This window comes from Camellia sinensis, chromosome 9 (genome assembly GCF_055761805.1).
Source record: "Camellia sinensis isolate YWXY chromosome 9, ASM5576180v1, whole genome shotgun sequence".
NCBI lineage: Eukaryota > Viridiplantae > Streptophyta > Magnoliopsida > Ericales > Theaceae > Camellia > Camellia sinensis.
The window spans coordinates 186,853,424-186,925,512 of record NC_138969.1 but is presented as its reverse complement, the minus strand read 5'-3'; the positions used below and the strand labels follow the sequence as shown (position 1 = coordinate 186,925,512).

The following is a 72,089-nucleotide window of genomic DNA, read 5'->3' as shown; positions in this document are numbered from 1 at the left end:
CAGGCTCCTAAGACAAAGAAAAGGTTAAGCTTCTCTATCACCAATCTATCCTTACATTCAACCATCCTCTTCCTTCTCTAACTTGATCGTCGGAGGGTTCGTTGGGGGACTACCCGTTCCCCATTGGACTATTTTTCAGGTTTTACGGTGGGTCCTACAACCAGGCAACGACTTGAGAAGTGTGGACAGTCCTGACCCGCTCCATCCGTGGTTGGCATCTTGCACCATCAGTTGGCGCCGTCTGTGGGAATCCTTTTGCTCCGTGCGCCAGTTGTGTTCATTGTCGCCGGAGACCCCGATAACCCCTACCTGCCTCGCACCAAGGTGGATGGTCACAACTAGATCCATGGCTTCTCATCACAATGTTGCGGACCACTAAGCCGATCCCCCTAACCCAAACAACCCACCGCAGCACTTCACCGAGCTCACCAACAGCATTAACCGCCTAGCCGAACAAAACCAAGCCCTGATCAATGCTCTACTTCAAAGGAACCTCCCTATACCTCCTCTATCACCTCAAGATATCCCACCAAACCAAGAACGAGGCCCGAGCCATCCTATCCAACAGTCTCACCCATCCAACTTGGAAGGCTTGCACCCCCTTCCCCAGATATGAATCTGCCACCTCGGGCCCCATATCCAACGGTCCAAGCACCCACCCCCGAGGGAGAGGCCAGTAGTGTCTAGCCTCCACTGCATTCTGGTGGTGACAATGTTCCTCTTGGGGACGAGAAACTCCGCGCCATGAAACTCCAGCTTTAAGGAGTCATGCAGAACATACAGAATAAGCTATCTACCACAGCCAACTCACTGTTTATTGCCTCTATCAAGGACAAACCCTTACCTCCTAAGTTCAAAATGCCCTCGCTCGACTCTTTCGACGGCACAATGGACCTGGTCGACCATGTGGAAACTTACAGATCCCTCATGGTCCTCCATGCATTCCCTGACGAGATCATGTGTCGGGCATTCCCCGTAACACTTAAGAGGTCAGCTCGACTCTGGTTTAGTCAACTGCTAACAGACTCTGTCTCTACTTTCCAGCACTTAAGCGCCTCCTTTCTCAGCCATTTCATTGGTGCCCAGCGTCAGCGGTGTCCGGCAACCTAACTCCTCAACATCCGTCAGACCAAGGGGGAGTCGTTGCGCAGCTTCGTCACCTGCTTCAACATCGAAGCCTTGCAGGTAGCAGAAAACGACAACAAGGTCATTCTCACGGCTTTCATGGCCGGTCTACGATCATCTGATTTCCTTTTCTCCCTCTCCAAAAACCCCCCGACCTCCATGGCAACCCTACTTTCCAAAGCCTAAAAATACATGAATGCTGAAGACTCCCTAGTCGCCCGACATGACCCTACAGCCAAAAACTCGACCCCCAGAGAGAAGAGAAAGGACTCTGAAACCAAAAACACCTCGTACACTTACCAAACACCTCAGTATACCGACCGACCTGCCCGAGTCGACCGGACGGCACCTACCCGACCGCCCGGCCGATTCGAGCGATACACACCCCTCAATTCCCCCATGGAACAAGTCTTGAACCAAATCCAACGAGATTATCCCCTAAAATGGCCCTAACTGTCACGGTCTCCTTCCAACTGGCGAGACGAGTCCAAATACTGCTGCTTTCATCAAGACCATGACCATAATACCGAGGAGTGTGTTAACCTCAAAGACCAGGTCGAGGGCTTGATATGCCAGGGGCGTCTCAGTCAGTTCATGGCAGCCCGCCCTCAGCAAAGGCAAAGGACTGAACCTACCAGAAACAACCATCGGCACACCCCTCATCGATAGCTCGCACAACCTAACCAAGGTCATGATAGGCCCCTACAACAACCCCGGGCACAAGGCAACCCTGCACCTCTGGTTGGAGAGATCAGGGTTATTGCTGGCGAGCTTGCTTGGGGAGGACCATCCTGTTCGGCTCAACGGGTAGAACTTAGAAAGATTAGGCAGGGCTCAAATAAAGAAGTTGCCACATTGGACCGCCCTTTCAAACACCCCAACCAATGGATGAAGCCTATCACCTTTACGGAGGCCGACTGCACAGGCATCTGTTACCCTCATGATGACCCCCTCGTCATCTTTACTCACCTCTCCAATTACAAAGTTAGACAGGTTCTCGTTGACAACGGCAGCTCTTCAGACATTATATTCCTAAACGCCTACCGCCAGCTCAAGGTTGGGGAAGAAAGTTTGTCCCCTCTCCAAACCCCACTGGTTGGCTTCACTAGGGACCGGGTGACCTCCATAGGCTCCATCGATTTTCCCATCACCATTGGAGAATACCCGCGGCAGACCACAAAGTTGCTCACTTTCCTTGTCGTCGACTGTCCCTCTGCTTACAACATTATCCTCGGCCGCACCGCCCTAAATGCTTTTCAAGCTGCCACATCCACTTTCCACCTAGCCGTAAAATTCCCTACCGACCTTGGGGTTGGCACTGTGAGGGGAGAACAGACTGTAGCCAGAGAATGTTACGTCGCTTCACTTAAAGAGGTTAAGCTGAAGGAGACAATGATCATTGAAGGACTCGACATTAGAGACGAAGACGAGCTGGTCAGAGGGAAACCAGTGGAAGAGCTTGTTGAGGTCCTCATCGACCCTACAAACTCGACGAAAACTGCCAAGATCGGCAGCCAACTATCCTCCTAGGCCAAGGCCGACCTTACGGCCTTCTGATTAAGCACAATGACGTATTTTCCTGGACCCACTCCGACATGCCGGGTATTGACCCCTCTTTCATCACTCATTGTCTTAGTATTGAGCCCCATTTTCGATCCTTCCGCCAGAAACAGCGCATCTTTCACCCAAAACGCAATACTCTCATTGTTTCTGAAGTAAATAAGCACCTTGAGGCACAGTTTATCAAAAACGTGGACTACCCCAGATGGTTGTCAAATGTGGTCCTGGTCCGAAAAAACAATGGTAAATGGCAACTCTGTGTCGGTTACTCCGACCTCAACCGAGCTTGCCCCAAAGATAGTTATCTCCTTCTTCGCATAGATCTACTTGTCGATGCCACGGTCGGACATCAAATGCTTAGCTTCATGGATGCTTTCTCTAGCTATAATCAAATTCTGATGCACCCATTGGACCAGGAACACACCTCCTTCATAACTAACCGGGGGACCTACCACTATCGTGTCATGCCATTCGGGTTGAAAAACGCTGGAGTAACTTACCAATGGTTAGTCAATGCCGTTTTTCATCCCCAGATAGGTCGGAACATGGAAGTATACGTTGACGACATACTTGTCAAGAGAAAACTCTTTTCTGATCATCTGACAGACCTGTGGGAGACCTTCGATACTTTGCATAAGTATTAAATGAAGCTGAATCCGGAGAAATACGCCTTCGGCGTTGAATCTGGGAAATTCTTGGGTTTCATGGTCAATCAACGGGGTATCGAGGCTAACCCCAAAAAGATCAAGGCTCTGGTAGAGATACAGTCACCCAGAATAGTTAGAGAAGTTCAAAGGCTTACGGGCAAAGTCACCGCCCTCAACCGCTTTATTTCCCGCGCAACAGACAAGTGTCTCTCCTTTTTCAAAGTCCTTCGGTAGGCTTTTGAGTGGACAGCAGAATCCGAAGAAGCCTTTCAGCAATTGAAGCAGTGCATGGCCAACCCTCCCTACTTTCTTAGGTGATCATGGGTGAGCCCCTTTTTCTCTACTTAGCCGTATTGAACACTGTAGTCAGTGCAGCCCTCATCAGGGAGGACGACTCTGTCCAGCGTCCGGTCTACTACATTAGTCGGGCTCTAAGGGGAGCAGAACAGAACTACCCACTGCTTGAAAAGATGGCCCTGGCCTTGATCATAGCCTCAAGACGACTCCGACCTTACCTCCAGGCCCACCCCATTGTCGTCCTCACTGACCAACCTTTGAAAAAGATAATGCAACAACCAGAGCTGTCTGGACGACTCATGCAATGGTCAGTCGAGCTCAGCCAATTTGACGTCTTCTACCGGCCTCGAACAGCGATCAAAGGACAGGCTGTCGCTGATTTTATCTTGGAATTCACTAATCCCACTCCAACCACGACCCACCCGCCCAAGCAATCCAACACTGACGCAGAAGACCCCCACTCTTGGACCCTCAATGTCGACGGATCATCCCGCAAAGAAGGCAGTGGGCCTGGTCTTATCCTCACTGCCCTCGAGGGTGATAACTTCAAGTGCGCTCTCCGTTTCTTGTTTGACGCAAGCAATAATGAGGCTGAGTATGAGGCCCTGATAGCAGGACTTCGCCTTGCCAGAGACATTGGTGTGAGCTATATCCGAGTGTTCAGTGATTCCCAATTGATCGTCGGACAAATCACGGAGGAATTCGACGCCAAGGACGACACCATGTGAGCCTATAGGGATATTACACTCCCCTTTGTTCGCCTTTTCAACACTTTCCACATTAAGCACATCCCTCAGACGGAAAACTCCAAAGCAGATGAAATGGCTCAATTAGCTTCTGCCGACCAGTCAGACCTCAGCCACGGCGTCGGCCTTGAATACCTGGCCCACCCTGCCATTTCCCCAAACCAGCAGCAAGTCCATTTCCTCCAAAATGAACCTATTCCATGGGCGACAAACATCCTTCTATTTTTGACAAATAGGGAATTGCCAGACAACAAACAGCAGGCCACCAAAGTCAGGGCTTGATCGCCCAACTACATTCTTATCAGCGGCCTCTTGTACAAACATGGTTTTTCGCACCCATACCTCAGATGCCTCAATCCTGCTCAAGCGACCTACATGATGAGAGAAGTCCACGAGGGCGTATGTGGCAATCATTCGGATGCCTAGTCACTGGCCCATGAAATACTTCGCACCGGTTTCTTCTGGCCTACTCTCAACCAAGATGCCACTGAATGCGTGCACAAGTGTGATAAGTGTCAACGCTTTGCCAACATCTCTCATACTCCTCCTACAGAACTGATCACACTTTGCAGTCCCTACCCATTTGCCAAATGGGGGATCGACTTAGTTGGCCCATTGCCAATTGGTCAAGGCCAAACCAAGTTTGCAATTGTCGCCATTGACTACTTCACTAAATGGGTGGAGGCGGAACCCCTCGCTACAATTACTGAGCGGAGCACAACCAGATTCATCTGGCAGTCGATTGTATGCCGATTTGGCATCCCTCAAGCAATCGTCTCCGACAATGGCAAGCAATTCGACAATGCCAAGTTCAGGAAATTCTGTACAGAACTTCAAATCCAACCATGTTTCTCTTCTCTAGGCCATCCCCAAGCCAATGGCCAAGTTGAGGTCAGCAACCGTTCTCTTCTAAAGATCATCAAAACTAAGTTGGAAGCCACTAAGGGACTCTGGGCTGAGGAATTACCAAACGTACTCTGGGCCTACCGTACTACAGCCCGAACCCCGACGGGGGAGACCCCCTTTCGCTTAACATACGGCGCTGAGGCGGTCATCCTAGTGGAAATATGCCTGCCCACCCCAAGGGTTTTGCACCCGAATCCAGAACTAACTGAAGAACTGCGTCGGACTGACTTAGACTTGGTCGAAGAGCTCCGAGAGTCCTCTGCTGTTAGACGAGCCTCATATCAACAGAAAATGCGAATGCACTACAACCGCAAAGTCCGACCGAGGGAGTTCGCCGTGGGGGACCTAGTTTTGCGCGAAGCCACTCTTGCCACCAAAAATCTAGTCGAGGGCAAGCTTGCAGCCAAATGGAAAGGATCTTACGTTGTTAAGGCCAGACCTTGACCGGGCACTTACCAACTTCAGGACATGGAAGGTCGAGACCTCCCACACCCGTGGAACGCCGAGCACTTAAAGCATTATTTTCAGTAATGTGCGATGTCCTATTTCTGTATTAATCAATTACTGTATGTTCTTTTTGACAATCTACACACTTGGTTACTTTGGCCTTTTCCATACATGATGTAATTATCTGATCAATCGGCTACGCTTTGAATAACAATGACTTTGCATCTCCATTATCTGTGTTGTGTTTCAATAACGACTTGTTAAGAGCCTCAGCCAGATTGAGCACGAAGAGCTCGGCCATACTGAGTTACTTAAAGCCTCAGCCAGACTGAGCACGAAGAGCTCAACCAGATGAAGGGCTTTCCCAGCAAGAGACTTAATGTTACAGCAGCTGATTTTAATGATTTCATGTTACAGCATGGTGGCCATACTTAGTCAAAATCCAACCCATTTTAGTAGTGTCTATTTTTTTAATCTCACATTTTCCACATAGTTAACATTCAGGTCCATAGTTGTCCAGGTTAGTCGTTCATCTTTTATTCTTTAACATTTTCATGTACGCTCCTTTTTAATGATTTTTGCATCATGGCTTTCTCACAAGTTAGGCTAATCTGCGCACAATTCTTAATTTCATATCCATTCTTCATTGAACTATCTCCAAATTTATAACCCAGAAGAAATAAGGGCAACAATGATACAAAAGACAAGTCATCTTATTCCCCAAAACTTACGGTTACATACAACTTTCTACAAAAATTACAAAAAAAAAAAAAAAAAAACACATACACAAAAATAAAAACAAAATTTTTACATGAATCAGTCTTCTTCACTAGAGACCTAGTCTTCCTCCTCAACCCTCTCATCCAGGGGGGTCTAGGCAACGTCGTCTTCATCTATTTACACTGCTGAAGTCTAAGTCTGTGAACAACCCTTCCGCTTTACATTTGAAGGTCTTCCAGCCGCTGTCCCAGAACTCAGCCATCTCGTGCTTATAAAAATCTGACCGCTGGAAGCTTTGGATCACTTCTTCTTCACTCCTACTTCTAGCGGCCGCTCCTGATGGCCCAGCCCCTCCATCTCCCTCTCTCGGCAAGGCCCTAGCGACTGCGGCATCAATGGCAATCTAGAAATCGACGGACTCCTTGAATTGCTTTACTGCCGCCTTACACAGGTCGAGGTACGCCGCTCTCTCAGACGCAAATTAGGCCCTTTCCTCCCCTAGGGCCCTCTCTAACTCAGCGACCCGCCGATCTGCTTCTTCCTTGTCCTTGATAGGCTGGGCGCGCAGATCTTTATTACAGGTCATAGCCTCATCCCACCTTTCATTGGTGATGGTGCAGGCTTTCTGGACCTCCTCCAGCCTCTTCTGCTCGCCGGCCAACTGGAACTCCAGCGATATAACATTATGGTGCTCTGCTTTAAGCTTTGACTTGGTCGCGACGAGCTCGGCACTAGCTCGCTCCGCCGCGTTCCTCTATACCACCGCTAATACCTCCATGACCTTCGCTCTCCACTTATACTCCACCCCCTTTGCACATGCCTTCCGAGTGCTTTCCTTCCAACCCGCTGTCTCCTCTATCAGCTTTTGCAGTCGCCCCTTTACCCCTCCCAGCTCAATCCCTAGCGGCTTTATCTCCATTTTCACACGTGCTGATTTATTCAACAAAGCAGCCGCTAAGGTCGCTGCCTCTATTTGGGCTGAGCATAACCCTCTCAGGAGGTCGGCCTCCTCCAACCGTGTCATTGATAGCACGGCGGCGTCCTCCAACACTCCAACTAGGCGGTCGGCTGCCGCCCTGGCTTTGCCCCCTTCCTCCACAGAGCGCCCCCCTCAACGCGCGCGCGCGGTACAACGCGGCTCTTGTCCCTGGCGTGCTGGCCCCGATCTTCCCTCCCTTGGGGCTGGCGGTCACTTCTAGTATAGGCACTGCCACCGTCGTTTGGGCACTCGAGCTCACTTGTTCTTTTAACACTTGGGCGCTTGGCCCCTGGTCTTCTTTCGTCACCTGGGCGTCTCCAAGTTTTCTTTCAACCCTTGCGCGCTGGGACCCTTATCCTCCTTCATTGCGGGGACGGTCTCCCTTTCTGGAGCTGCCCCTATCCTTCCCCCATTCGCCTTTTCTACCATGGGGACGTCCTCACTCCTAACCTTCATCTTCTTCACGGTAGGGGCGCCCTTACCCCCCTCGCCAGCCGCCCTCTTCTTCTTTGGCTTCTTCAGCACTGCCTCCACTTCCTGTCTACTCCTCTCTTTTAACGGATCTACTGGTGGTGGCCGTGGGGCAAAACTAGCTAAGTCTTTGTCACCCAATGGTTTGGGACCCGGTCGGACCTGCTCCCTCATCACCAATTTAGGGGCAGGCCCCAACTGTGCCTCCTTATACTTTTCGGCTCTAGCGAAAGTCTTTCGGTCCTTCGCCTCGTCCGCCCTTCGTTTCGCCTCCACCTCCTCCGCTGCAGGGTCTTTTTCAGTCGGTTGCGGTCCTAACCCCAAGGCATATAAGGATGAAAGGCGGACCAGGTAGTCCCATCTGACACCCTCCTTCTCCCTCCACTCCTTCACCTATTTGACCCTCTCTTCTGCCTCCACCCTTAACTTCGACTCCACCAACTTTGTGGGGACCTTCCATATCGTCCGCACCCCCTCCTCCCCATTCGCTGATACGAAGAACTACCTCGGCCTCCACCCCTTTACAGACGGTGGCAGCCCAGCTACTAACCTTTTTCCTGCCACCGCCTGCAAAGTCACCCAAGTCTCTTGCTGATCAGATGCTTTGTAGCATGAAAAGAACTCTTCGACTGTCATCGTCGATCCGTTGGTCGCCCGTGGCCACGCGATAACGCAGGCCATTATAATTTTCCATGCATTGGGCATCAAATTGCCCCGGCGCCGCCTCCAGTCGATTAAGTATCTCTGCCACTACCTTGGGGATAGGCAACCTCAACCCCGCCCGCAACGCTTCTTTGTACAGGGCGAACTCTGCCGATCGCACATCTGACGCCCTCTCCTTAGAAGTGGGCACCCTCAAACCTATCTCAACCGAAATTTGGTACTTCCTTCGTACCTCTTCCAACTCCTCCACTGTGAATGTGGATCTGTCTGGTCTGGTGTGCTAGTGGTCCGGCTCTACTTGGCTTATAGGCCTAGCAGCCGCGATCATTGTCATCGTCGGAGGTGGAGCCCGCACGACCTGACCACCCCCCTCTCTTCCCTCCGCTCCACCCGGTATCATTCCACTAAGTCCACTGCGTCGTCTTCACCCAACGAATCAAGCCTTGCGGCAGACACTTCCTTTTCGGCCATTTCTCCTACGTGTTTACGTATTGCTTCGGACACTGGCACAAGAAAGTTCGTAAAATGTTGCAAAGGTGTATCACTGGAAACAAATGAGTTTACTTCTGGGACGTGTTGGTTTTTTGCAAAAAGATAAGCAAAATGGATAACCCCAAAGGCCCACGGCTTACCCGTTTTCCAAGGGTCACGATTCAACTCCGCCAGTTTGAAATATTTCGAAAAATTCCTGCCCTTCTCTTTTCACTACCCTATGTCACCCCGTCCCTTCACTTCGCACCAACGCATCACCTTCCCCGCTAAGGGATTGCGCCACGTGTACGACCACGATCTCTACTCCTTTTCTCTCCTCTATCTTTTCCACTTCACCTCATTGAGCCTCGTGCACCGCCATTTCCCCTTCCCAATCGGTCACCCTTCGCGGTCAGTCCTCACAGTCGACCTTCCCACTCGGTCACCCCTCACGGTTGACCCTCCACTCCGTCGACTTTCCCCCTCGGTCACCCCTCACGGTCGGCCTTCCTCCCAGTTGACCTTACCACTCGGTCACCCTTCGCGGTTGCCTCTCCTTTTAGTCGGACCCCCCTGTCGACCTCTCATAACCTCGTTTTCTTTCTTAATCCCTTTGCTGGGCTGAAGCTGCACTCGAGAATGGGGGACTACTGATGTAGGTGGGCCTACAAGGATTGTTGACCCATCACTTAGGGCCCACTACATAATTCAAACACTAAAGCCTAACATTGCGGGGGCCCAACGTTACACCCAGGACCAATGGCATCAGAACACCTGTCAAGAGAAGAACCAGCCACATAAGCAGACAAAAATCCTGCAAAGTTATTGCACCACACATCAACCATTAATTAGTTTTCATGCAGCATTTATTACGATAACCCCTCACATCAGAACAAAACGGCCTCACCATAAACAAGGCAAGCTAGAGCATAGACTTTCGGCCAACATGATGGCTCGGAGTGGACAAGGAAATGATGAGCAATGGATATAAGTAGGCTCCTAAGACAAAGAAAAGGTTAAGCTTCTCTATCACCAATCTATCCTTACATTCAACCATCATCTCCTTTCTCTAACTTGATCGTCGGAGGGTTAGCTGGGGGACTACTCGTTCCCCATTGGACTATTTTGCAAGTTTCACAGTGGGTCCTACAACCGGGCAACGACTTGAGAAGTGTGGACAGTCCTGACCCGCTCCATCGGTGGTTGGCATCTTTCACCATCAGAAATAGAGAGGGATAAGCAAGAGTTTCCTAAGATTTTCATTGCTATCTTGATGAAGATGACGCATACAGGTATCGAGGACATCAACAGGTTTACATACCATGTAAAAAACTAAAAAATTATTATTAGAATTTGAAATACAAAGCCAAGAATTATTCATAAGTGGCTCCACAAGAATATCAAATCTACACTTCAGATATGAAATTTTGGACAAATAAAAAATTCATATAAAAACTTTCACAAGAATAATGTAGCGGTGTGATTTTGAAAATTGTAAATCACTTAATAGGTCTTTTGGTTTGAAATGAATGCACACATATCTGCCACCTCATTCTGTATAGATTTTCTGATAAGTTTTATGTTTGTATATTATTGCTCTTATTTTTATTTTGTTTGGTTTTGAGTTTTTAAATACAATTTGTGAGGGGTTTTTTTTTTATATTTATTTTTTAAAGTGTCTTTATCGAATTTTTTAAAAATTAAAAAATTTTACTTTTTAAATGTACCTATCTAAAAAGTAAAATATTTGTGATTTTTTTTTTTATAAAAAAATTCATTAATTACATTTGTAAAGAATTCTTTCAAAATTCACTAAATACATTTGTAGGTTAAATGTATCCAAAAAATAAAAAATAAAAAATTAATTAAAATATCTAAAAAATTCACTAAAGACCATAACAAAAATAAAAAATTATATTTAAAAATTCAAAATTAAATAGTGTTAATTATTTTATTTTGATTCTATTTAATTGTGGGGAAGCGGATTTTGGGATACTCCTTTGCCCAAAGCAGATCCTAAAGAGATCCTTTGTAAGGTACCTAAAATAGAAAGGTAGCTCCGGTCGGTGGTGTTGAAATTAGCATTCCGATGGTCAAGTTAGTTTCCTTTTTTGGAGAGAGAAGTAAGTGTATGTTTCTTAGAGTGCAAGTTAAGTTTGTTTCACATACCTCATTTCTGAACCCTTTCCTTCTATTTATAGAGAATTCCTTCCTCACTTCCTACCTAGACCTATCTTCCTATTGGGCCCATACTTTTATGATGCCTTTTGGAGTCGGCAAGCTTACGAAGGCACCGTCTTTTAAACTACTCGACTTTGTCTTCCCTTACTCGGCTCTAATTTGGCCCAACAGTTTTATTGATTTGGGCCGATTTCTGAATGGCTTTTAATTGGGTTGGGCCTTGTTATTGGGCCCACATATTAATTCGGTCCATAATCTCAGCTCCCATAATTGCCTTTCGTGTATTCAACTACTCGTGGCCCGCGTAGTCGACATACTCGATTGCCGAGAGGTTACATTTTGAACGCTTTGGAATTTGAGAATGCGGCGGGCACGCTTTTTCAACATTGTTGCATCAAAGCACCAGAAAAGATGCGATTTAGGCATGATTATAGCTTCCCGCCTCTTTGTACTTTCCCTTTATTTATTACGATTTGAAATCCTTCCTCTTCCTCTCCACCATTCGCTCAAGACTTTATGAGTTTCTTGCTTCAAGACCTTTTCTGCATCTTCCCTTCTCTTTCCATTGCTTGCATTTCCTTTATTTCCTCTGTAAGTTCTTTGAGCCTCTCACTTTCTTTTATTGTTTTTGCATTTTCATTCCTTTGTCCCCTTTTATTCTTTCTGTTATAGTCCTCTAATGGCGAACTACCTAAAGGCTCTTCTTTATGAAGAGAAATTCGTAGCCTTTCGTCGTCACTTTTCCATTCCAGATGACGTCCAACTATCCCTGGTTGGAGATAAGGAACTCAACATGGAGAGGATCGACGAAAACACCATTTTGTTTTTTCTTTTCTAGCGATCGCCAAAGGGAGCATCCGTTTCCCCATTCACCCCACCCTAAGAACCATCCTTCGGTATTGGGGTTTGATGCCATCTCAACCGAACATCAATTTTTACCGAATTGTAACGGGGGTGATAGAGTTAAACCGTCGCCTCCACCTTGAACTTGGGATTCCCGCGATTCGGTATTGTTACGTCCTTGCCAAATCTTTTGGTCAGCAAGGACGGTACTTCCTTAGGGCCAAGGACATCAACCACCACCTGGTTACCATGCTTGCCAGCTCAGGCAAAAGAGTGGATGACGTCATGATGGAAATTCGCGACAACTGGGAGTTTGGCAAGGGGGAAGATCGCTAAACTCTTGTGCCCAGGCGCAAGGGTGAAGCAGGTCACTGATCGACTTTTTCCATTTTAAAAGTTTACTTGGCTTTTAATTTATATCTAACTACTCCTCTTTTTGTGTAGGTAACAATCTAAAAAGGGCCCTCGCCTCAACAGACGGGACCGTACTTGCTCAAGTGAAAGCCGCTCTTGAGTTTGTCGGCCGTCCGAATTTGAAGGGGCAAGGCCGAGCTGCACACATTTTACTTAGATACGACCCCTCCTACACAACTTTCTTGATGACCTATCACATCCCAATTCCTAAAGGCGAACAGCATCTTACGGCCCTTGTATTTTCGTGCTACACCAACTTCAGGGAAATTGGAGTTGAGAAATGGTCTGGTGAATAGGTGGGTGGCGACGATCAAAGCGCCGACCAGGGTGTCAATCAAGACGCCGAGTTGGAAGAGTAGGTGGCAGTTGATCAGGCAAAATTTGCCAACGTAGAGGTAGAAAGGGAAGAAAGAGCCGAATTTGATTCCCACTAGACCGAGCAAGTCTGCACTAGCGGCCAAATCGAGGGGGCCTCCCAAGAAGAAGACATTTTCATTGACTTGGACAACTTGCCCACAATTGGCGCTGACGAGATGGCTGGCGAGTCCCTTATGCAGTTTGCTAGAAGGAGAAACGTCAAAAAGATGGCGGCGTAGAGGAAAGCGGCCAACGTTGAGGGGAGTCAAGAACCTCCCTGTGACTACCCAAGTTGTTATTGCCGAGTCCGAGCCAACGGTTGAAGAAACGACTCAACAAGTGCAGGTGGAGCAAGTGGAGCCAACGGTTGAGGAAACGGCAATCGAGCAAGAGCCGAGAAACGTCTAAGTGAATCCTCTGAACATCAGCTGATTGAAAAGAGGCCGAGAACTTCCTTCATTCTTGATCTTTTGGTACCGTTCATGATTCAACTGAAGGCCAAGAGTTTGGTAATCGCAACCGGTGCCTTCACAATGAAGGATCCTGCGGTGGCGTTAGGCGTAGCCGCATCCATCACTTTGCCAGTTGACAAGGCCATATTCTAGGTAGAACCAGATGTGGTTTCGATCGCTCTAGCTACCTAATCGGCCATTTTGGTAAGCGTTTCTAATTATGAACTGTACAAGTGACTCAGTTTACTTCATTTACTAATGGTTTTGCTTGTTTAAGGCGGCTAGGTGTATAGTAGAAATCGGCTGTCACTGACACGACGTCGTCGTGTCGCTGCAGAGCAGGCAAACTTCACAAATGCCTCTTTGAAGACGACTCAAGCAAAATTGGAGAAACTGAAGGTCAAGCTCCAGCAGGCTAATTTGGCGATGGAGGAAGCGAAAGCGGAGGCCACCAAAGCCTTCGAAGCAGGGGAGATGACAACTAAGGAGATGTATGCTAATGAGGCCTTGAAGTTTGAGAACCAAGGTTTCAAGTATGGCTGGCTAAAAGCCTTAGCAGGGCAAAAGTCACACTTGATATGCTGATTCCTTATGAACAGGAAGAGGTGAATCCATTAGAGTCGAACCCTGAAGACATGGAGCCATGATAGTCGCGTATGTTTGTGTTGTAATGACTTTTTTGTTGTTTTTATTTCTGTCTTTTATGTTTATGTTTGATGTATTGTGGTTGTTTTCATGTATAAACTAATATAATGTACTGATTTAGTTTATCAATGAAAACAACCCATTTTTGCTCATTGTTTGTTTTGGTGAACTGTCTTAACTTTTCAATACATGATAATATAAGTTTTGCTAATCAATCTTGCAAGTAAAACAAGTTCCGTAGCAACATAACAAAAAATGACCTATGATTATCATAACAAACTAATAGATCAAACGACAACATGTCTTCTAAAAATCTACTAGTAATTAACAAGTTTTGCTAATTAAATGCACAAGTGGGGCATTGTGTATGGATATTCGGCTTCCCTGGACGTCAAACCAATGTTGAATAGATTCATATATTTGTCCCTGTCCCTATTGGTGCATAAGGTGTAAACGTAAATCAGCGTACGACATTCATGATTAAATGCACAAGTGGGGCATAGTTTATGGATATTTGGTATTCTTGAACATTAAACCGATGTCGAATAGATTTATATATCTATCCTTGCCTCAGTTGGTGCATAAGGTGTAAGCGTAAATCGGCGTACGACAGTCATGGTGAAATGCACAAGTGGGGCATAGTTATGGATATTCAGCATCCTTGAACATCAAACTAATGCCGAATAGATTCATATATATGCCTTTGCCCCAGTTGGTGCATAAGGCGTAAGCGTAAATTGGCGAATGATGAAATGCACAAGTGGGGCATTATCGTTAGACAGTTAGCGTCCTTAAACGTTGAACCAATGTCGAATATCGTATCATTTAGGGGACCGCACACTTGACGATATTTATGAGGCCTCGGGTGTAGTGCGCGTATATTACATGGATGGTGGCCCTTTGCTACTACTATATTTAAAAGAAGCATGCACATTGTGCAAAGAGATTCTAAGTTATGCCTCTAGTGAAGCAAGTTTGTTAGTTCACAAATGTCAAACAGGGTTTTCTACAACAGTAGAGGGGAATGAAGAAGCCTATCTGAGTTTGACGTAGCGATGGACCAAGAAGGGCACATCGACGTTGGTCGTATAGAAGCTGGGGCTAGTGAAGGAGAGAAACACAAATCTCCCTGCAGAAAAAGAAGTAGGTCTCCTCGTGGGGATGGAGTCAGCAGATCTCCTTGGAGTGGGACGCAAATTAGGAAAAATGTGAGAGCTCAACCTGCTGATCGTGGCAAGTCGAGCAAGCCACCCCACTGCTTAAGTTTTTCGGCGTTCATTGGGAATAAACCAATGACTAAAGCTGATTTGATCGTACACGACCCAACTGTTGCAGTTGAATTTACGCGGTATATATTCCCCTCCGAAGTGCACCAGTCAATGGCCAACAACAGGGACTATAAGGTTTTCAGAGAGGGAATTCACGACGCGGTTAAGGAGCTGTACAGCGCATACGAGATCGGTATGTGGCTTCGTGAGATCGACCACAAAGATGGTCGTATAGAGAATTTGGAACGTCATCTGCAGAAGGCTGAAGAGTCTTGCTTTGTCCATTTGTACTCTTCATGTATGCATGCTGAGTACGAAGGGTGCTCCAAATTTGGAGACTTGCATTGGTCCGGAAAGGGGGAGAGAGGCCGATAAAGCACATAAGAATGGAAATAATGCACCGGTGATAACGAACTAGAGTTATATATAAGAAAGTTGCAAAAAATATACATGTACCAATATTAATGATAAAACTTGTGGAGGTGCATTGAGTTCCATGGTCGAAGTAACTTCTTGCCAGTCAAGTTCAACAGTCGGTATGCCCTGCCTCGACGCTGGAATCGACCTGGTAGGGACCATCCCCCTTAGGGCCGAGCTTGCCGTCCGACGGAGTCTTGGCGGTAGGTAAAACTTTTTTTAGCACAAGATCCCCTAGAATGTACCAACGGAGATGCACCCGCTGATTGTATGACTTGGCTAGTTGTTGCTGATAACGAGCTATGGTGACGAGAGCTCAATCGAGGCGTTCTTCGATTAAATCCATATCCAAAGCTAGTATCATGTCATTACAACAGGTATCAAATGCCCTAGATCGAAGAGTGGGCAGGTCGATTTCAAGGGGAATGATGGCTTCATTGCCAAAACACAAAGCGAATGGGGTTTCCCTTGTAGACCGCCTCGGTGTAGTGCAATGAGCCCATAGAACACTCGGAAGTTTTTCAACCCACTTGCCTTTGGCCTTTTCCAGGCATTTTTTGATGTCGTCTAGGACCACGTTATTGGAGGCCTCCGCTTGCCCATTGCTCTGGGGGTAAGCAGGCGAAGAGAAGTAAGGCCAAATGCCATAGAGACTACATAAATCATGATACGCTCCTCAGTTAAACTATATTTCGTTGTCTGAGATAAGAGCTCTGGGTATGCTGAATTGAGTGATAATGTTCTTCCAAACAAAGCGCTTCACGTCGGTATCCTTGATATGTGCAAGTGGTTCCACTTTGACCCATTTAGTGAAGTAGTTAGTTGCAATGATCAAAAATCTCTTGTTGTTGGGAGCTTGAGGTAAGGGTCCGACAATATCCAATTCCCATTGTGTGAACGGCCACAAACTGGTCATAGAGTTCAACTCCGCGGTTGGAAGGTGTCTAAGGGGAGAAAACCTTTGACACTGTTCACATTTCTTGACGTACCCTTCAACATCGGTATGTATGGTCGGCCACCAATATCTTTAGGTCACAGCCCAATGTGCCAATGACTTACCGCCCAATGAGTGCCACAACTGCCTTTATGTGTCTCGGCTAGAAAGTCTTCCACTTTATTTGGATGAACGCACTCGAAGTAGGGGCCGAAGAGAGATTTTTGTACAATTTACCATGGAGGTCCAAATAATATTGCAAAGCCTTGTTGCGTAGCTTATGAGCCTCTTTCTTATCCTCGTGCAAAACTTCGGATGAAAGAAACGTGGTGATGTGATCCATCCAACTTGGGCTTTCCTAAATAATGTTCATGGTGGGGGACTCAAGAGTAGTGATGCTCGGTTTGGGGTAGAAAGCTCAGCTCTATAGTCATTTAATAGTTAAATTCATGGCGGAAGCTAGGTAAGCCAATGCATCTGCTTGGGTATTCTGGTCCCCTGTGATTTGGTTGAGCTCGTGGTTGTCAAAATGCTCGAGCAAAGAATTGGCGATCCTCATGTAAGCTGTCATACAGTTGTTTTTAGCAACATATCCTCTTTTTTTGAGCATATTTAGGCATGAATTATGAGTCATTAAGGAATAATAAGCTAAGGAACATCATAAGCAAGGTGAATTAGAAAATATGAGGCAATCCGAGATGTGGTTCATGCGTACAAGTTATGAGAAAATGATTGATTAAGAAACCAATGTAATGAAAGCTAAGCCGTAATAGTCATACAGATGTGTAATGATGAAATGTGTTTTGTGTTATGTACATTTGTGTTGTAGATCGAGACTCAAGGACCGACCAATTATTTTCGGAAGCCCATTGTGAGTAACGTTATTGTAAAGATTTGTTCATATGAATTATGTTCCAATGTGATATGATAAGTTATGATTTCTGAAATGCAATTTGTTTACGTGAACGAATGTCCTATGTTTGGAATCTATTATGGCATCCATAAGAAGTCCTAAGTCATGGGGGACGACATGTTAATGCGGGTCCATGACATATATGTGATCACGATAGCTCGTTAGCATCTTCATTGTGGTGATATGTGTTTAATCGATTTTCGGAACCGATTACTCTAGTCGGATGACGATTTGATGTGTTTTATAGGATGTACCATTATTATGTTCATATATGAAAATTGATTTTGTTATGATCTGTTTTATGAATATGATATATTTGAAATTTGTTCACTAACTTCCTTACATTAATGTTATTCACTGGGCTTTATCTCACTGTATGTGTATATCTATAGGTGAGCGTTCTGGAGATTAGGCCTGAAGACCTTTGTCCGGATTTGTGTTCTGTTGTCAGCCAACCATTGTGCCTCATGTGGAGGTTCCGGCAATATCATTTGTTTTTGTTGGTTATTGTTTTTGTTCTGGAAATAGTTGTGGTTGTTTCTTTATATAAGACTTTGTTTTTGTTGGTTATACTTAAGCTGCTGTAGTTTAGTGTGTGGGTATAACGTGAGAATAATTTATGGATATGTAAATAAAGTTTTAAATATTATGTTTCATACAAGTCTGCATAGCTCAATGGACTATGTATATTTTATATATCTGCTTCCACAGCCCCTTTTTATATAGTAATCAGTTCAGAGTCCTTTAGTAATTGAAGGATTACTGGTCGGTTACGATGCTAAACCTATAGGGGTAGGTTTGAGTCGTGACAAAGGCTGAGAGGTAGCAATCTTTCGATGAACCTTGCGAACCACAAACTTGCTCAATTCCATGTTGGGTCGGGAAATGAAGTAGCTGGTGATAGGTGCTGGGCACGGCTTGCATTGCATGGAGTCAAGTTCTGCCTATGATTATATTGTAAGGTGAGGGGAGTTTAATGACCAAGAAATTGACCTCCATTGTCTTGGTGACCGAGCTTTAGGAACGTTTTGTAGTACATTATCTCCGAGGTGCTCCCTTGGTCGATCAAGATATGCTCGACAACAAACTTATTAACTCGCAGTTCAACTACGAAGGCATTGTCATGTGGAACTTTGATCCCCTTAAGGTACGCAACTGAAAAGTTGATCTCATTTGACATACGGGCCGCTTGGTGGTTGACTTGTCGGGCTTGACATTGGAGCCGACGGATTGTAACTGAACCAGATTTATGCCGTCGGTCGGGGGTATGCTGTATATCATGTGGATCACGCCGACCGGTGGGGAGTTGGGATGCACGTTAAGTGTTTCTGGAGGATTCTCTATTTTTTAAAGGAATTCGGCTAGCCGACCTCCTCAAGCAAGTTCTTCTAGATGCTCTCTCAAAGCAAAACACTTATAGGTTGGATGTCTGTGGTCTTTGTGATATTCACATCTCTGATCCCGTCGCCTTTTATCTGGCAGCCCAAACATCTTACTCAACCATCTGAAGGATGGCTGGTGTTGGATTTTGCCAAGAATTGTGCTCATTGGCCCAATGAATTCTGTGTATTGTTTATCTGGCCGTTTTGGGAGCTTGTCGTCTAGCTGGTATTGCTCATATCACCGATGAGAATCTTGGAGGCTCTCCTTTTGGGATTGGCCCCTCGTATCCAGAGTCTTTGTTGATAGAGCTCTTTCCGGTGGCACGACATTGATAGGTTTAGCCATGACGGGTGTTATCGACTCTTCGGTCTGCAAGCTGACTCTCACCCTAAGCGCATCATCCTCCACCTTGCAATATTCTTCGACTTTTCATCTGGGACCAGATCGTTTTGGGAGGTCTCCGGGTTAGTGTGCTTCTGAGGGAGCTGTTCGGATGTAGCCCTATCTTGAAGGTTGTGATGGCTACAAAATCGTTACAATCGTCGTCCATGAGATTGAAACATTCCCAATAGCGAGCCAAGTATTCGCGTAGAGTTTCTCCTTGCTTTATCTTTATTGCCCAGAGGGAATTCGTTTGCTTGGGCTGAGTTTCATTTGTGTTGAACCTGGCTTGGAAGGATTTTTGAAGCTCGTGGTAGCTTCCGATTGACCCAGGTTTAAGTTTATAATACCATCTGACTGCGAGGGGTCCCAGACTACTAGGAAATATTCGGCACATAAGCGCCTTATCATCGGCATGCAACGTCATTGCTTACTTGTAATGTCGGACGAGATTTGTGGGGTCTTTCTTCCCGTCATATAGCCTAAATGACGGTGCCTTGAACTTGGTGGGCAAAGCAGTTCTGGAAATACGTCGTACGAAAGGATTATGCTTGTCTTCTTCGGTAGAATCACCATTTCCTCTATCATTCATGCGCCGAACTTGCGAACTACTGTCTGTCGAATCAAAGATGTCTGTTCGGTCCCGCTTTTTTGGTTCCTTGTCTAAAGAACTTGAGGCGCTGCTGCTTTCATCGTGACTCCGAGTGTGACGCCTCTGTGCTGGTCTCCTCCTTGGTGACCATCCCCAATCATGGTGTGGTGTTTTTAGTTGGGAATTTGCTAGTTCCCGACGTAGCTGCTCATTATCAGCTGCCATATCCTCCAATCGCTACTCGTTTCGTTTCGCTTGATTGATAAAGGTTTGTATGGCATTATCTACGAAAGATGATGGTAATAAAGGAGTAAATGGATCGAAGTTTAAAGTCCTCCGTGTGGGAGTGTCTTCCGGTCCAAACATGGTTCATTGCGGAACATTGTCTTGAGTGAGTGGTGGATCTTGTGTTGGGTTTGCCATGAATGAGTTTGAGTATTCCCATAGACGGCACCAGTTGTGGGGAAGTGGATTTTGGGATACTCCTTTGCCCAAAAAAGATCATGAAGAGATCCTTCGTACGGTACCTGAAATAGAAAGGTAGCTTCGATCAGGGGTGCCAGAATTAGTACTCTGACGGTCAGGTTAGTTTCTTTTTTTGGAGATAGAAGTAAGTGTATGTTTCTTAGAGTGTAAGTTAAGTTTGTTTCACATACCTCCTTTTTGAACCCTTTCCTTCTATTTATAAAGAATTCCTTCCTCACTTCTTACCTAGACCCACCTTCCTTTTGGGCCCATACTTCTATGACGCCTTTTGGAGTTGACAAGTTGACGAAGGCACCCTCTTTTAAACTACTCGGCTTTTTCTTCCCTTACTTGGCTCTAATTCGGCCCAGCAGTTTTGCTAATTTGGGCCAATCTCTAAATGGCTCTTAGTTAGGTTGGGCCTCGTTATTGGGCCCGCATATTAATTCGGACCATAATGTGGGCTCCCACATTAATTTTTACAATTTTTTTAAGCAATGATAGAATCACCATTGATCGTAAAACAATACTTACAAACACTCGTCCCCCAAAAGCATGCGAAGGACAAAACAAAAACAGAGAAAGAAAAGCTAAAGAACGAGAGGTCTTGAAAGCTGCCTTCTCGCACGTTCATGAGCTAATTGATACGAGTTTGCCTCAAGCACCCTTCAACATTTATTTTGTCAGAGATGTTATAAACTCAGAAAAAAAAATACTTAAGATTTGAGATTTAAGTTCCGTTTGTTTCGCCGTAAAATATTTTATACCGTAAAATAATTTTTATGTAAAATAATTTTGCCAAAAAATAATTTTTTGTTTTTATTTTTTAGTGTTTGATTAACACTTAAAATATTTTTTACAACAAAAATTTTAATAAAGACCCAATTATAGAATAAACTTTAAAAATGAAAATAACAAAGGAATATGATATTCATACATCATATATATACATAGCCCACCAACTTAATTCCGATCAATTGCTTAAGTCAACCATAATATATGTATATTTGATGAGTCATTTCACACACAAAAAATAAACACTAAACTGTACCAAATTCCTTAGAATAATGGCAAATTTAGGTATCGCTCCACAAAGACAATTGTGAAATTAAACTAATTAATTGTTAAATTACTAAATTAATTTTGACAAAAAGATTGAGGGATTCATAAATTAGTAATAATTAAAATAAACTAAGAGATTAAACTATCAATTATAAATAAAATTGGAATTATTGATTTTTGAGAAAAACCTTGGGTAATGAGTCCAGCACTAGTTACATAAATAAGGCTTCAATTTGAGATTCAATTATGTTACGGTTCAAACTAAATAATACTTCGCAACTACAAGCTTGAAGCATTTATCAAGAAAATTAACACATTCAATGTATACGTACGAACCATCTCAAGTAGTACAAATCATTTGCTCTAAACTAGGGCAGCAACACGACTCGTCCTTCGTCGTATGGCTTGTCTCATACCTTGAACATGAAAGAGCAGAAAACTATTGTATGGAAAGCATTCAACAATCACAAAAAGCAGAATACTCGAAGAAATAATGGAAAAATATATTAGAGAACTTCTTGAGAACCATACAATTGTTTAAACCATTACATACAAGAAAACCAAAAAGAAAACCTATTTACTTGGCTACAGTTTCATCAAAACCTTAGACAGATGAGCCTAGCCACTCATGGGGGAGTGGAAAGAAGTGGAGGAAGAAGAACAATCCATGGAATAGCAAGCTTGAGAATCCTCTCTTCCAAACTCTAGCCTCTTCTCTCTCTTCCAATTTTCAGAATCTTAATCCAACCTATTTTTTTGTCTTTTTATATATCTGGTGTCTTTCAAATAGATTTAAAATAGTGGCACAAATTCTGAGGCAGGGTCGTATGTGTGGAAATGGTCACCACACGTGTGGGAAGGTTAGGCCCTGTTTGGCTATGGGGTAAAGGCCACACGTTCGGAAATGGGCCTCCGCATGTGCGGAAAGCAATTTTCTCTGCATTTTTGTTCATTTTCTGCTCATACTGTGTACAAACCTAATTGAGATTAAATAGGCATAAAATGTATAGTTTGATAAGCAAGTAAAGTTAAGAGATCTTAATTAACGGCCTCAATGTTGCACAATTTGGCCTTAATCACTTCCCCCAACTTACAACTTGCTAGTCCTCAAGCAAGGAATAAAGAAAGAAAAATAAATCTAAACAAAATCTAACTATCTCCTCTTTCGTAGGAAGAACGGTTGCATGTAGCATATGCAACAAGCCTTTAAAGCACAAAGTTACCCCAAATGGATGAGTAAAGTCTCATGAGGGTTTCCAGAAATGATACCCACAAACATTAACGTATTCACATCTATCCAGCAACAATAAATCACACTACACCACTCAAGAATTAACTTATGTGCCACTATAGTGCGATATTAAGACATGATGAGTCATTAAAGGCATAGTAATCAAGCATGAAGAAATCTATTGAGTAGAGACCGCAATTTAGTATTACACAAATCAAGTTCTACGTACTTGTGAATGCTAGTAGAACACATCATCAGTAACCTCAGTGTAACGTGCAATCTCTATAACTAGTTAACTAACCACTATAATTTCCCAATGTAACTCATAATAACCCCCAACATATACAGACAAGATTAAACTTTTGTAATGTCCTGATACATTAAGCTTTCTAATCAACCCATGTAGCAAGTATTGGGCCGATGACTCCCAAACTAGACAGTTTTAGGGCACTAGGTGTGAAGACACCCCTACGAGCTTAATAACTCAAGTTGAAAAGGCTACAAATCCAAACAAATCATTTTCCTTATTTTTCTTTAACTATGCAACGTCTAGGTCCCTTAAGCTTTCTAATTAACCCGTGTAGCAAGTATTGGGCCAATGACTTCCAAACCAAACGGTTTTAGGGCACTAGGTGTAGAGACACCCCTACGGGCTTAATAACTCGAGTTAAAGAAGCTATAAACCCAAACAAGTCAAGTGCTTTTTTTATTATTTTTTTTCAATGATTTATTTTGGGAATCAAGGCTAGTCATTTATTATTTTCTGCAACACTAGCAATTATCAATGATGTACACCAGGGATTATAATAGAGTGGTCACCGCTATGATAGCGTGTTCATGTGAATCAAGGCATGCTTATGATAAGTGTACGAATACTACAACCACAAACAACTATCCTAGTGCAAACATCACATGCGAGTATTTACCCAATAAACCCTTTTTATATAAGTCTATTATGCTCCCCAATTAACATATGCAAATATCATCACCCTACTAGCAACAAGTCAACATCAAGTGAAGTAGTGCAATCAGGTGAAGCAGGTATAAGCATGAATTATAAGCCAAATAGAAATGCACAAAAGAAAATACCCTCATCCCCCAACTTGAATATGACATTGTCCTCAATGGAAGAAAATGCTAAGTAAATAGAAAAGAGATAATATTACCAGAGATTGTAGGTGCACATCCAGGTAGGCACACACCTTTTTTTTTTTGAAAAGAGAAAAAGAAACAAAGAAAAGTAAATACTGAAATAAAAGAGACAGGGAAAAAAATAGTCGGGGACTATTGAGAATCCAGTGGCGGCAGTGGGGGGAAATGCTAGGCAAACAAGGCGTTCATCAATGACTGCGTCTCGAATGCTTCGTCCAGAACCTAGGCGCCGAGCTGGGCAAACGCTGCTGGCTCAACTCTCGATATGTATAAAAGTCAGTGTGCAATGAGGCAACTGATTGCTGAATGTCAAGCTGGCGGGTGTTGAGCTGGTCGAAAGCTGCTTGAGCATAGTCTCGATGCGCCTGAAAATTCATGCGCAACCCCATGAGGATTTGGTGGTGATCGTGAAAAGTACTGTGAACTTGACCCACAGAGTGCTGAAGCTGTAAGCTCTCCTCGTGAGTCTTATATAATGGATCCCCTTGGGAAGGCACATAGGAGATAGGAGGAAGTAGTTGGTCGAGCATGAGGGCATGGGCCTCATCAACCGTGGCACCAACTTGTTACGGGATGCGAGATAGGCTATGCTACCATTCCCGCAGCCCAAAAATCGGATAAGCCGTGTCGATCTCCCTAGTCGGATCAATTGGGAGGCTGTTCAGCTCGAAAAGAAGTGTGAGTAAGTTGGCAAATGACAGGGGCCAAGTCAGGTTCTGCATAGGTTGAGGCTGAAAACCTCCTATAGATATTTGTGCATATGCATCCAAATCATGTGCGTAAGCGATACTTAATAGTCATGTTGATAACCATGTAGGACCCAGACAAACTTCATATGGTGCTCAGCTTTATGCCCAAGTGGAAGGGCATTCTTATGTATCACTGAGTTAATGAATAAGAAGCGGCTAGGCAGCTTGCTCCGATGCAAGCACGTGTAACTTGCGTTACCGTGGGCCCCCGGGAAGTACTCTTGGATGAGGCGGTGTATGGGTTGTCAATCCTCAACTTCTGGGAAGGACTTAGTGTCCGGCTTGGAAAAAAGCCCTAACACTAACAATCATGGATGTTGTGATACTGATGAGGTGGCCATCAATAATGGACAGAAGTCTTACCTCAGTGAGCGACTCATACATGTTCCGGTAGAAAAGTCGTACCAGACAAGGATAAGTGGGTGCCATAACAGTGCAAAGGCCCAATTGTTGCCGGAGTTGGAGTTGTTCAATGGCCCAAGAAGTGATTGAATCATGCTAAAAATAGTTGATGTTGAACCGTGTGTGCTTGTGAAGCGGGCGTGAAGCCCACTCCAATCATGGCAACTCAACCGGTGGTGGTGGCGGGGATGGTGGTGATGGTGACGACGGTGGCGTCGAGGAGAATGAACCTCTGGCTTTTTTGAAGGCCCTGGTGGATATCCGTTGACTCATGTCTTGCACACCAAAAACATACACATATATCCATGGAACCAGCATGAGAATAAAGTAAGATATTAAAGCACAAGTCTGCCCATTGATGTAACACATGCAACTCTCATCATTTTTTTAAAATTTTTCTTGTCTCTTTTTTTTTACTTTTTATTTTTTTGTAATACAGATAACCTAAAATAAAATTAAATAAAATAGACAATGAACTAAACTAGACATATGCATGTAAATTAAACTAGTTACTTAACTATGGTTACAATTAAACACATTATCATTTTATTTGAATAACTAATGACTAAATAAATAAAAACGAACTACATTAACAAGTAATGAATTAAACTAAATAAATTAAATAAACAACTAAACACATAAATAAGCAACCTATGAAATAAAAAGAATTAGAAAAGCTAAGCATTAGTTTTTGCTTTTGTTTTTGTTTTTTTGGGCCGCATGTGCGCTGGAGATGGTCGGACGTGCAATGGTCGTCTTCTTGGCTGCCCATATATATATATATATATATACATATTTAGGATGAACAATGGACAATGACTGAAGAAAAACAAAAACAAAAATGAAACTCTACTAATCTACTCCTACACCCATAAATCTAAACAAAAAGAAAAGTTTACCTTGAAAAAGTGGAGAAAGAGGGAAAAAGAAGGGAGATTCACTTGGTGTTCATTAGAGATCGCTGGACTGAGAGAAGGTAGGGCACCGACGGTGAGGCTCTGGTGGTAGAGTGGTGAGGAGAAGAGGTTGGGTGAAGGTTGGTTATGGTGGGAAGAAGAATGAAGAAAGTTGGTGGTAGTGGTGGGGTTTGAGTGAAAGAGAAAGGGAGGAAGAAGATGATAAGGTAGAGAGAGAGAGAGAGAGAGAGAGAGAGAGAAAATATGAGAGGTAGAGAGAGGGAGAGAATCTGTGAGAGTGAGAGTGAAAAGTGGGTATAGGGTTAGATATTCAAAATTATTATTATTTTTTTTTCGGAAAGATGAAAATAAAAACATTAAAAACAAACAAACAAACAAATAAATAAAATTGCAGTAATTTTTTTTTTAACGTCGTGCCGCACGTGTGACGATGTGCACGCACTAGGAATCGTACTTGCAGATAAAGCAGACACTGCATTTGACTCAGGAAATTCCCACACTTGCGGGACCCAGGCTGCATGTGCGGTGACTGTGCTGCATCACCTCTCGCACTTGCATTTAAGGCAGAATTTGATTTTTTATTTTTTTATTTTTAAATCTGAAGAGATTGAACCATTTCTTACCCAAGTACCACTTAAAACATTTCAAAGAATTTCTACCTTCATTTTACATCCGACATAAATATAGCATTTCAAAAATAACTAAATCCTCAACAAAGGTATAATCTTTACACGAAAACCGCGGGTACTACTTTTCTTCCTAACAATGTTTGTAACTTTCCCTATTCTCTAACAGGGTGACAGACTAGGTTGATTCGGTATCCACAATCGAGGCGCATAAAGCTAACTCAATCTCTAGGTCTGCCATACAAAGTTTAAGCCGGGGTGGTTTTGAAGCAATCTCCACACCCCTGGGTATTTAAACTAGATTTTAGTCTTGAAAATTCCAAACCTTTATGTTTTTTCTATTCGAACTCTAGTTTTCATCGTTTTAGTTGGTCTCCTAGGAACTCACTACAAACATAGTTAGGTGGCTATACCAGACCGTCAGATGCCATTCAGGTATGACTAACACCAAAGGAAGTACACCTTTAGAGGAATTAAAGTCTCCTAGACTCAAAGTAATCACTATGGAAAATATATTGGGTCCGTCAAGTGGACAACCTCAATCATCTCCCCTTTCTCAATATTATCCACATAATGTTTTAATCGTTGGCTATTAACCTTGTAGGTCGTATTATTTTGTGGATTTTTAATCTCAACCGCCCCATGCGGAAAGACTTCAATAACCTCATATGGGCCATCCCACTGAGACTGGAGTTTACCCGGGAATAAACACAATTTAGCATTGAACAACCACACTTTTTAGTGAGGCTCGAGAGACTTACGAGAAATGTGTTTATCATGAAATGCCTTAGTCCTAGCCTTGTAAATTTTGGAGTTTTCATATGCATAATTGCGGAGCTCCTCTAACTCATTAAGTTGGAGTTTCTAGTGGCCATCGACTTTGGCCATATCAAAATTGAACTTCCTAATGGCCCACAAAGCCCGGTGTTCGAACTCAACAGGGAGATGACACGATTTTCTGAACACAATCCTATATAGAGACATCCTGATGGGTGTCTTATATGCAGTGCGATAGGTCTAAAGTGCATTAAACAACCTAGTGGACCAATCATTCCTATCAAGCCTCACAGTTTTCTCAAGGATGTGTTTAACCTCCCTATTAGAAACCTCTACCTGACCACTAGTCTGGGGATGGTAGAGAGTGCCAACTTTGTGAGTGATCATATATTTGCACACCAATTCCTCGAAGAATCGGTTGCAAAAAATGTTGGCCACCATCACTAATTATGGCACATAGGAGCCCCAAATGATAGAAAATGGTCTTATGGAAAAATTTAACCACAACTTTGTGGTCATTCGTTCTAGTGGCCACTGCCTCCACCCACTTGCAGACATAGTCCACATCCACCAAAATGTATTCAAATCCAAAAGATGATGGAAAGGGACCCATAAAGTCAATGCCCCAAACATCAAAAATCTCAATAATCAAAATAAGGGTCATCGACATCATATCTCGCCGTGACATAGAGCCCGTGTGTTAACAATGCTCACAAGCTCTACATAAGTTATGGGCATTTTTGAAGATAGAGGGCCAGTAGAACCCACATTGTAAAACCTTGGCGGCCGTTTTCTGCCCATTGAAATGGCTGGCGCATGCATGAGAATGACAAAAGGTGAGCATGCTATAGGTTTTACTCTCAGGCACACAACGCCAAATCACTTGATCTGGACAATACTTGAACAATCCCAGGTCCTCCTAGAAATATTGCTTGACTTGTGAGAAAAATTGGTCTTTGTCTTACTTTGACCAAGTTTGAGGAATTTGACCAACCGCCAAGTAATTCACTACGTGAGCAAACCACGGGAGGGTCATGTGTGAAACCGCAAGAAGTTGCTCGTCCAGAAATGAGTCATGCAAGGCTAAGGGATCACTCGTGTACTCAATAAAGATGCGCGATAGATGATCTGTAACTACATTCTCAGATCCCTTTTTGTCTTGAATTTCTTGGTCAAACTCTTTAAGGAGTAGAATCCACCTAATTGACCTAGGTTTGGTCTCTTTTTTGGACAATAAGTATAACAAAGCGGCATGGTCAGTGAACACACTGACTTTAGACTCTAGGAAGTAGGACCAGAACTTATCAAGTGCAAAGACAATAGCTAGTAACTCTTTCTCAGTGGTAGTGTAGTTTAATTGAGCATCACAAAGAGTACGACTAGCATAGGATATAACGTGGGGCACTTTATTCACCCTTTAGCCCAAGACGACACAGATGGTATAATCAGATGCATCGCACATGATCTCAAATAGGAGCGACCAATTTGGTGATTTCATGATTGAGGCGGTGGCCGCTCGCTGTGTTTCAAAGGCTTTAAGACATGCATTATGAAAAATAAAAGGTGCATCTTTAGCAAGTAAATTACACAAAGGACGTGATATTTTGCTAAAGTCTTTGATGAATCAATGGTAAAAACTTGCATGCCCTAGGAAAGACCTAACTTGACGCACAAAAATGGGTGGAGAAAGGCCTATAATGAGGTCAACCTTAGCTTTGTCAACTTCTATACCTCAAGGGGACACAATGTGCCCCAGCACTATACCCTCACGAACAATAAAATGGCTCTTTTCCCAACTCAAAATCAAGTTTGCCTCAGTACATCATGCCAAACTCTAGTCAAGTTTCCTAGGCATTCCTCAAAAGATGGTCCAAACACCAAAAAATTATCCATGAAAACCTCTAAAAATATCTCCACCATATCAGAGAAAATGACTATTATACACCGTTGAAAAGTCTCCGGTGCATTACATACCCCAAAAGGCAAGCGCCTGTAAGCAAAAGTGCCAAAAGGACAAGTGAATGTGGTCTTTTCTTGGTCAGCAGGGTACACCGAGACTTGATTATACCCCGAGTAGCCATCAAGAAACCAATAAAAACCCAGCCCTGCTAACCTCTCAAGAATTTGATCATTAAATGGCAAAGGAAAATGGTCCTTTCTAGTCATGGAATTCAATCTCCTATAATCAATACACACTCGCCACCCAGTAGTGGTTTGTGTGGGGACTAACTATCCTTGCTCATTCTCTACAATAGTGATGCTCGATTTTTTGGGCACTATTTGTGTAGCACTCACCCATTTGCTATCTAAGATGGGGTATAATACCCGCATCTAACAACTTCAAAACCTATTTTTTCACAACCTTTTTCATGTTGAGATTAGGTCTCTGTTGCATTTTCTGAGAAGGTTTGGCGTCCTCCTCTAAATGAATATAATGCATGCACACGGAGGGATCTATCTCTCGCAAATTAGCCACGAACCACCCTATAGCACTTCGATGTGCCACGAGAACACTCATTAATTGAATCTCCTACTCTGCAGTCAAGTTAGATGCAATGATGATAGGTAAAGTATCCTTAGGCCCCAAAAATGCATACTTGAGTGTAGCAGGGATTGGCTTCAACTCAAGTATTGGTGGTGTGACTAAGGATGGCATGGTAGGCTCTCTAGACAAAGGAGGAAGGGACTCAAACCAGGCTTTCTACAGAGAAAAATCCGGTGTAGAAGAAGAATTAAGTAAGGCATTCACCTCATCAACTGACTCATCAATATCAAAATTTTCAAACCCAAAATGAGCTAAACAAGCCTCTAGAGGGTCCTTTGCGAGAATGGAGGGCAAAGCCTCTTTCACAATCCCGTTCATAACATCCACAAATAAAATATTTCTCTTTTTCATGGGATTGTTGGGATGCTTGGAAAACATTGGGTTTCACTTATATATTTCCAAATGAAACATCCATAACCCCGGTATGGCAATTTATGCATGCATAGGCCGTAGCCAAGAAAGGTCAACCTAAGATTATCGGGATTAGTTTCCTAGAGCTTGCTACCGGTTCCATATCTAAAGCCACAAAATCAATAGGAAAATAAAACCTATCGACCTTTACTAGCACGTTCTCAATCATGCTGCGTAGCACTTTGAGGGACCGGTCAGCCAACTGAAGAGTAACAATATTGGGCTTCAACTCGCCAAGCCCGAATTCTTCGTACACAAAGTATGGCAACAAATTGACACTAGCCCCTAAATCTAATAAGGCCCTGTCAATGAAATGATTCCCTGTAATGCAAGCAATGGTTAGGGCACCTGGGTCTTTAAGCTTAGGGGGTGTTTCATTCAATAAAATGGAGCTTACTTGCTCCGTAAGTATGACCTTTTGGGACACGTGTGTCCTAGATTTACGCTTTTGCGTACAAAGGTCCTTCAAAAGTTTAGAATAGGAGGGTACTTGCTTAATCGCCTCCAACAGAGAGAGGTTGATTTTCATTTGTTTAAAGACCTCCATTATCGCTTCCATGGATGCCGTCTTCTTATTAAAAGGGGACGGTATATGAAGGCATTGGGGAAAGGGTGCCTTAGGCTCATGTGAAGTGCTAGAGACTAAGTCATCCCCCTTAAGTGTCTCTCCCTTACCCTTGCTCTCTTTGGGTTGACCACCATGATCCCTCTTTTCAGCTATAGTTGTATCAGACGCAACTAGATAAAGCTCTAACTCCCTTCCACTTCTCAAGGTAATCACTGCTTGCACCTACTCATGGTGCTTTCCATTCTCACCCGACCCTTCTGCCCTATATTGACCCTTAGGGTTGGCCACAATCTGACTTGGTAATTTTTCTTTCTCTCTCATATTCATGTTATTAGCCATTTGACCCAATTGGGCCTCTAGCTTGGCAATAGAGTGAGTATGAGAGTGAACTACTGGTGCTAACCCCTTAAGTTTTGAGAGAACTTCCAACACTTGAGTCTCAAAGGCCGAGTTTCCTTGAAGAACAAGTGAGGGTTGTGGTTGTCGATACGATTGTGGTGGTTGGTAAGAAGATTGGTTGGCAAAATTATTAAAATTTTGCCTTGGCGGTGGAGGATTGTAAGAAGTGCCTTATGAAGGAGGTCTCTATAAAAAATTAGGGTGATTTCTCCATCCCGGATTGTATGTGTTAGAATGTGGGTCATTACCAGGGTTGGAGAATTCTTACGCAGCATTTACATGCTCTTAGATTAATTATGCAAATTGTGATGCCGAAGGGCACTCACTCAATTCATGAGCAGGGCTTGCACAAATAGCACATGCCTCGTGAAATTGAGGCTGATCTTGGTGTGTAGGGCCATGTCCCGAAGCTAATAATCGGTCCATCTTGTGGGACAATACCTCTACTTGTTGGGCTAACTCTAGGTTTTGTCCTACCTCATAAATGCCCCATCTTTTCGAGGCTCAAACTACTGGTTGCCGGACTTGCCGGGTTGCGGAGGCATGGTGAAGGGAATTATCACTTAAGTTCTCAAATAATTGCCATGCCTCGGCATCATTTTTTGACATGAATGTCGCATCACAAAAAGAATCCACCATTTGGCGGCGAGGCTCAGTTAAGCCATAGTAAAAGATCTGAACAAGTTGCCAATCAGGCACTTGGTGGTGGGGACACTATTGGAGAAGGTCGCGAAGTCTCTTCCATGTCTCATGAATTTGCTCGCCATCAATTTAAGCAAAATTGGTGATGGCTTGCCTTAGTTGGTTGGTCTTACCAATGGGAAAGTACTTCTCCAAAAACTTCTACTGTAATTGGTCCCAAGTTGTGATAGAATTAGCAGGTAAGAAGTTCAGCTAGTGTTTGGCTTTATCCTTTAGTGAAAAAGGGAATAATCGCAACATTAGGGCCTTATTGGTGAAATTCTGGATCCTCACTGTAGAGCAAATTTTTAGAAATTCATGCAGATGTTTGTAAAGGTCATTATAGCGATTCTGGTTTAGACCTGACCCATTTTGTATTTCGAACTCGGGTTTCATGGTTTCATATTGTTGTTTACATCTTGCTTCCCTTGTATCTCCTTAAATTTGGCTTTTGGATTGTAGTGGTTGTGTTTGGAATAGGTTGGTTGTTTAGTTTTCAAACCTTTGTTGCCCAGAATTTTACTCTTCCGCTCAAACGGCACTTCTTGCGCTCGAGCGGGCTTTGTGAACTCTCAGTACTTTTGCAGGTCTGCAAAGCTACTGGGAGAGTGTATTCTATGCTTGAGCGGTTCTTTCTGTGCTCTAACGAGCTCGGCTCAAGCGGCCCTTTTTGCACTCAAGCGTTGGTTTGTTGTCTACAAAACTACTGGAAGTTTGCATTCTGTGCTCGAGCGTCATTTCTAGTGCTCGAGCGGAATAACTTATTGTGTCTAATGCTTGAGCGTCACTTCTTGCGCTCGAGCGGACTGTACATATATCAGTTCGCAACAACACCTTTTTACATCATTTTTCCTACCTTTTTTCTCTCAAAACCCTAGATCTATACCCTCTCTCTCTCTCTCTCTCTCTCTCTCTCTCTCTTTCTAAAACATACTTTCTCTATACATTTTCGCCTTGATCTAGTGATTTCTCTACCCGTGTGCCTTTGATAAAAAGGGAGAGCATTTCAACGGCTACGTTTTGATCCAAATAGAGCTTGGTTTCGGCATCTTTGAAGTCTTTCCATCTCTTCCTTTGGTCTTCTAACTTGAGGTAGGGACTTTCTACACTTTTCTACGAGTTTTAACTTAGCTATTTGTTGATACGTAAGTAATATTGGATCGTGGAATGATTTTGGACAAACCTAGGGTTTGGGTTTAAACCAAATGAGGGGTTTTCAAATAAATGGGTTATAAATGGTTATGGGTGTAGATATGAGGAGGTATTATGTTCAATTTGTCGAGTTTGACACGTGGAATGGATTTTGGAAAATGAGAAGTTTGCACTAAAAATGTCTCAAGAGTTATTTTGTATAAATAAATGAAATTTGTATTGAAAAAGTGAAATGGGATGAATATTTATATAAATGGTAGAGTTGGGTATGTATCACCTTTCACCTATAGGAATTTGTATAATATATTCGTTTTGAAGATTATATATCTGTTTAGAAATATCTATTTTGGGCTATCGGTGGAGGATAACCATGATTGTTGTAGAAATTGCATGCGAATTGAAAGTAATCCCTTATTGTTTGTCATTGAATATGGTTGTGTTTTTAATATATTGTGTATGTATGATGTTTGGGTGGAGAAAGGGAGTGGACTCCATTAAATTAAGTTGGCCTGTGCGTCTAGGGTAAAAGTCCCAAAAACTGTATGTATACATGGGTGCCGTTTCCTGTGGACGAAATATCCGTAAAATGGCAAATGAAAGTGTTTGTATGATGACTATATTGATTTGAGAACCATTGAGTTATATCCTCAGTTTGGTTGTTTGAAATGAGATAAAAATGAAAATGACTCAAGAATTGGGATAGAATGGATTGAGATTTAAAGCTTGGCTTATTCTAGTTTGTAAAAGAGTTATAATTGATTCATCATGACATTGCTTATGCATATCATTGTTGATATTCATATATTATGTTAGATTGTTTCTATTGGGCTTTGGCTCACCCTACTTGGAAAAAAACATTTTCAGGTGCTGGTGATATACTTCTGCCAAGGACTTAGCTTGGGAGGATTGTGGAGCGGAAGGCTCACTTTTGTTTATTTTGTATTTACTTTTGTACAAGCCTAGGGTTTTATTTGTATTGAGCTTATGACTCATTTTGTTGTAATCAAGCACGATCTTGAAAAGATGTAACCATTAGGGCATATGAATACCTATGTAGCTTTCATTTCTTGTTATTTCTTATAACACATGCAGTAGATTCATGATGAACAATTTATGAATGTATATTGCATGTGTCACCTTTTATATAGTAACTCTGATTACTGAAAGCTTCTTAATTTATTTGTAACACTTTGTACCAGTGTTTGGAGTTGGTTTATTGTATTTTTTTTGGGGCGTTACAACTCATCATGAGCTAGTCCATGGAATGATGGGAGCATTTGGATGGTGCTGGACTTAATCTCATAATGAGCAGTAGTGATGTCCGGTAACTGAATGCGTGATGGTGATGTATATGCAGTGGGGGGTGAAGTAATCCTTAAGGGTCCAGTTGGGCCCATTTAGGCCATTCGGGGTCGCTATCTCTAATGGTTCGAAGTATGGGTATGGATATTCAAGCCTAGGAACACGGGAAGAGGCTCTAAGTTTCCTAAGAGTCTTTTCTAGGTCAAGGTCCAAACTCCACAATTCAGGGCGATAAGAACGGCGCCCATGCATACACTACTCACACACACATACTAAGTTCCGACTCCGTGCACTAAGTTATGAAAGCAAAATACCAAAGGGAGAAAACCCATAGCGATTTAATGAAGACACTTTATTCATCTTGCAGGTGCTTGACGTGTAGACCGCTGTCTCCAACCTCTACTTGAGCTCTCTAGTTTTAGCACTTTGGTGCTTTGCTTGCAAATGTTTGCTTCTGTTTGTTTGTTTTTTTAGCACTTTGGTGCTGCGGTTTTTGTTTAAAACTTGGTTGCGCTTTGCTTGTACTTCAGTGAAGGCTCAAATTGCAAACACTTTGTACACTTAGTAACACTAAAATATAAAATCATAAACTAAAAATTAAAATAGAAATGTAACTTTAAATTACTCAAATTCCTTAGAATAATGGAAAGTCCAAGTATCGATCCACAGGGACAATTGTGAAATGAAACTAATTTAATTGTTAAATTTCTAAATTAATTTTGATAAAAAGATTAAGGGATTCATAAACTAGTAATAATTAAAATAAAGTAAGAGATTAAACTAGCAATTATAAATAAAATTGGGATTATTGATTTTTGAGAAAAACCTAAGGTAATGGGTCCACCACTAGTTACATAAATAAGGCTTCAATTTAAGATTCAATTATGTTACGGTTCGAACTAAATAATACTTCGCAACTACAAGCTCGAAGCATTTATCAAGAAAATTAACACGTTCAATGTATAGGCACGAACCAGTTTAAGTAGTACGAGTCATTTGCTCTAAACTAGGGCAGCAACATGACTTGTCCCTCGTAGTAAGGCTCATCTCTTACCTTAAACATGAAAGAGTAGAAAACTATTGTACAGAAAGCATTCAACAATCACAGAAAGCAGAATACTCGAAGAAATAATGGAAAAATATATTAGAAAACTTCTTGAGAACCATACAATTGTTTAAACCATTACATAAAAGAAAACCAAAAAGAAAACATATGTACTTGGCTAGGGTTTCATCAAAACCTTAGAAAGATGAACCTAGCCACTCATGGAGGAGTGGAAAGAAGTGGAGGAAGAAGAACCATACATAGAATAGCAAGCTTGAGAATCCTCTCTTCCAAACTCTAGCCTCTTCTCTCTTTTGGAATTTTCAGAACCCTAATCTAGCCTATTTTCTGTCTTTTTTATGTCTCTGCTGTCTTTCAAACAGGTTTAAAATAGCGGCACAAATTTCGAGACAGGGTCACATGTGCGAGAATGGTCATCGCACGTGCGAGAAGGGTGCCACATGTGCAGGAAATACCCTCTGCACGTGCGAGAGGATTAGGCCCTATTTGGCTACGAGATAAAGGCCGCACGTGTGGGAAGCAATTTTCTCTGCATTTTTGCTCATTTTATGCTTCCACTATGTACAAACTTGATTGACATTAAACACATATAAAATATATAGTTTGACAAACAAATAAAGTTAAAAGATCCTAATTAATGGCCTCAGTGTTGCACAATTCGGTCTTAATCAATACATATACATATATATGTGTGTATACATATATATATATATATAGAGAGAGAGAGAGAGAGAGAGAGAGAGAGAACAACGATGTTTAATGTGTATGAAAAGAGTGAGACTAGATATACATGTTGAATAGTATCCATCAGAATGAGAAAAAAAATAACTTACGAAATTTTAAAATGTAAGACATTTTAATATTTTACTTACTTTGAGCCAACTAAACAATAACAAATAAGTAAAATACTAAAAACTATTTTACGGCGAAACAAATAGAGCCTTATGGTCCAAATTCACTCAACACTTAATTCCACAATAGCTTTAAATCCACGTCACACAATAATTTTTCATGATATTTTTATAGAAATTTTTGAGTACTTAGAATTTTTCTTTTTTTTGTTAGAGCATCTCCAACGGTTGAATAAATTTTTCACCAACTTTGAATAAAAGAAAGACGTTTAGCTCAATCTGATATCAATCACTCTAACGGTATACTGTAGCTTTCATCAAAATGCACTGGACGTCCGGAGGGACGACCGGCTGGTCGACCGGAAAGAGTAAAATATGTACAATTCTGTAATTGAATTTTCAAGCTTGAGGGTCATCCGGGGGATCGACTAGGTAGTCGACCTCCCAGTGTAAAATCTGTACAAAATTTTGCGAAAATTGATCATCTTGTGGGTCATCCGATAGTGAAAATACAACGGTAATGAATAGTGTTTTGGTGAAAGATGCAGCGCATTATCAGTTTGGTGAAAAATTTGGTTCATTCTTAATTTGATATCGTGTTGATGAAACTGTTGGAGATTAAAAAATTGTCATTTTTTACCAAACTTAAATTTAATAATGAATTTGATGAACCATTAAAGATGGTCTTAGTTAAACATTTTACTGTTATTTAATAGTAAAAATAGCTTTGTATGGCCGATAGATAGCCTAGGTGGGTCTAGGCTTAGCTGACAATCAACTTTTCCGAATTCAACAATGATAGAGACCACTAATTTTGGAACTCTAAAAAGACCACTAATGACATGGCACTCAATAAAAAAAGAAAAAAAATACAATACCAAGACCAAAACATCAAATAATTCCTGGTGAGGCCCACTGCCACATCATTAATGATAACACTAATTAGTACTCTCACTCATTATTCTTTCCGAATTACCAATCTAATAAACAAACAATACGTTAACTTTTCTAAGTAAATTTTTTGGTCATGATTAAGTGCAACTTCTATTTCTCTACATTTATTACTCAATAACGTAGGAGAGGATGTGGTGACGCGAAACAAATTATATTATTTTATTAGGCTAATAAATTATTTTTAGCCGCCAATCAAGGCGGTGGGATTATTACGGTGGCGTTATATATACTGATTATTATATTAATTAGTGTATTAATATTAATTATAATTTTATTATTGACTCCATTCATTAATCACATTATAAATATCAAAAATCTCTTAAATTATGTCATATCATCAATTAGTATATTAAATGGTTGTTTGGGGTGTCCTAAATAAGTGTACTTTTTGTTTTTTTAGACTAAAAAATTAAGAAAAAAAATATAAATATTTGGGTTAACTTTCTGACTTTTCATGGAAAAATGTGTATTAAAAAATTGTATAAATTAGTGTGTGGGAAAAATTAAAATTGAGAGTTGTGCAATCGTAATTTTTGACTTTTGGTGAATAGTGTTAACTTTTTAACTTTTTGAGTAACTTTTGGACTTTTTAAATTTTTTTTAACTTGCCAAACTTGGCCTAATTAGTGCATATGGTATTATTCGGATTATTAAATTGAGAAAGGACTCTTTAGTTCAGATCTGAATTGGAGAGTGCTCTTTAAAATTGTGGAGTCGATCATATGTCTAGTTTTGATGATTTGTTCATTTTATCAAACATTTCATATATATCATCATAAAAAAAATTTAAGTCGATCAACTAATTGTAATTAATTTAATTTATCATATTTGTCTATAAAAAAAATAAACGGTAAGTTAATTTTTTTAAACTAGACAATTCATTTTTGGTAACAAATGCTGTAAATTAAATATATTACAATTATTAGATTAATTTAATTTTTTGTGAATAGTATATATAAAGGATCCAATAAAATGAACAGTTTGAATTATTAAAATAAGATTCATAATAGGCCTCACGGGTTCAGATAACACCCTTCAATCTAAATTTAAGACTAAAGGGCATGTTTGATTGGAAGGATTAAAGTATGGGATTAGGATTATTAATCCGTGGGCCCAACTATCCTATGTTTGTTTTGACATTTGGTTTAGGACTATTAATCCAATGGATAATTAATTCAACAAATTTGTAGGATAATTAGTAATGGGGTAGGGGTGGGATAGCCATGTTTGTTTGGGCGGACTGGATTAGCATTCTCATGACTAATAATCCTAGGACTATGAATCCATTGGATTATGTATCCTATCTTAACTAATAGTCAAGTTTAAAATAATTAGTCCGTACTTCAATTGTTTAACCAAACATCGGATTAATAATTTTATTGGACTATTAGTCCAATCCCAAGCTCATGTCCACCCAAACAAACATGGCCATTTGATAGGATTATTAATACCTCACTATTAGTATTGTGAATCAAACATGACCAAAGAGAATTCATACCCTATTAAATTATTATTATTTGGTAAAGCTGTTTTCCATAGATGGAAGCAAGGTCGATGGGATTAATATTTTCAAAAGCATGCTAGAGACACAAATTATTTTACTAAATAAATTATCAACCGTTCATATGTGGGTGGGAATATACACAAATGAGCCCCACTCCTCATACGTGAGAAGTTTGTAGTTTAATTGGTAATTTGGTTTGTCTATATAATTTTTGATATTATTATTGTGTAATTTGGTTATTAAAATGATTATTGTTTTATTTAATTAGATTACTAAATCATTTCTAGACCGAAACAAGGGTGACGGAGCTTTTCTTTTTGGATAAGGCAGACGCTTGGACCACTATAAGCGGACTAGGCAATATTAATAAATATATAAATTATTATTTAATATCAGGGTAAGTAAGAATTTTCGGTTGTGCATGCTGAACTGTTGAAGGCATAATCCAAAACAGAATGGGTCAAGATCTCGACGGGACGGGGTTGTTTGGTTGGTGGAATTTATTTCAGTTTCGTTTTGATGATTTAATGGGCAAAACACTAATAAATTTTACACTGTTAAATCATTTGGTCCTGCCTTTTAATTTATAAATTAATAAGTCCTATTTGAATGTTAATTACGGATATACTCATTTATTTAACACGTAATTTTTTTTTATGAAGGATAAATGTAAATTTTTACTGATGTTGTAATGACATAAATACCCAAAAAGCTTACTATACGCACTTTTTAGATTTTCCACATTTTCTGAACATCAGCAACATTAACTACATCATCAACATCATCAACATTGTGAACATCATCAATATCAACTATATCTTCAAACATCAACAATATCATCAAACATCATCAACATTGTGAACATCATCAACATTCACTACATCTTCAAACATCATCAACAAAACATCAATAACATCATCAAACATTGTGAACATCAGCAACATCAACATCATCAAAATAAAATATCAAACATCAACATCATCATCATCAAACATCAACAACATCATCAAACATTGTGAACATCATCAACATCAACAACATCATCAACATTGTGAACATCATCAATATCAACTACATCTTAACTTAAACGTAATGCTATGGACATTGCATTCCAATGTATGAAACAACGACACAAACATTATCATGGTTGACAATACGCCGAATCCAAAAGCAGACATGACTGCCAATTGAATAAAACATAAATGGGGTGGCAACTGCGTGATTAATGAATTGTGTCAAAATAAAACACACCGACACTGAAGCCATTTTTTTGTTATTGACTGATGAATCAAAAACCAACATATGGGCTCGTTGTTTCCTTGCGAACATCCAACCAATATCACACACCTCCCTTATTTGGGAATTAATGATCTGTGAGAATATATTTTCTGAATACCAACACATGACAATGTGACGCCGACGTGTAAGCCGAGGTTCCACGTGTCTTGGTTATTATGCCGAGGTCATCTCAGACAGGCTGAGGTTACCTCCGAAGATATCGGAATCCGACCTAAGCGGATAAGGGATAAGAATCCTAGAGTGAGAAAAGACTTCAGTTTGGATAAAGATAAGACTCTTAGAGAGTTTATCCTAATTCTACTGGGAATTCAAGATTAGTAGTAATCCGAAGTCTATTAGAGCTAGGCTTCTATTAAGACTAGGTTTGTGTTGGCTATAAAAGAAAGGCACCCTCATGGGTTTAAGGTATGTCTTTTATGCTTTGTCTAGTGAGTTAAGCACTATTGATTATCTTTGAGAGATATACTGACTTGATTGTCGGAGTGCTCCCGGGTAGACGAACCACTGTCGGAATCTTCTCTTTCTGTTGCAGGTCAGCCAGGTGTCATCTATTCTGCCAGTATTCTCCAGCTGAATACTGAGTTGGCAGTGTGGTTGGAAAATCACTCACACAATTTGGCGCCGTTTGTGGGAAAGAAAGAAGAATAGATGGCCAGTAACGGACAGAAGAAAAAGATTGGGGACGACACTCCTGCTGGGAGTGGGAGACCTATTGATCTTGATATCGAAGGAAACGAATGCAACGCATAAACTCGTGACCAGAATCACGAAGTGAAAGACGTCGGCCAGACTGGCGACGCACCAAAGAAACCAGATCGAAGTGGCTACTACAACAAGGACAACCTCTAGGTATGGAAGGATAGATGCCTGCGGAGGGACGAAGAAGTGAAAGAGATGGCAAACAAATTGGCAGACCTGCAGTCGGTCGTTAATTTTATGATGCAAAATAACGTCATGCAGCCACCATTCCCGCTGTAGGACACGCCGATCCCAGTGGCCAATGCCTAGAAGGGAGGGCAGAAGACAATCCCCGTAGCCCCTCAGCACACCAGGAGCAAAAGACACTCTCATCGACCTTCTAGGGAGGTCGGACGAGGAGAATCAAGAAGGGAAGAATCACGGAGGACGCATCACACAAATGAGGCAAACCCCAAAGAACATCGGCATGTTCAAGGGCAGGCGTTGTGCTTCGACACAACTAATGGGGAATGGATCTTGTCGGACAACTACCCCAAGCAACTGGGCAAAGGAAGTACCTGCTGGTAGCAACTGATTACTTCACCAAGTGGATAGAAGCTGAGTCCTTAGCCAAGATCCGAGATGTGGACGTAAAGAGCTTCATATGGAGGAACATCATCACCAGATTTGGGATTCTAAGAGCAATAGTTGTCGACAATGGAACACAATTTGACAATAAGCTAATCAAGAGCTTCTGCGTAAAGTTCAAGATCAAGAACTACTTTTCAACCCCAAGCTTTCCTCAAAGCAATGAACAAGCAGAAGCATCCAACAAAGTTATCTTAGATGGGATAAAGAAGAGGCTGCAGGCAGCAAAGGGAAAGTGGGTGGATGAATTACCAAGTGTGCTCTGGGCATATCGGATTACACCGAGAAGATCAACAGGGGAATTCCCCTTTGCCATGACTTATGGCACAAAAGCTGTCATCCCGCTGGAAGTCGGCATCCCTGGGATCAGAACCTAGGGAGTAGAGAACGGGACTGATGATGTACTCTTAGCCCGAGATCTGGACCTACTAGAAGAAAGAAAGAAGAGAGCTGCAATTCAGCTGGCAGCATACCAGCAGTAGCTTGCCAGAGCTTATAATAAAAGGGTCAACCTAAGGGAGTTTCAAATCGGTGACCTCGTCTTGAGGAAAGTCGTCGGCAACAAAAAGGATCCCAAAAAGGGGAAGTTTAGCCCAAATTGGGAAGGACCCTATAGAATCATCTCGGTACTGGGCAATGGGGCATATCGGCTTGAAGATAATGAGGGCAAAGAGTTGCCAAGGCCTTAGAACACTTGCAATTCGAAAATTTTCTATCATTAGAATTTTTTGTCATCTTGCTGAAGTAAATAAATAAAGTTTTTAGCCCGTTTATATGTTTATACACTTGTGATTGATAAAGATACGTAACGTTGTTTCTAGAATACATGCATAATGAGAACTCAAGTGGAACTTAGGTTCACATTAGGGGGCAGAGAAAAGAGATGATGTTTAACACTTGTTGAAACTTGAGAAAAGTTTACAAGTTGAAATTAAACCGAGATGATGTTTAACACTTGTTAAAACTTGAGAAAAGTTTACAAGATAAAGTTAAACCAAGTTTGTATGCCCGAGGTATGTCACCCCGAGAAGGCTGCACAAGGATTGAAGTATATGTTAAAAATATACAAAATATTGTAAGTATAGAATCATGCAAAAGCAGTAAAGAGAAGACAAAGATACAAGCATTCAGAGAAGGAAAGTTGTATTAACATTTCAAAGAAGGCACGTTGGCCAAAACTTACTAATTGTTCCAAAAAATAGAAGAACAAAAGTACAAAGTACAAAGGAAAAAGACATCAAAGTAAAGACTCTTCGGCAACAACAGATGGTTGGGTCTGAAGTTCGGACGACTGTTGAGAAGACACCTCGGCAGCCTCTTTGGCCGCAAGCTCGGCATCAATTTCTTGAAGGGTTTCATCAAGGCTCTTGTCGGCAAGGGTCACGTCGACTGATACCTTCTCAGCTGTAGCGTCTTTGGGAATTTCCTTACCCCCCTCATCTTGAGTCAACTCCAGGACGTGTTCATTTTGAGAAGGGGACTTGGCCCCAGCAACATCTTTTGGCTTCCTCACCAAAACCTCTTCCTCAGATTCAGAGTCGTCATCGGATTGGCTTGGAGACGGGGGGAATGGCAGAAGAATGACGTCGGTGTTCCTGAGGGGCGAGTCCTCGGGGACTTCAAGTTTTTTTAGAAGAGACATTCAGCCAAGGGTGAAACCCTTGTTGCATGCCTGCTTCACTGGCTTGTCATAGTCCGCCGTGACATCGGCCACCCCCTCATTGTAGCCCTTCTCATCGGTTGCCTTGAGCTCGGCATCCTTTGTGGCCAAGGCATCCTGAAGTTCTTTTTGGGCTTGGGCCATCTTTTCCTCAGACTCTTTCCTCTGGGCCTTAAGAACCTTGTTAATGGCCTCAGCAGCACCTGCTTTTTCATCGGCATCGTATTTAGCCTTGATGGCAGCCTCGGCCTGGTCTTCTAACTTCTTCATTTTTTATTATAAGCTTTTATTGGTCTTTTGCAGACTGGAGATCTCCCTCTTCTTCTCGGCCAGCTTCTCCCGGGTCTCGAAAGATTGTACTGAGAAAGAATGAGCATGCTGGATGGCCTGAAAGTGAACAAAACAAAAGGTATTAGAAAATTTTCTAAATACAAGAAAGAAAGAAAAAAGACCAAATAAAGGCACATACTTGAACGGAGTGCTGAAGCAATAGAGCATAGTTCTCATATTCACTCAACTCGGCGTTTTGATCAAGATCGCCATGAAGAAGCAAAGCGGTGCTAAGGGCAAGGTCGATATTGATGTCATCGGCGCTATCGTTGGCCATAACTGGCTTATCTTCCAGAGTGATTTAGGGGGCTAAGAGGTCTTTTACGACAGCTTTCTAGCGGCCCATCTCAGAAGAAAAAACAGTTCACCACTGACTTTGTCGCTGAGATGGTGGGATCAGGTATGGAGCCGAGGTTGACGGCTGCTCAGCTGGATCAGAGGTTGATCCTTGGTTTGTCCGAGATGTGGACGCGACTTGTGGAGTTGTGGCAGAAGGTGGAGAAAGGCTTTTCTTCTTCTTTTTTGGGACGTCAGGAAGAGTCGACTTATAAGTGGGGATGAAGTTGAGAAGCAGAGGGGCCTTCCGCTTGTGGACTGGCAAATTCAGTAGTTTCTTCAAGTCTTTGCTGGGAAAGAAAGACTGACAGAAGCCCTTTGGTGGCTGAGGAAGAACTGCAAAAAGGAAAAAAACGTAGACATCAGAGCAGAATGTTGAAAACTTTATACAAGAAAGCACGAAAATTTGTGAAGGGTGGCCCTTACCAGCTCCTTCCCTGAAAACTATTCGACTTAGGGGATAAAGACAGAGGTCATCGTTTGGCTGAAACTCCCAATTACCCAAGACGATGAAGCAATCATCGCCCGCTCCCTTGTTGGAGTTAGGGAGGTTGGCAACGATTTTGTATTTAGTGGACCTCGGCTTGAGGTAATAAATGTGGCCTTTTTCCAATTTCAGGCGACACATGGTATAACAGTACTTGAAGTCGGCAAGAGTAATCCTAGCATTTTTTTGTTTGGCTAAGGCTATGGTACCATTAATAACTCGGTAAGAATTGATGGCAAGCTGCATTGGGTTCAACCTATAGAAATGAAGGATTTCACGAAAAAAAGGGTAAAGTGGAAACCTAAGTCCACACTTAATAAACGCAGCCACTGGGAAAGGTATGAGGTTTACATCGGGCATGATATAGTCATCCTCCCCAGCCAACCTTAGATGAATGTCGGCCGGGATTTCGAACTCCTGCCAAAAGTGCTCTAATTTGGCCGGGGTGTCTACCCTATGCTTTCGCATACCCATGATATCGGCTAAAATTATGGGAGCTGGATTTCAGAAAGAAGGTGTTCAAGGTTTTCTAAAACTTTTTGGGTTCTATAAACAAATCTCAAAACCTAGATTTAAGGAAATGAACATTGAATGCACGGATCTAGAAAACAGAAAAAATAGGGATCCGTTTTAGAATCAAGAATGGTGATGAAGCCATTAAGAAATCAAGACAAAAAGTTTGCACAGGTGTGTCACGCCAAGAATAGTGACAGAAATCAACAGGTGTGTGAACAAGTATATATTCAAGAAGATGATTTGGGTAAAAACAGAATCATGAAACAAACATGTTCAAATATATGGTGGAATACAAGATGCAAGATGAAATATCAAAAATATGGACCAGATTGCAAAGACAGCAGGTAAAACAGTAAAGTTCAGTAAGGTAACAAGAAACTGAGACCAGGAGGAACAGTGACTTACCAGAACAAAGGAAGACAGTGTTGAGTTCCCGAAGTCAGGCGAACGACGGCAATGGAAAAGAGTAGCAAGAGTCTCGCCGGAGAGGGTGAACAACAGCGATGGCAGAGCTTGAAAGCTTGAAAAGATGGAAAAAGAGGAAAAAGCTTCAGGTGCGAAAGTGAAGATTGAAGAGACGGAGAGAGAAGAAGACAAGTTTTGTCAAAAACTTGAAACGGCGGCAAAAAGGGTAATTGAAGAGTCTAGAAAAACGGATTTGTCAGACGGCGCATACAGGCGCGAAACGACTTATAAGCGCGTCCGAAGTACGATGCAGTAAGGGGGAGACGCGTGGCTAAACGGTTGAGTTATTGTGTATGACAGCTCATACGCGTGAAGAAGCTCTTGGAAATCTTGATCTTTAAAGAAGGCATGCCGGCCTATAATGAGGATCTCGTATTAAGCCGATGTACTGGCAGGAAGTACCGATATAGGTTCTATCACCTCAGGATGCCGAGGTAATAGAACCTAGGGGGCAGTTGTGGGGATATATTTTCTAAGTACCAACACGTGGCCAAGGTGACGCCGACGTATTAGCCGAGGTGCCACGTGTCCTGGTTATGACGCCGAGATTATCTCGGTAAGGCCGAGGTTATTTCCGAATATGTCGGAATCCGAGATAAGCGGATAAGACACAAGAGCCCTAGAATGATGAGGGGACTCAGCCTGGATAAAGATAAAGCTCTTAGGGAGTTTATTTCTATCTATTGAAGAGTCCAGGATAAGTACTAAGCTAAAGTTCATTAAAGCTACGCTTCTATTGGGACAAGGATTGAGTTAACTATAAAAGAGAGGCGCCCCCGTGGGTCTAAGGTATGCAATTATTACTCAGATCAGTGAGTTTAGCACTATTGATTATCTTTGAGAGATATACTGACTTGATCGTCGGAGTGCCCCGGGTGGACGAACCACCGCCGGAATCTTCTCTTTCTGTTGCAGGTCAGCCAGGTGTCATCTATTCTGCCAGTACTCTCCAGCTGAATACTGAGTTGGTAGTGTGATCGGAAATTCACTCACACAAATGATCCCACTCACATTCTCACTAGTGACAACATTGGCTTTACTACTTTGGGGACAAGATATTACCAACACCAAATGTTGACAATGCCACGACAATCCCACACTAACATAACAAACTATTACACAACGATGGCAATCATTTCACATATACACGTAAGGGCAAACGATGCGAATTTCAAACAACCCAACATATGGACCGGCGTTCCGATCCAAGCCGCGACACTTCCATGATCCTCAATTCTGTCGATCAGGAGATTTCTGAGGTTGAGGTTGATGTTGATGATGTTTCTGAGGTTGATGTTGACGTTGATGATGTTTCTGAGGTTGATGTTGATCCTTAATTCCACCGATCACCTTCTTCTCCGATCTGGAATCAAGGGTTCGGATGTTGATGTTGATGATGTTGTTCAATGGTGGGTTTTGAATTTTGTTTAACTTCAATTGGAAAGATTGGGCAAAATGTAAACTCTATATACAATATATCAAAAACATATATAAAGCTTCTCACCTAGAGCAACATTTAGTAAAAAAGAAATGTTAGAGATTATGAAAATTTTGTCATGAAAAGGATCATGAAAAATTTATGATCCTTAGATTGCCTTGATTAGTGTGTGGTGCTTTATTGTAAGTGTAATCCAAAGATCACAAATCCTTCATGACCATTTTCATAAAAGACTTTTCATGATACTTAGCATTACTGTTAGTAAAATGAGATTTATGAGGGATTTTTTTTTATCTAATAGCTTATTGGAATGTACTTAAAAAAGTTTGTACATATATAAAGCTCCTCACCTCGGCTCACAAGTAGACCCATTTGTCCGCACGATGAGTTTCATAATACAAATTCAACTTACAAGACTCTCGAGGTGTGAATATCATTCCCTAAAAACATATGGAAAAAAATGGTATCAATAAAAGGAGAACAGAAACAGAACGGGTGTACATGGTTTTCTCAGGGGGAAAAAAAAATTATATAAGAATAATGAGTGATTTGTTTTTTTTTTCACCAAATTAATTTTTGAAAATATTTTAAAAAATAGATTTTCAAAATTCAATCAAATAAAAACACAAAATAATAATAATAATAACAATTACAGATCAATTGAGTATACGTGAGCATTGTGTCATTTTTCTGCAATTTTTAATTTGTACTATGCACATATCTTGCTTGCACTCCACTAATTTGTAATTATTCAAACTAGGACTATGGAGTCCGACTATATACAAATGGAAGCAGGCAGATGAAGATAATTACAGACAATAACGCTATGATAATCCCATTCCCATGTTCTTACTATATTTTATTTACCATCTCATATCTCAACACTACATTGGCAACAAAAAAACCCACTAAACCAATGCAGCATTGACACACATGAAATGATAATCAAACTGTGGTAAGAAGATATGGTCGTCTTAGCATTATTGAATTACGCAACAAAACAGTTAATACAACTCCACATTTGGTTGTCTGAAGAGGACTGATTTAGGGATGGCAGAGAGAACATTTTCAGGTCTTTACAACAGACAATTTCGTTTGGGTCCCGAAAAACACGAAACGTTGTCATGGAAATCCATGTTTTGTAATCTTCGTTGTGATCGAAACAAGACACAACAAGGCAAAGGAAGCCACGGTCGATTTCAGCCAAACAGGCAGATATTGCATGACTTGGGAGTTCTAAGTCTTGCACATGTTTGCTCTCCTTAACCTTCCCATCCTCGCCCAATTGGTGAGCAACGACGAACCCTTCGGATAGAACCGCACAAATCAATATGTCGCCGTCGTATAAAACAGATCCACCGTTGAAGCCAAAAGGGGCACCACCGCGACAGCTTTGTTCGCTTCTTTTATTGGGATAGTTCATCCACTCAAACGGTGGAGGATACTCAATATCCTCCGTCCACGGACGAGCATCGCCGAACATGGTGCATGTCTTCCATTCCTCGGCCTTCGTATCAAAAGAAAACGAAGAGCTGGCAGTGGACACGTGAATCTTGTCGTCAAAGACAGCATAAGCGCAGTAGTCAGGGTCTTCAAAGTACTTGCAGTTGGGATCAAGAAACGGAGGGCTGGGAAGTCTCGACCACTTCCAAGTCGAACTTGCGTTGTCAAAGTTGTATTTCTCAAAAGGCGGGTCCGGCACTGCGGACACCGGTGCTCCCGCAAGGACGTAAAGGCTTTCCCCCACAGGTAGAACTAGTGGAGAAGCCTTTCCTGACAGCAATGAGTCAGTTTCTATCATTGGACGGTAACCCCAACCTGCTTTCTTCGTGACGAAGACCTTTGAACTGTATTCGTACCGACTATACCGTGGTGAAGATGAAGCATCCGAATCTTTTTCGCCTTCTGTGCCGTATAAATTATTTTGTGGTTTTTGACCGCCAACAAAAAATATTTTTGAGCCCAAGTTGCCGCAACCCATCCCTTTAGCGTCGTCAATCAAAGAATCTGGTTGTCGTAATTTCTTTAGAGGTATTGTTGCTCTTCCTTCTTTATTCCCTCTACCAGTGAGGTTTAAATTTAAATTAAAGAAGTTCGGTGAAACAGTGCAAAGAGCATAAGATACACGAGGACCACCACAACCTGCTAAGTACAGATGTACAAGTTTTTTTTCTGCTGACCACACCAGGTTCTGCAGCATTTGCTCAGCCGTAATCTCCATTGGTATCAGTGCAATAAACTTAATTGTGTCTGACATATTTCAAGTGGAAAGAGAGAAAGCTGATCAAAAGAGGTGGAAAGAGAGAAAGGTTCACAGGTTTCAATGGATGATATACACAATTTTTTTCTTTCCCTTTTCTTTTTTTTTTTTTTTGTTTTTGGTTTTGGGAACACTCATTTGGGTTCAAAGGTTTTTTTGGTTCACAAGTTGGAAGAAGGCATATTCAGAGCATACTCGAGAACCAACTTCCTCTATGGCTTTTTTCTTGCCATACAGGCGGAAGGGAGATAGATCTACAGTTGGATTAATGTTTTGGGTAACCATTTTGGTTTTTCGCTTACCAAGTTTCTCTGCCTAAGCTGTGTTTTTATATTCAATCATGGACTGTTCTCTCTCTCCTGTCTTATTATCAACAGCATCTCCACGCAATGGAAGGAGAGAATTTCATTTTCTATTTGATCATGAGCAGTAATAGTATTGAGTCCTGGTCAAAAAAATATTGCATTAATTTTGTTCTTCTAATTCTAATTCCATCAATTTAATTGGGGCAAAACATCAATAAATCCCAAATTTTAATTTGTCAAACCATTTGGTCATACCTTTCATTTTGTAGATTAATAAGTCCTATTTGAATGTTAATTACGTATATACCCATTTATTTAACACGTAATTTTTTTTTTATGGAGGATAAATGTAAGTTTTTACTGATGTTGTAATGACATAAATACCCAAAAAGCTTACTATAAGCCTTTTTTAGATTTCCTCCTTTTCCGAACATCAACAACATTAACTACATCAGCAGCATCATCAACATTGTGAACATCATCAAATATTGTGAACATCATCAACATTGTGAACATCATCAACATCAACAACATCATCAACATCATTAACATTGTGAACATCATCAACATCAACTGCATCTTAACTTAAACGCAATGCTATGGACATTGCATTCCAATGTATGAAACAACGACACAAACATTATCATGGTTGACAATATGCTGAATCCAAAAGCAAACATGACTGCCAATTGAATAAAACATAAATGGGGTGGCAACTGCGTGATCAATGAATTGTGCCAAAATAAAACACACCAACACTGAAGCCATTTTTTTTATTATTGACTGATGAATCAAAATCCAACATATGGGCCTGATGTTTCCCTGCGAACATCCAACCAATATCACACACCTCCCTTATTTGGGAATTAATGATCCCACTCACATTCTCACTAGTGGCAACATTGGCTTTACCACTTTGGGGACAAGATATTACCAACACCAAATGTTGACAATGCCGCGACAATCCCACACTAACATAACAAACTATTACACAACGATGGCAATCATTTCACAAATACACGTAAGGGCAAACGATGCGAATTTCAAACAACCCAACATATGGACCGGCGTTCCGATCTGAGTCGCGACACTTCCACGATCCTCAACTCTGTCGATCAGAAGATTTCTGAGGTTGATGTTGATGATGTTTCTGAGGTTGATGTTGATCCTCAATTCCGCCGATCACCTTCTTCTCCGATCTGGAATCAAGGGTTCGGATGTTGATGTTGATGATGTTGTTCAATGGTGGGTTTTGAATTTTGTTTAACTTCAATTGGAAAGATTGGGTAAAAATGTAAACTCTATATACAATATATCAAAAACATATATCATACCAAAAATAAAAAGGACTAAATGGTTTAAGAAAAAACACTTAGGACTAACTAGAGTAACATTTATTAAAATGTGATTTATGAATAATTTTTTCATTTAATTTTAAATTTTTAATATTATGTAAATTTAGTGTAATTGAAGACGCCCTTTTAAAAGTTAGAGAAATTATACAAATTAGTAACCGTTGAAGCTTAATTTGATAAATAAAAAATTATTTCAAAATTTAAACAACTTAAATCTTATGATCAAACATTCATGTTTTTTATTATTTTCAACAGACATACACCCCACAACCAATTTGATAGGTATTTAATTGTATGATTTAGTTGTCGAAATTATAAAATTACTTTTTATATCCATTAAATTGGGCTTCCACCATTACTGATTTGGATGAGCATCCCTGTTAGATCATATGATTTGAAACCCCAAAACGTGAGTATTAAATAGATAAAGTAGGAACGAAATAGACAAACAAACAACAATAGGGGATAAAAGTGAAATTAAGCCATACAATTAATATTCAATAGTTGTGTGCATAATACATCGAATACTCTGAGATTGTTTGGGATGATTTAAATAAGTATACTTTTTGTCTTTTTACAAAAAGATGTGCAGAAAAGTAGAGAGGTGATGTGATGAAAAAAAATTAAAAAGATAAAAAGATGAATTATTTTTAAGTTGCCAAACTTGGGCTAAATGGATTGTTATTAAAAAATTATGTGATAGTGTAGCATTACTTGAATTTTTTATGAAATACTTTTTGAATTTATTAGTAATGTGTGTTAATTGAGAGAAAAGAAATATTATTTATCATCACATTTACTTTATCTATCTATTTCACGTCCCATATTTATTCTTGTAATAAATATCATGTATATATATATAGAATTTATCATATTTTAAAAAATAGTGAATCTCTTCATGCTGTGTGAGAAATCAAATGGAAATCACGTGGAACTTTATCCACTCATTTCCTTTTATTTCCAATCCTGTTTTTCCTTTTAGTACGAGTTGCCATAGCCATAGATTTACATGTTTGGGTTGGGCTGGCTGTCCAGGTCGGTGGGTCTAACATGGACTCATTTTGATAATTCGAACTATTCATTTTGTCGAGTCTTGCGTGTATATAATTTATAAAAAAAATAAAAAATAAAAAAGAGAGAAGAGGAGGTTCAATCTGATTACTTTAATCTATTCAATTTACTACATTTGTCACCAAAAAAAAAAATAAAAAATAAATAAATAAATAAAAATTGAATAGTCTATTTTCAAAAACACACTGTCTATTATTTTGAGACAAATTTGATAAATTGAATAAGTTAACGATATTGGATTGAACATTTTTTTTTTTAATGATATATACGTAGGGCCCAACAAAATGAATAATTTGAATTATTAAAACGGAACGAATAGTGAACCGCACAAGCTCAAACAACACTTTTAGACTAGAGGGAAGCCCAACCTTAAATTTGAGCACTTCACTTATTTGGACTTTCATTTCGAAACTGTAAGAATAGTAACATCATGTACTTTTAACTTGTGATTGTATATTTCTCTCAAAATCTCTCTCTTTCTTCATTCACATTAAATTAATTACTCTCGATGCAAGATTAGTTCTCCCTTTAATCTTTAACATTAATTGTTTAAGTTCTCTTCATTGAAACAAAAGGAACATTTATATAATGGTTTGATAAGTGATTGGTTAATTTTAATTATATAAGAATTTTTCAATATGAAATTATCTTTCAAATATTTGAAAGCCAAAAAAGCCAACAAACATTAAGATCCCCTCAATTATTAACCAATATCACCTTACACCACCATCTATGAACTTATATATTTTGATAAAGATATCAGTTCAGCTTTAGCTTCAGCTTTAGCTATGGCTACCAAGAACAAAGCTTCCACAACATCAGCTTCAGCTGCATATTTGACACATGCATTGTGCACTAAGTTAGGAATTGGTTAGGAAGTTGTTAGGAGTTAGTTACATGCTTAGCTTAGCATTATATCAGTATTATCTGTATATAAATACAGTTTGTAAGTCATAACAGATTTAATGTGAAATGATATTATTTCCACATGGTATCAAAGCAGTAAAAGCTCTTACGAGCATTCTTGGGTTCTTGATATCAGTTCTTCAAAGTTCTTCAAATACTTTTTCAACTTCTTCAATGACTACCTCAAATGCTCTTCTTCTAAATCTCAGTCTCCTCATTTCAAATCTAAATTCCTTTATAATTGTCAAGCTAGAATCTTCAAATTTCATCATTTGGAGAAGTCAATTTCTCAATATTCTGCGTGCTACAAATTTGCTAGGGTTTGTTGATGGTTCTTTTTCTTCTCCACCATTAACAATAAAAAATGAAGATGGCACCGAAGTAGTTAATCCAGATTTTTTTGCAATGGAAACAAATAGATGCACATCTATTAAGTTGTCTTATAGCTACACTCACACGTGTGATTTTCTCCTCTGTTTTGCATCTTCAACATAGTGCAGAGGTATGACAAGTTTTGTGTAAAAGATTTACTACTTTGTCTCGAAGTCACATTCATCAAATGAAAAATCGATTGAATAACATGGCCAAGACCTCTCAGACAATTGAAGAATATCTGCATCGGATTAAAAAATTAGCCGATCAACTTTCACTTGCCTCTTCTCTTATCGATGAAGAAGATCTAGTTCTTCTCACATTGAATGGTTTACCAAAAGAATTTGGTGCTCTTAAAACCACAATTCAAGCAAGGTCAGAAGTTATTTCTATGGAGGAACTTTCATCTCTTCTAAGCTTAGAATCTATTCATATCGAATCTAAGAACAAAAAGATCAATGCTCATGAATCTTTAGTTGCATATGCTGCTACTCGTGGCTCTTCTATGAGTATTGAATCTGCATTTTCTTCTCGAGGGAGATCTTCATTCAGGGGTAACAGAGGTGGTTCTAGACATGGTTATAAGGTCGTTTCTCTCCTAGAAGGAAAGGTAGACCATCTTCAGGAGGCCACAACCACAACTTAGTTTGTCAGATTTGTAGTAACACTAGGCCTGGTTTGTCATCCCCTAAAAAAATCAAAAAGTCACTATCCTATTTAAGCCACATCATCTTATTTAAGTCACATCACCTCTCTATCATATCACTTCAAACCCGACCCATACCCAACCCATATTTCATAAAAAGTAAAAAAATGCACTTATTTAGAACATCTCAAACAACCTCTAATCACTCAACTTTGGATTGTTGGCACAGATTAGATGCCAATTATCTTCCCATTCCAACACAATTGTAGCAGCAACTTTCATCACCACCATATCCACAATCATCACAATCAGCATCTGGTTTTTCAAACACTAGAGCTCATGTGGCTTCTGCTTCCTCTCTACCTCAATATGATTCCTCCTCTTGGTATCTTGATTATGCAACATCTGATCATATGACTCATGATTTGTCTCATTTGAGTCTTCATCAATCTTACCAAGGAACTGATCATATCACTGTTGGTAATGGTCATGCTATCCCTATTTTTCATACTGGGAAGAGTATTTTGCCTAATCTAGATCATACCTTTAAACTCAACAAAGTCTTGCGCACTCCTATTTCTTTCAATCTTGTGTCTGTGCATAAACTTACTAAAGATAATAATTATACAGCTACATTTGATGACTCTTCCTTCATTGTTCCGGACAAGCACACGAAGGGCATTCTACACAAGGGACTTGTGGAGAAGTGGTTTGGAAATACTCTTCTAATCTTGGGGGAAGCTCGTGATCCGCTGCTAGTCACCTGAAAAGGAATAAACACTCTGGTCGGGGGTGCCAGAATTAGCACTCCGACGGACAAGTCAGTCTCTACACTCAAGATTACTTGTATTCTAAGTTTAGCGTAATGGTTCAAACATACCTTTCTTGAACTGAAGATCCTATATTTATAGTATTCTCTTTGGGCCTTAGGGCCTGGTCCAACCCTGATCTTTTACATGTACTTCTACTCGGCCTTTGTTTTACTGGTAGGAATGTCGGCTACTTTATTCGGCTCTTTAATTGAATAGGGTCAATGCCGAATAGAGGTTATGTTTTGGACCGGACTGGTCCACTCATCTATTGATCCAAGATTATTCGGCTCCCACAGGACTTAATTCAAATGGTTTATATCACTTTCATGTATCCATGCCTGGTTTTTCTTCCTCTGTAGCTTTTGTTTCATCTTCATCCTTTAATTCTCACAATGCTTTGTGTAGTTTACATACTAATAATGTATCTGCCCCTATTTAGCACAAGAGGTTGGGATAACCATCGCCTCTCAAGTTCAATAAAATCAAGCACTTTCTTTCTTCTCATTGTAATAAAGTCAAGGATAATGAATTAATTTACTCGTGTTCACTGTTGTGTAGCCAAAAGCCATAGATTACCCTTCAAACTGTCTAACTTTACAGTTCATAAACCTTTTCCCCTAATTCACAGTGATGTTTGGGGACCATTTTTGCCTTCTCTTTCTAGCTATAAATACTATGTACTCTTTGTTGATGAATATAGAAAATTTACTTGGCTTTATCCATTATGTTACAAAAGTGAGGTGTTTGCCAAATTTGTTGAATTCACAGCTTGTGTTGAAAACTAATTTTCCACTCGCAAGTTTTTTGCACTGATTGAGGTACTAAGTTTGTCAATTCATCTATGACTCAGGCCTCGTTTGGGAACAGGCTAATTTAGTAACTTTTTGGCTATTTGGCTAAAAAGGTAGGTAAAAAAAACTTGTATGTTTGGGATGACTTTTTGGCTAATTACGAAAAGATGTGCAAAAAGTAGAAAGAAAAGAGAATCTTTGACTTTTTAGTATGGGTTGTTGGCTTTTTGACTAATTTAGTAACTTTTTGGCTAATTGGCTAAAATAGCCTCTTGCCAAACGAGGCCTCAATTTCTAATATCTCATGGTATTCTGCATCAAATTTCTTGTCCATATACACCTCCTCAGAATGGAGTATCTGAGAGAAAACATAGGCACATCACTAAATCTGCAATTGCTTTGCTTCATCATTCTTCTTTACATATCACATATTGGTTTGATGCCATTTTTGCAGCTACTTTTTCGATTAATAGAATGCCTCGTTCTAAGGCTTCTCATTCTTCTCCTTATGAATTATTGTTTCATCAATCTCCGAATTATTCTTTTATGCGCGTATTTGGATGTCAATGTTTCCCTTGGCTTAAGCCATACAATTCTCACAAACTTCAACCCAGAAACTTTGTGTGTCTTTCTTGGATATCATCCAGCTTACAAAGGTTATAGGTGCTTAGATCCTTCTTTTGGGGAGGTTTATTTGTCTCACCATGTCATATTTAATGAGGACATTTTTTCCTTTGCTAAAGTCTCTCCTCCTACTTCTCAAACTTTGTCTATATTTTAGTCATTTTTCTAGTCTCTTTCTTCCTCTCTATCTTTTGACCATCGGTCATTCCCCACCAATTCATCACTGTCTCCAGATCATATGTCTTCTCAACTTGTGCCTATGACTATTTCCTCCTTCCTATGTCACTGCAGCCCACTATATCACTGCAGCCGACTATACCACTACAGGGCACTGTACCGTTGTAGCACACTTTGCCTCTGTAGTCTTTTATTTCCCTGCCTACACTGTCTTAGTCCGTTCAGCCTGAGCTGCCTTGATCTCAGCCTGTTTCTATTCCCCAAATCTCTTCTGCACCACCTAGTTTTTCTACTGCTCCTATTCCTATTACTTATATTTCTATTAATCTCCCTCTTCCTCCTCTTTCCACTAATATTCACTCTATGATTACTCGTTCCAAAGCTCATCCTCAGGTCTTCATGGCCTCAACTCTTGCTTTTTCTTCTTTCTCTCAGTCCTTATATACTAAAACTGAGCCTTTAACTTACAAGCAAGCTCTTCAATCACCTGTGTGGCACAATTCCATGTTGAAGGAGTAGAATGCCCTACTTGTTCAAGGCACTTGGTCTTTGGTTCCATTGCCATATTCTAAATCTACCACAGGCTGCAAATGGGTTTCCACATTAAGCACAATTCTGATGGTTCCAGTACCCATTATAAGGCTCGTTTGGTTGCCAAAGGATTTCTTCAATAAGAGGGTATTGACTATACTGAAACCTTTAGCGTCGTCACCAAACAACCCACGATTCGAATTTTATTGTGTGTTGCTCTGCGTTATCATTGGCCTCTCAAGCCATTGGATATTAGTAATGCTTTTCTTCATAGAACCTTGGAAGAAGAAGTCTACATGACTTAGCCGCCTGGTTTCACTAATGCCTCTCATCCAACCCATGTTTGTCTCTTGAAAAAGGCTCTCTATGGTTTAAAATAGTCTCCTCAAGCCTGGTATTCTACCTTCTCCAGTTTTCTATTGTCTCAAGGATTTCTTAACAGTCAGTGTGATAATTCATTATTCATTCAACGAACTTCTCCCACCATTACTCTTCTTCTTGTCTATGTTGATGACATTTTGGTTACTGGAATAGTCCTTCTCATATTAAGTCTCTTCTTGCTCAAATGCACATTGCCTTTACCATGAAGGAGTTGGGGGACATTTCCTATTTTTTGGGTATCTTTATTCAAGCTTATGGTGATTCCTATTTTTTATCTCAGCAAAAATATGCATCTAATATTCTTATTAAGGCTAGTATGACTTCTTGCATTTCTTACAATTCTCCACTCTCGGTTAAGCCCTCTCTAGCTCCAGACTTGGCTCTTCTTTTTGATCAACCTGACCTTGATCGCAGCAGTGTTGGAGCTCTCCAATATCTTACTATCACCAGGCCTGACTTATCCTTATCTGTTAACCAAGCTTGTCAACACAAGCATGTTCCCACTATTGGCCATTTTTCCTCGGTCAAGCGACTCTTACGGTTTGTCAAAGGAACTTTATCTCATGGCCTCACTTTCAGTCCTAGTTCTTTTGAACTTCAAACCTTCTCTGACTCCAACTGGGTTGGTGATGTTCTAGATCGTCACAATACTTTGGGATACTGTGTATCTTGGGTCTAATCTCATTTCTTGGTTTGCTAAAAAGAAACTAACTATTTCTTGCTCGTCCACCGAAGCTGAATATCGATCATCTGGCACACACCGGTGCTGAGCTTACTTGGTTAAGCATGTTGCTCTGGGAGCTTCAGCTGTGCTCTTCCATTCCTCCTATTCTTCGGTGTGACAATCTTTCTGTGATTGCCTTGGCATCCAACCTTGTGTTTCACACTTGTTCTAAACATAGCGCGGTGGACTTCCATTTCATTCATGAAATGGTTGCTAATAAACAGCTCCTCCTCAAATATGTGCTCTTCCATTCCTCCATTGATTTACACAAATAAATAAACCCAAATAAGCCGTAAGCTCTGATACCTGTTGTTAGGAAAAATATGTGATTCCCCACAAGTAAATCAATCAATGAGAATAAAAACTAATGCGGAAAAATTAAATAAAAAACAACACAAGAATTTTTACGTTGTTCCCTCAATGTGAGGTACGTCTACGGGATCGAAATCTGATTCCACTATCAACTAAATAAGTTTCTAAACGATTACAAATGAGACACGAATAGTCTCACAAAACCACCCTTAGGTGAATTCCAAATAATCACAAATAAACAAGAGGAAAGACCTCACCAAATAGATGAACAAAATCTTCGAAACCAAAATTGTAGAAGACCCAAAATAACGAACCAACACTAACCGAAGATGCCCTAAACCGAGCTTCAAAAACCGAAATTGAACCAATATGTAGCAGCCCCGCATAAACCAAAACCCACCAAATTGATTTAACTATCTGTAATAGCCGCACGAACTTCGGAAAAACAACAACCAAAATATATATATTCCGCAGCACTCTCTCACCGGGCCAAAGATAATATACATATATATATATATATATATATTGAATCTTGGGTTTTGAAACCAAATCCTAATTGTTACCCAATTGAATTAGGTCTCCAAAAATTAGATATAATATATTAAAATATATTATACCTAAACCAAACCAAATTAAAATTCTTTTTCCAAAACCAATTGGGTCTCAAACTCCAATAAGGAGGTATACCCAACAAAAACCATAAACAGCCCCACACCCAGGGTTTTAAATATCATCCGTTACGTGCATTACCTAATAGGATCGATCGATATTGTTCAATATCGACTAATATATAACCGTATCCACTACAAGAATTAACTCTTTTGCCGACCAAAAAATTGGTCGCTAAAAGCCCATTTTTGGTCGGCAAAAGTTATCCGCGACCAATTTTTTTGGTCGCTACTTTAGTCGCCAATTGAGGGTCGGCAAAAGTAATTCGCGACCAAAATTTTGGTTGGTCGGGAAAAGTCGGATTTGCCGACTAAATTTTTGGTCGCTAAAAATATTATTGCCGCAACTAATTCATTTAGTCGCTAAAACACTTTGGTCGCGAAAAGTGGTATTTTCCCGACCAAATATCTTAGTCGCCAATTGACACATTTCGCGACCAAAAAGTTTGGTCGCCAATTATCACATTCAACGACCAAAAAGTTTGGTCACTAATTGTGACATTCCACGACCAAAAATTTTGGTCACCAATTGTCACATTCTGCGACCAAATTGTTTGGTCGCCAATTGTCACATTCCGCGATCAAACATGTTTTGCGCAACTAAAACTTTAGTCGGTAATAGACCTATTCGCGACCAAATCCTTTGGTTGCCAAAATTAATAATTTTAACGACTAATTATTTAGTTGCCAAATGTGCTTGGTGATACACCGACTACTTTATTTAGTCGGCAAAAGTATAACTTACTGGGGCAAGAGTGCCCTTACTAGTTTTGGGGCTTTGATTAGCAAAAGCTATTGGGAATTTGGGACAAAAGTATAATATTTCACACTCAGTTGCCATGGAATGCAAAAGATCGGAACATTTCCCCATCAATCATAAACATTACAACACAACTTAATTTCTTTACAATCGTGTCAAGTACAAAGAGACACAAACACAGAGAGAGAACATAATCAACTTAACCTTCCCCACCAAAAAAATAGCAAGACTGTCTGCAAGATAACAAGGGTAAAAGCTACGTACTAAACTTTACATTCCCAATATATACATTCATGCAGCAGTGGCATGAAAGTTACCCTTAGATAGCTTCGCACATTCGCTTGCTTCTTCCATTCTCCGATGGTAGTAACACCAATCAAACCCAAGTAATATCTTAACTCATCCTCTGAGGTAGCATAGGGCATGTCAATCTTGTTCCCAAGTATGAGAAACGGGACATTTGCAAGTGAATCGTCTGAGAGGAGGGCATCCAGCTCCTTTTTGGCCTCTGCAAATCTTTCTTTGTCATACGCGTCAACAAGGTAAACTACAGAATCCACCTGCATGATGATCAAAAATTATTTGCTATTTGTCAACAAAACTCAAAACAACAAAGTGGCAACAATTGCAAATAGACTTACCAGAATTAACTTGAACAGTATACAATTCTTCAAAGTGCATGCAAAGAAACAAGAAGGCTAAGGCAAGAAAACCATGAAAGAATTGAATGCCCACTTAGCCAATCCAAATATAAGGAGGATAATCATTTTTGTATTGTTAATAGGCAATGAAAAGCCCAAAAGCCAAAATGATGATTATGACACTAGTGCTAAGGAACTCATTTCCTGATAAATGATAACCCAATAGGCCTACCAAGACACACACTAAATTCAAATCAATTCCCACTTCCAATATGTTTGTTTGCATTTAAAACAAATTTAAGAGTCTGTTCAGAAGTACTATAAGAAAGAAACATTTGACTTTGATGCTAGGTATTTGACCAAAAAAGTGTCCTCCAATTTCATAGTATAAATCGCAGAATCACTCTAGTCGTAAAAGCAGCAGTCCTGGTGTAACAGTATCGAGAAGCAGTCAATGAGAAACGGAAATTTGTTAAAACACCCAATTCCTAGAGAATCTATCAATAAAATACCCCCATAGAATAAGGGTAAGCATAGGGCAAAAGGTTTTCCATAGTACTGGAAATAAGAACCATCAGTTCAACATGGGTGTATGAATAAGCATTGAGCAATCATCTAGTGATGAGCTTGGAGATAGAGTACCCCTATTGTAAAAATATGACCATAAATGCAATAACAAAATAGCATGAAACCTACAGGTGATGTCTATCATGACAAAATCATTACAAAGTTTCCTTTTAAGGACATCAAGTATGAATAAAATCATAGCCCAATTTATTTTGTGCTATGTTACAACATTGTTCATTCACAAGCAATTACAAAACTAGTAAATGCTGCAATCTAAATAAAGTCCAGTCATAAAACTAATTGTTTTAACTGAGCAGCACTTACCTCCATTTATCATAAAGTTACCCAAGAAATTCTGAGTGAATATTCAAAAGAAGTTTATGGTAAGTTAAGCCTATATGATGGAATGGAACATTTGCACCAGAGGGATTGTGTTTATCATATGTTTATTTGCCACTAATAAAAAAATTTACTAGACAGGTTCAATAGATTGCCCATCTTCATTCAAGTAATCAAGAAGTATATCATCATCCTTGGGGAACATGTACCATGTGATAGGAGAAAGCCGAGTGTATATGTACCTAGCACTCGCATGATCTTTGCCTCCCTTTTAAGATACAAAAATACATGTAAGCATAGGAAACAAATTTAAAACAAAACAATTAAGTCCGATATGTTTGTTTGAATTTGATTGAGTGATATTTTTCTTTCCCCACCTAATAACGAGTGCCAAATTGACCGTTTGGTTGAAGCAGGTTTAAGTTATTGCTACCCACATAATCTTGTGCCATGCCAATGATGGTACTGGCAAGACTCTGCTCACCATGAAGGTAAGCTGAATGCTCAGATACATAACCAGAGAATCGAGAAACTTTTGCTTCCTTCACAAAGTTGCACTTGAAAGAATAGAAAAGGATCTTCCTTTGACCTGGTACAACATTCGGTAAGACTGACACATATCTCCCACCTATCGTTAACCTTTTCAGCAATCCAGATGAAATTGTTGAATTTGATTAGTATTTTGATTAAAATTATGAGAATTAAAATGAATCAATAAATTATTAGTATGTAATGAATTATGACAACTTATCATGTCTATTATCATGAGCAGGCCATGTAAATAGTTCCATGCAATAGACGAAGGGAGATATACTGGGAAAGGTAACCTTCTCTGCTTTAACTCTCTTGGATTACAAATTGAGTTTGTTTTGAGATCTGTTATGTGTTGTATTTTTTTTTTGGAGGGGTCATGCTGCTGATTGAGAACAAATTATTAGTTTTAGCAGTTAATGAAAGCATTGGATCACAAAAAAGAAAGATGCACACAACCTGCCATGTAAGTGGATGTTCATTTAAGAAATCACCGAGTTAATGGGTCATGATTGCAGTAACAATGGTATTGGGTTTGGTGTAGACACTAGATAAGCTTCAAAAAGTCATTGAGGCTTAGCTTAGTCTCCAGAAGAAACCTGCAAGCTTGAGGTGAAGGATTATTAAACTTCAAACAATGGGTGAGCATTGAGCAGTTATATTTATTTCCTGGATAGTTATAAAATAAAACATTGAATCCTAAAAGAGAAGCTTCCGTGTGCTAAATTTCGCTAGGAAGTTTAGTTTATTTAGTTCTTTAGCAGATGTTGATGAATTTTATTGAATTAAAAGTCTGTTGCTCATAGTTTCGTAGGAGTAAAAGAAGGAAGATAACAAGATTTTAGCCAATTACATTTATCACACTGATTGCAGTTTGAAACACATGCATATATGATTAACCAAATGAAAAGGATTACACTATGAAGAGATGATGGTCCAACAATCATAAGTTCATACATGTATTATGAAGTATACAAGCCAACAACATCATATGATAGCCATAGACATGCACAGTGAAGGTCTACCTCTTTTTTTTTTTCATTTTCATATTTTTAACAGGTCTAAGTGTGTTTTATGACAAAAAGCCAAAAGTGTAAGCTAGAGGAGATCTCTCTTACAGTGTCTGGTTCCATTTCAGCTGGTGACAGAAATCTATCAAAACAATGTCCATATATTGTACAAACCAAAAGCTCATTTGTAGGGTCCAAAACAGTTTCTCTACATGTATCATCACAAATTGCATGAACAAAGAACATAAACCATTAATAAAAATCTATGTAATTGTACCTATTAAACAAACAAACCAGGTTGTCACATTCAATAACCACAACTAGTGTTTCATACCATGAACCTGCCTAATCTTCTCACAAACAAATACGTCTCCAATTTGATAGTAAGTACATGTTTCTCCAGAGCAATCATGGTCCAAGACCACCTTATCAGGCAAGCCTCTGTTGCTTTTCCATATAGACACTTGATCAGTAAGAGTCTTGTCAAGAATAATCCGATCATCATTCACCTTCAGATATATAAAGAGAGAGGGGGAAAAAAAAGGAATAAATAGTAATTAAGGAAATGCATTTGCTAATTTTCATTGAGACTCATTTGAAGAAGTCAATCCCTATGCGTGGTTCATCCACTATGGCAAGTACAAAGAAAAAATAATGTAAGCAAACCTCCAATAAGCTTCCAATATAATTCATTTGAGAAGAGAGAGAGAGAGAGAGAGAGAGAGAGAGAGAGAGAGAGAGAGAGAGAATTGGAGAGTTGTTTGGGGAGGTGGGGGATAAGAAAGAATGCGACATGTCTGCGGTTATCAAACTATCATTAATAAATATTTTCAAGGAGTCCAATATCCAAAATCCTATACCCCCACCCTCCCACCACCAAACAGGGGAAAAAAGGGGATTCATGCATTAGCAAGTTATGGATTAGATTCCAAGGCCTATTGATTTGTATAAAGTTTACAAGAAAGAATGAAAGACAGTGATTCCCCAAATACCCTATTTAAATCTTAGAAGGCAAAAGTTTCAGCCCAATAGCTACCCCTGTTTACCTGAGAAGGAAGAGGTGTTTGGCTTCTCTTTGTTGCCTGCATTTGGACATAACTAATCTGAGTAAGCTCAAAGAGACAAGTTTCTTTAAAGTCAATAACTAATCTTCCTCTCACTTGATAAATTAGAAGAAAAAGAATGAAGAAGAGTCTGGGTATAAAAAATCAACGTCTTATATGGATTTTGATATGCTCATCAAAAAGCTATAAGTCGAACCTAAATATACCTGGATGTAAAGCTTTTTCCAAGCACATTCCCGTAATTTTTTTGTAGGGGGTAGCAGACCCCAACGCGTACCTATAGCCAATTTACGAATGCGTTATAGATACGAATGCAAGTCTCTGTTTTAATACACCCATACCAACGAAGTTACATGTGCACAAACCAACTAAAAAATGAACTACTATTTGGCAGCCATGATAAAAAAATCCTAAATTAATTAGCAACAATAGCTCTATCACCAATTTCAACATTGTTTAATACCCTCAAATGTGGAAATTTACTAAAGGCAACATTTTCTCCTTCAACCTCAAAAAAGGCTGGTACTAAGCATTGACAATAGCACAACTAAGTTAATATGAAAGAATAGATCACCTACTGCAATATGAAAAAATATTTACTTTACAAACTAGGTGATATCAACTAGATAACCATGTAAAAAACACATGCAACTTCTTTTTACGGCAGGTCAAATACAAATGCAACTCCACTAGGAACAAAACTAACATTGAGATTCCAATCGGTTCAACTAAGTCATTCAAGATGACCCCGCAAGAAGTTTCCCCAAAGAAATTAATAAAATAAGAAAGAAAAAAAATATTCCTGCTGAAAATTTAGCGGTGCCCCACCTATAGCAATATACCAACCACAAGGGGATCGACCCAAACCACATACATGGAGCTCTTAAACCTAATTATGTTTTTTATTTTTTATTTTCTAAATCCAACATTAAAATGAAATAACAAGACAATAAAATGAAATAATATATAAAAATGAACCCAAAGCACAAGAACCACCAAATTCCCAATACTCAGAGTCTCTGAGATAATGCTCCATTCTATGAGGGTTTCAAAAACATTTTTCCCATTCTCAAAAATTATAAAAGAAAATAGGTTTTTAGATGTGTGTGTCCAGGTCTTGGTTGGACTTTTTTTTTTTTTGGGGGGGAGGGGGGTTGTTAAATTCCCCTGAAATAAGCATTTTTTTGAAACTTGAAACATAATTCTAGTAATTTTCTGAAGTTTCAGAAATCTACTTCCATTGGCAATTGACAATTATTAGAAAACATTTTTTCTTTTTCTTTTTCTTTTTTTGAATAAAATTTTGCTTTGATTTTGATTGATCAATTGAAAGGGTTTCAAAATTTTCATTTTTTGAAAATGACATCAAGCCAACCAAATAGATCCAAAATCTAGTCAAACACTTCCAATTGCTACTGCTCTGCTCTGCTCTGCTCTGCCTCAATTGATTCAAACAAAAACAAAAAATTAAAAAATCTCCTTTTTATTCAACTGTTTTCTCAGCAACCAAACAGCAATCAAAGAAATTTATCAAAAAAAGAAAAAGAAATCCACCTCTGAAACAGGACTGTGAGATGGATCAGACAAATGCGGAGGTAGAGAACCCGAATGAACCGATCTCGGCACCCCCATTCTCTCTCTAACTCTCATCTCTCTCGTGATCGCTTTCTTCTCTTCCAAATTGTCCCCAACCCTAGGCGACGGAACCTCATTCATCTCCCACAGCGTCGCCGCCAGCTTCCTCGCAGACACCGGCCTCGACCTCCCACCACCGCTCTGCGACGGCGCGTACTTGGGAGAATCCAAAGCCGTCACTGTCGTCCTCCAAGACGGAACTGGAGTGTTTGATCTGGATCCTCGAGGCTTACCCACCAAAATGGCCCGCTTGAATCGGTAATTCTGCAACACAGAGGACGAAGACGAAGAGCAACCCCTCTTTCGGATCTTGTAGGATCCGGGAATCAAACCCTCCACAACCCGATTCTGCCTTGGCATTATCAATTTCAATTTATCACTCTCTCTCTCTCTCTCTCTCTCTCTAATCTATGAAGAAGAAGAAGAAGAAGAAGAAGAATGGATTTTCATTTGCAAATTCAAACCCTAGAAATTTATGATATGGGTTTTGACAGTGTATGTATATGCTTTTTCATAGCTGGAGCTGATAGATGGAGTGGGTTGGGGTAATCAGTAGTAGAAGAGCGATGCAAACAAAAGGAAATGAGAGAGAGAGAGAGAGCATGTGAAGGTGAATGCGTGGTACAAAACGACATCGTTTAAAAAATGGCGACCAAATTTTTTTGTCGCAAAAAAAATTCAATTCCCACCTCTATAAAAATCAAATTTCCCTCCCAAACTTTTGACGACCAAAAGACCATATTAGTCGCAGAAAAGGTACCTTCGCCGACAAACGTTTTTAGTCGCCAAATCTCAATCAACGGCGACTAAAATATTAGTCGCTAAAAGTACAAATTTGGCGACTAATTTTTTTTGGTTGCCGAAAATAAGTTTTTGGCGACCAAATTTTTTTGGTCGCGGAAGGTCACATATTTTTTGGCGACCAAAAATTTGGTCGCCAAAAACTTATTTTCGGCAACCAAAAAAAATTAGTCACGAATGATCATTAACCGTTTCTGCGACCAATAATATTTGGTCACAAAAAATAATGATCATTCGCGACTAATTAATATTTGGTTGCCAAATGTCACTTTTTTGCAACCAAAATTTTTTGGGTCGGCAAAAGTGGTCGACAAATGTGTAAATTCTTGTAGTGATCACTGATATCGTTATTTAAAATCATGGCCACACCACACCCAATCATCAGTGATGCATATGGAAATTTAAATTATATATTTTACTTTTATTATTTTAATATTTGATTAAGATTGTTATTTAAGACTAGACTATTTAGTTTCCTGTTTATTTTAATATTTAGTTTCCTGTTTATTTGTTTATTTTCTTGTCTCACAAGAATTAGGATTGCTTGTTTTGCAAGAATTATTTTTATTTCTAAACATTTTTATTTCCTTTTTAGTGCTAGTTGTTTTAGGAAGCGTCTTCTATTATAAATAATGGTTATAACTCTTAGAGTTATTCAGTGTTTTGGTGATTAATAATATAGTTTCTCCAGTTATTTTGTTCGTGATGTTTTTTGTGAGTGTTTATTCCATGCATGTCTCCCTGCAATAGTTGGTATCAAAACTTAGGGTCGATTCTGATGAAGAGTAATTCTAGTATTGACAATGGCCCATGGAGGTGTTGCCCCTAGAGGTGGTGGAGACCGACATGCCACTGTTGAGGAGATGTATGAGTAAGATGATGTGGCACAAGATGCCCGAATAGAGGAGTGGTTTCAACTTATGGAGAATCGCTTCGAAGAGATGGTTAAAACATTGTTGGAGCCTTTCGAGGCCATAGACGTTGGAAACCGCCCTCGAAACCATCAGCCAAATCCACGGTATGTGGAGAAGGAGGATGTGAATGATATCGAGTATGAAGACGAGAATCCGTTTGGTGCATACAAACCACAAAGGAGGCATTCGGTGGCACATTGCATCCAATCGATGGGAGTCGGGCTTCAAACTTGACATACCAAAGTTCACTGGTAGTCTACAACTTGAAGAATTTCTGGATTGGGTTGTTGAAGTAGAAGAAGAATTTGATGAAATATTTTCGGATATAAAATCTTCATCATTGCAGTCACCTATTGATTGGAATTCACCTCCAAAATATGATGAGTATTTGGAGGAGAAAGATGTTAACTTTCATGATGACAATGTTGTTGAAATTAGTTTGGCCGATGGAGTTGATAAAAAACTATTGGAAAAAGTTAAGGATCATGAAAATTTTTTCATGAAAATGATCATGAAAGAGTTATGATTCTTGGATTACCTTGATTAGTGTGGTGCTTTATTCTAAGTGTAATTCAAGGGTCACAAAACTTTCATGATTATTTTCATGAAAGGTTTTTCATGATATCTAGCATTGCTGAAAACTATTTGATGTTGTGCAAAGAAAACAAAAATTACACCAATAGTCCTTATATTTTGGGTCTTGTGTCATTATGGTCTGTGTAATTTCAATTGATTTGATTGACTTTGAGAATTTAGGAAAAATTATTTATAAGTCCTATTAGGGAGACTTATACTACATATGGTTCTACTAAAAAACTTATATAACCATAAGTCCTGTGGGAAGTTTGTTGACACATTTACCCTCAATATTAGTTGTTAATATCATAAATAATAGTAAAACCATATATAGAAAATTGAATGTTACCATAAATCATATCTATATAAATGTAACATAACATGGCACCTGTATGTAACGTGACATCTATATAAACGTAACGTGACAGCTGTACGTAACGTGACACCTATATAGCGTGACACCTACATAAACGTAACGTGACACCTGTACGTAAACGTAACGTGACACCTATGATCTATGGCAACATTCAATTTCCTATATAGGAAATTGAATGTTGCCATAGATCATATTTATATGAAGCGTAACGTGACATCAACATAAACCTGTAATATTTTCACATTCAATTTAAAAAAATAAAAACTTATTAAGTTTGCGAAACGTAACGTAACACGTCACGTTACGTTTATGTATGTGTCACGTTATGTTACGTTTATGTAGGTGTCACATTATGTTTATATAGGTGTCACGTTACGTTATGTTTATGTAGGTGTTACGTTACGTTTCGTTTATGTAAGTGTCACGTCACGTTACGTTTATGTAGGATCTTGTGGAATACATTCCTATCTAAATGGACTTGAGACTCTATAAAAAAATTACACAGGACTTAGCTTAGTATAAGTGTCTGAAAAATGACTTATAAATAAGTCTCCCTTGAATTTATAATTTTGTCTCAATTTAGTCTAATTGATTACGTCTGTTAGTATTATTTATGAATAATGTGCACACAAACAACGTGTGTTATATTTTTAAAAGTAAAATTATGAATTTATTTAGCTCAGTAAGTTAATCTCAACTAACTTTGGAACCATTTTCAGTCAAAAATCATAATTGGCGTTATTAATTAAATCAAATTGATACAAATTTTTAAATTAAAGGTCAAATCAAACTAAAATGACAAAGGGGCAAAATGCAGAAATTACTGGTGTAAATTGCCTTTGAAAAAAATAAAAATTGGAATGGGGGAATAAAAAATTGAGTTTTTTTTTAAGGCTATGCATACACGGGTGTTTTATGCTAATTTTTTTTTTTTCGATGAGTATTATGCTAAATTTTAGTATTGCAGTAAAAATATAAAATTATAGCAATTTAAATACATTGAATGTGGTAGGCTAATGTTAAACTTTAACAACTGGACCATCGAAATAAAAAGATCAATAATACTAGGTATCATGAAAGAAGTATCATGAAAAGTCTTCATGAAGAATCTCCACCATTGGATTAGTTTATAGTGTTTGTAATGCTTAATTGTATGTTATACAATCACCCTTGGATTAGTTTCATGAAACTTTTCATGATGTTCTTTTCATAATGCGTAGCATTACTCAAGATTCTGCCTTCTTTTCATCCGAAAAGCATACTTATTGCAATGTTTTTTCTGATCAACAAACGACTTTATTAATGAACCGTAACAGTTACATCAACGAAGAACAAAGTGATACAAAAACCCAAACAAATTGACACGATATCAACCAGAATGAGCTAGAGAAAAGGGAGAAAAACAGAGCTCAAGAGATAACCAAAACAGGGCAAGACAACCACCCAAAACAGAGCAAGACTGCAGCAGCAACAAATACAAACATAAAACCAGCAACAGCATCGAGACAACTGCAGCAAAGAAAACTCTGCAACGACAACTTAAGAAGCTTCATCCACATCATGCACCCGACCCAAATCTGATTTGCATAAGATTGAGAACCCAATCATTGAAGGAATAGGGGAGGCTTGGAACCTTACAAATTATGAGAAATCTATAACGTCCATCCCCTTAAAATGGTGCACATAGTAACAAAGTTAAGATTTTTTTGTGATGAAAAGTTATGAATGTGTGTGGTTTATTAATGATCGTTGTGATAAAATTACCAATAGTGAATTTATGACGTGCATCTGAAATATGGTGAAATTATGACACTTTCGTGATTTTTGTTATGTCACATAACAACATTGTTTGGTTTAACTCTCACAATACAATTTTTGAAAAAAAAATTTAAAATTTTGTTTGGTTGAATATTTTTTTTAAAATTACTTTTTCTTTTTTACACATCAATCAATCACTTTTTCTCTCTCCTTTCTCCTTCTCAATCAATTTTAGTCTCACACTCATCTACTCAACTACAACAAAATATCAAATCATCCCAAACTCTCATACTTCAAAACTTTTTCCAAAATATACAACCAAACAACCAAAAAAAATTTCTAAACTCTTTCTCCAATATTTTTTTTTTTAAAAAAATTATCTCCCAAAATCAAACCAAATGATTTTTGTTATGATATTTTGTGGTGAGAAAGGTTACAATTTTTGTGGTGATAAAATTATGATATTTTTGTCATTCATGTTACAAAATTTTATAAAAAAGTTATGAAACACATATTATATACACCTTTTAGAGATATACATTGTAATATATCCCGTAGAAGATACTTTTGATCCTAGTGTATCTTAGGTAGCGTTTGGTAGAATTTTCTAAATATGATTTGAGAGTAGGAGTTGTATTTTGAATTTGTGAGTTTTGAAATTTTGATTTGAGTGTGAAAAATTTGTTTAGTGAAAGAGTTTTGAATTGAGTAGGAAATTTTTGATGTGACATATGATATTTGATACAAAAACTTATAACTCATAACCAAACACACAACTCAAAATTCTATTAAAGCTCATAATTTTTTTTTAAAAATTCTGAAAATATTTTTTTCAAATATATAAAAATTAATGTGTCAATTGCAAAATATATATATATATATATATTTGTAATGTTCCGGTCAATCGACCGGACGACCGGTGGGATGACTGATCAATCCAAATTTTTCCGCCTATAACCGAGTTTTTAAAAGTGAGTGTGAAATTCATTTTTAAAACTCGTAAACAAACATCATGTACAAAATAAACCCTGAAACTAACGTTCTATAGCTGTACCAAAACCTTACTTTTTCTACACATTCAAAAGAAGATTTGTTTAGATCAATAGAAGAAACCGAAAGAAAGGAGCCTGTTGGGGGAAAAAAAAAAAATAATTTGGGTGCTAATCCTGATCGCTTAGGGATAAGTTGCGGCAAATTGGGCATTAAAAAATTACGACAAAAATGTAAGACAACTTACAACAAAAATAAAACCTCAGCTTCTACTAAAATTAAATAGGAAGAAGAAAGAAAACTATACACTTGATTACTTCAACGTGGAATAAATAATTTAGCCACAAAAGACCTAAGGCACCGTTTGGGAATAAAACCTACTCGCACTATCTCACGAAATTGAAAACTAACAACTACCAGTAATTCTATACTTGTAAACGTGCAAGTGGGAGAAACTAGTATGGTAAGTTATAGGTTACTAAAATCTATTAAAAACTTGATTTAAGGATTTGGAAAAATGACACAATCATTGAATAAATCAAACACTTAATTGACTAATATATGACCAGTCATTTTTGTCTTCGAATTAAAAACTATTGCCTGGTGTATTAGTCAACATCAAGCAGACCCAAGAAGTTTAATGGAGTTCTCATTTCTACAAAAAATTTTAAAATACTATTCTTACAAAAAAAAGTTTACAAAAATAATATGATAGTGACTTTTTATAAATGAAGAAAAAATGTCATTTTAATAGACACTTGGTTTTAAAATGAGTAAAACTAAAAAACCGTATCATTGCGTAATTAAATTTGGTATATTATTACTCAATAAAAAAAATACAAAAGGATAGTTGTATAGAAAAGTGCTAAAAGGTTAGTCGTCGCATTTATTGCCATAGCATTAGTCCCTAAAAGTCTTTTGTAATAAATAATTTGTTTCGTTTCATTTTTAGCGACCAACTAATTAGTTGCAAATTTAGCACAATAGGCACAAAAAAGTTTGGCCATTGAAAGTGTTATTTCTTATAGTGATGTGATTTCTGCTATGTTCAAAATGAATATAAGCCACACATTAATTTTTTGATGCACTATTCTAAGTAATTTTCAAGTGCACCTAACATCATTGTAAAAAATAGATAAATTATACTATTGTTGGATTTTTTGGTTTTCGAAGGTTAATAATATAATTTGAGCATGCCAATAAGGATCAATCATAAAATTTTAATTGTCAACCAATTATCAGACGAATGTGTTGAAATTCTTTTAGCCTCAATGAAGAAAACTTTTACTGGTAGCTTAACTTAGGAGAAAATTAAATATCTTGATGATAATAGTGAACAAAAACGGTTTCAAAAACTGAATTTCATTAAGCGATAAGAACTTACAATAGTACCTTCGCACTTTCACAGTCTCGAAGGGGTTTACAGCAACAGACTATTTGTAATTACTCATAAGAATTGAAGTGCAGTACAAGAAGTAAAAGACTCGAAATGAAAATGACATGAAAATGAGTAAAATAGACTGATTTCTAGATCTAAGTCTGGGTCCCTCTTCCGTTAGCCTTCCCTTCTATTTATACCCTCTGTTGGTAACCGTTGAAATGGCTAGATAACCGTCGAAGTGGCCCTCCACAATTGCTGGACAAGGCTTCAAAAGTTTGCTCCCGCTACGTTACTCCAGCAGTTGGGCTTCCCTCATAAATTTGAATTT

General features: G+C 39.6%; 1 protein-coding gene across 1 annotated transcript; it reads left to right on the top strand.

Moving 5' to 3' along the window:
- The first annotated feature begins 52,960 nt into the window (after nucleotides 1–52,960).
- On the top strand, nucleotides 52,961–54,165 carry LOC145799992 (uncharacterized). Its single transcript, XM_082889642.1, has 2 exons — nucleotides 52,961–53,362; nucleotides 53,668–54,165. The coding sequence occupies exons 1-2, from the start codon at nucleotides 52,961–52,963 to the stop codon at nucleotides 54,163–54,165; spliced, it is 900 nt and encodes a 299-aa protein (XP_082745768.1).
- Nucleotides 54,166–72,089: the final 17,924 nt, after the last annotated feature.

Coding starts and splice junctions, on each gene's coding strand:
- LOC145799992 (XM_082889642.1), top strand. CDS start 52,961: ATGGCCAAGACCTCTCAGACAATTGAAGAATATCTGCATCGGATTAAA. Junction 53,363..53,667: donor TTTCTCTCCTAGAAGGAAAG/GTAGACCATCTT, acceptor ACACAATTGTAG/CAGCAACTTTCATCACCACC.